The sequence below is a fragment of the Narcine bancroftii genome, chromosome 7, assembly GCF_036971445.1.
Source record: "Narcine bancroftii isolate sNarBan1 chromosome 7, sNarBan1.hap1, whole genome shotgun sequence".
NCBI classification, from domain to species: domain Eukaryota; kingdom Metazoa; phylum Chordata; class Chondrichthyes; order Torpediniformes; family Narcinidae; genus Narcine; species Narcine bancroftii.
In genome coordinates this window covers 163,696,954-163,757,901 of record NC_091475.1, presented here as the reverse complement: position 1 = coordinate 163,757,901, position 60,948 = coordinate 163,696,954, and the positions used below count along the sequence as shown (strand labels likewise).

The 60,948-nt window shown below is 40.8% G+C and overlaps 1 long non-coding RNA gene and 1 pseudogene across 2 annotated transcripts; one reads left to right on the top strand and one right to left on the bottom strand.

The window, feature by feature from the left end:
* Positions 1-9,555: 9,555 nt before the first annotated feature.
* Positions 9,556-9,776, bottom strand: LOC138740189 (U2 spliceosomal RNA; annotated as a pseudogene).
* Positions 9,777-20,778: 11,002 nt separating this feature from the next.
* Positions 20,779-44,003, top strand: LOC138740086 (uncharacterized). Of its 2 annotated transcripts, XR_011342659.1 has the most exons (4): positions 20,779-20,874; positions 28,236-28,341; positions 28,962-29,068; positions 42,552-44,003. It is a non-coding gene; the product is annotated as an uncharacterized lncRNA (long non-coding RNA). The 2 variants fall into 2 exon arrangements; XR_011342658.1 differs by lacking the exon at positions 28,962-29,068.
* Positions 44,004-60,948: the final 16,945 nt, after the last annotated feature.

Genomic DNA, 60,948 nt, shown 5'->3' with positions numbered 1-60,948 from the left:
AGTAAGGAAAATTATAACATTTGAAAGGCATTTAGACAGGTACATGGATAGAAAAGGTATTTAGGCTAAACGTAGGCAAATGGGACTAGCTTGGTCAACATGGACAATTTGGGATAAAGGACCTGTTTCCATGCTGCAGAAACCTATAACTCTATTTTTGCATAGAAGATAGTGGTGGAGATTTAGGGCCTGATTCCCTGGTCACTGTACGTTAATGCCTCTCTTTGATATCACCACTACTGGGAAATCAGCAAGATCTGCATTTAAAGAATAACTTGCATGACTAAAGTCAATTAATATCATACAGTGTATTAAATATTAGGGTTGGGGGACCTAGACAGATTACATTGGGCCAGAGGAGAAGATAATAAAATGAATATTAACCTTAAGCAAAAGAGGCAAGTTGAAAGGAGAAAGAGGAGATTTCTCGAAGTTAGGGTACCCAAGATGCTGTCAGCAATGGCAGTGTGAAAGGAACAAAAGCGGAGGAATGCAGAGTAACAATGTAGAAGGTTACAGGGTTATTGTGAGGGAGAGATTTGTGTATGAAGATGAAAACTAAAATTTGCAAACCTGAAGACAACCCTAAAATCCTGAAGGCAGGGGAAGAGACAGAAAGAAAGGACATTTATTGAACATCATATTAATCAAAAAGCAATTTGCTGGAAGAACCCAGCAGGTTGAGCGGTGGGAAAGAAAGAGTTTATTCCCGAAAATAAAATTTATTCATATCAAATTATTTACAACAGAAAACTGTTCAGTCTTTCCACATATATACTTTATTTGCAATAAATTATATACAATACAGGAGAATAAACTGTTCAAGACTTTACAACCTATTCAAAATGTTTACATAGTGTCAGTCGTCTCATCAATGTATATTTCACGTTTTACATTCTATTCTTAATACTCCGTTTTCACCATTGAGGCGCTTTGTTGTTTCTCCCTCCCCTCTGTTGATTCAGGGGCCTCCCCTCAAGGTCAGTACCCTCAGTACCTAGTAATGGGAGGACTCAAACACTATGCTCCTTCCCACAATGACCTTGCATTAGCGGCACCAAGCCTCAGTGTGCCCTTCAGCATGTATTCCTGCAGCCTGGAATATGTCAGTTGGCAACAATCCCGGAACATTGCAGTGTGCTGAAAGACCAATGAGTTTTGGGCTGACCAAAGGAGATCAAGTTGATAGTCTTCCAGCAGTTGTGGATGTTGAACTCAAAGTGTGTTACCGGGAGTAATCATAAATCAGGGAGTCTTTGTCACACTGCCATTGGGGATAAACCATAACAAAGCCCCCTGCGTCCCTTTCCACACATTCTTTGTAAATCTACGTTCGGCAAAGAAGTGAGCAACAGTCTATTCAGCAACCATCCCAAGGACAATGTGCCTGGAGGGTGATGTTCCAGTTGTGCAAGAAGGATCTCACTGGGAGAGCTCCTCTCACTGCCAGCCAGGCCAAATATTGATGCTTGTGAGTGAGCCCTGGCAATGAAGCATTCTGCTCGATGACCTGGAAAATCTTCTCAGGGAACCATCCCACTGGATACATTGAGTCCCCCTCTCTCAGTTTCTGCAAGGCATTCCATGCTGACCACACGTGAAGGTGGTTGTGGTGATATGTAATTACACCATTAGGCCACTAGGGGCCATTCCAGTGACCTTGTATATAAAGCAGTCCAGAGCTACAATTCACCCCCTTTACAAAAATTGTTATTCTCCCCCGCCCTCCTTCCCTTGTTTGTATGTTCATAAGTCCAAAATTTTTCGAGGCTTCCGTTGCCTTCTGGACCTCCTTGGTAGTGGTAAAAGGATGGGGAGTGCGATTTGCCTTTTGGCCTTTCTTGGTGGAGGTGTGGAAGTGGGAAGTACTGGTTGGTCATGTGGCCGTGTGGGCTGAAAATCCTTTTGTATGGGATTAGGTCCTGCCATCAAGTCTAGGGTGGTGATATTTTGTGGGGCGGGCGTACCCAGGGTCCTGATTTCCGGGGTGGGTGGTATAGTCCTCTGGGGTGACTCAATAGACGACTGTTCTAGTGACTGCTGCTGCGCTCCTTGTTGATCTGTAGACATCTGTGTTTCCTCCGCGTTGTTCACACATCCGGCCGGCGCAAGATCCCTGGTGGCCACAGAGTCTTCTCTTCCATCTGGGAATGTGACAAAGGCATACTGATGGTTCGCGTGCCTTAACTCCACTTGATCCACCAGCGGGTCCGCTTTGTGGAGTCTGCAGCACTTCCAGAGGAGAACAGGTCCCGATGTCATCATCCATTTAGGCAGCACTGTGTCCGTCGTGGCTTTTCTTGTGAAAGAAAAGTTACGGTCATGTGGGGTCATGTTAGTGGCAGTACACAACAAAGAACGTATAGAGTGTAGGGCTTCTGGCAACACATCTTGCCATCTAGTAACAGGCAGGTCTTTTGCTTTTAAAGTCAAGAGGACCGTTTTCCAGATAGTGGCATTTTCCCTTTCGATTTGTCCATTCCTCCTGTTATTGTAACTTGTAGTTTGGCTGGTAGCAATCCCTCTCTCGTGCAGGTACTGCTGTACTTCTGCGCTCATGAATGCAGCACCCCTGTCTGTGTGTATGTAGTTCGGGTACCCAAATATGCTGAAGATGGGTTGGAGGCATTTTATAACAGTGGCTGCTGGTACATCAGAACACGGGATTGCAAACAGGAAATGGGAATATTCATCTATTACGTTTAGGAAATAGACATTTCTATTATTGGACGGGAGCGGGCCTTTAAAATCGAGGCTGAGGCGCTCAAAAGGTTTGGTAGGTTTTATCAGGGTGGCTTTGTCTGGCCGGTAAAATTGCGATTCTGCACAGATGGTGCAGCTCTTGTTCACTGACCTCACTTCCTCTACCAAAAATGTGAGGTTTTGGGTTTTAATGAAGTGAAACAGTCTAGCGACCCCCAGGTGGCCCAGCTCATTGTGCAAGCTCTGCAACTGGGACGTGTGGTTAAGGATGGTACAAGTGCCTCTGGACAGCATGTCCGGGGGCTCATAGTCTCCCGGAGTGGTATTGAATGTTGTAGTTAAATGTAGACAATTCTATCTGCCAGTGCAGGATTGTTTAATTCTTAATTCTCCCCCTGTTCTGGTTATCAAACATAAAAGCCACAGACCGTTGGTCCGTGACAAGGGTGAAGTGTTTGCATGCCAGATGATGTCGCCAGTGCCTTACTGCTTCCACAATGGTGAGGGCCTCCTTCTCTACTGCTGAGTGTCGTACTTCTGACCCCTGTAGGGTTCGCGAGAAAAAGGCCACCGGTCATCCGTCTTGGTTTAGGGTTGCTGCCAGAGCTAAATCGGATGCATCTGTTTCTACTTGAAATGGGATCGACTTATCTATGGACCTCATGGTAGCTTTAGCAATATGGTCCCTAATGTCCCTGAATGGTCTGGTGGCTGCTGGGCACAGTGGGAAACTGAGGCTTTTATAAATGGGCGGGCCCTGTCGGCATAGTTGGGGACCAATTGGACGTAGTAAGCGAACAGTCCCAAACACCTTTTTAGTGCTTTCAGTTTGTATGGCACTGGGAGGTCTAGGAGAGGGCACATACAGGCTGGGTCTGGGCTAATTTCCCCGTTCTGCACTATGTAGCCCAGCATTGGCAACTTCCTGGCTCTAAAGACGCATTTGTCCCTGTTGTATGTTAGGTTCCTTTCCTCGGCTGCCTGGAAGAAGCGTTTTGAATTCGTGTCATGATCTTCCTGAGTGTGGCCACAGATTGTCACATTGTCTAAGTAGGGGAACACCGCTTTCAGATGGAACTCATCTACTATTTGGTCCATTTCTCTCTGAAACAGGACACTCCATTGGTGACACCGAAGGGGAGTCACAGAAATTATTACAGCCTACCGTCTGCCTCAAATGCCGTGTAAATGCAATCGCTGTTTCTAATGGGCAATTGGTGGTATGCTGCCTTCAGGACTGTGGTGGAGAACACTTTATACTGCGCAATGTTGTTGATCATGTCTGCTATGCGTGACAGGGGGGTAGGCATCTAGTTGTATAAATTTGTTGATTGTCTGGCTGTAATCCACTACCTTGTGCAGTTTTTCTCCTGACTTTACTACAACCACCTGGGTTCTCCAGGGGCTAGTACTCTGCTCTATGATGCCCTCCTGTAGTAGCCTGCAGACATCTGTCCTAATGAAGCCTCTGTCCCTTGAGCTATACCTCCTGCTCTTTGTGGCTATTGGTGTGCATTCTGGGGTCAGGTGCGTGAACAGCGGAGGGTATTCTATGTTCAGGACAGACATGCTGCAGTGTTGATTTTTCGTAAGGCATAGTGGGGGGTGAGGCCCATTGTGCACTATTGTAATGCTTTCTAACTGGCACTGAAAATCTAACCCCAATAGTACCAGGGCACAGAGGTGAGGGAGTACTAGTAATTTGAACCCTTCATATTTTGTGCCCTGGATTTCTAGAGTAACCCTGCAAAACTATTTTACCTCAGTCGCAAGGCTGCTGGCTGCTAACAGGATCTGGTGCTCACTCGGGCATGTGGGGAGGGCAAGGCTTTCCCTCCTCTCATTAGCATGAGAATGGGTCTTTGCTGTGGCCTTGGGGCTTCTGCAGACTTTTTCCTCCAGACATTTTCTCTGGCAGGGCAGAGGGCTCTGGAGTGCTTTCTTTGTCCACAGTAAAAGCACTTGGGACCCTCAAGGTGTGCTGCTATTGCTGTGAATTCCTGTGAGGCAGCATACCTTTCTTTTTGTGGGGCTAGAGAGTCCAGCAGTGTGATGTTTGTACAAGCCCCAGGGTCCTGTGAGTACTCCTCCAATTCTTTCTGGTGCTTTCTAAAGTTTTTGTAATAGTCTCTGCCTCATCTAGCCCCATCATTCCTTTCTCCAACAATCGATGTCTCGTCTCAGTGGACTGTATGACCGCAACAATTCTGTCCCTAATAAGGTCCTCCGCATACTCCTGAGCTGATACTGCTTTAAAGTTGCAGCCTCTCACCAGATTTTTCAGAGTGAGCATGAAATCTCAGGCAGACTCCCCCACTTGTTGTGACCTGGTCATGAGTCTGTACCGGGAGTGGAGTTCACTATGCCCCTTACTGTAATGCCTCTGTAAAATGCTCATTGCCTCTTGGTAGGACCTGGAATCTTGTATAAGGGCGTAAGGGTGGTCTCCCAGCTGCGCTAACAGCAGCATTAATAGCTCTTTATCCGATGCCTCAGCACCCTCCATGTAATTCAGAAAGCATCTCTGCCAGCGGCCGAAGTGTGTGCCGGCTCCGGGATTTCAGGGGTCGAGCTCCAGCCTCTCTGGTCGCAGCACATCCCTAAGCCATAGTCTCTGGTCCCTTAGGTGTAGCAAGGGTGGACCCTAGGGTACTGGGAGCTGCTGGTAGAGCCTGTGTGGGGTTTGTGTCTGCTGGAGGAGTAACCTGGGTGCTTGGGGCTGTTGGCTGAGTCTCTGGCTTTGGGACGTTTGCAGTGGGCTTAGGGGGGATACCAACGGTAGCGTCAGGTCTCTGTGGTACTGGGGAAACTGCTGCTGGGGGAGTGATGGTAGCGGTGTCTGCTTTCCTTGGCTCTGGAGTGGTCAAGAATTCTGCACATACGTGGCGATTGGGAGCACGACCTGTGGAGATCCTTCCACCCGTTCTTGTAGTGGCCCCTTTCTGATCCGACCGGGATTTAGGGTCAGTGGTGCCTGTACTGGTGAACCCATGAGCAGGCAGGGCTCTTGGCCATTTCTTACTTGTCCTATCATACTTCTGTGGTCTTCCCTACATTCCACCACAATTCCAGTACAGCAGTCCCTCGCCATCTCTGTCCTTGGATGCACTTGTGTGCTAGTCGTCCCCAGATTCCATTCCTCAGGAAGAGTCTCCAGGTGGTCGGGAATGCGCATTGGAGCAGGAGCAGCTTCCATCCTAGAAGCTATCATATTAGTTTATTAAATTGTACTGACAATAACCACACCAGCAGTGTGAGTATAAGACAGCTTTAATAAACTAATATGTATACTAAGAGGTCTTGTCTCTCTGCAAGATGAACTTGGAAGGCTAGACATATCACCATAGTGATCATCAGGATGAGTGCCACATTGGGTACACCCTTGTCCCATTTTCTGGTAACTTGTGCATGGCGCTCCTTCGAACCCTATCCATTTTGGAATCCCAAATGAATCTGAAAATTACTCTGGTGACTGCCAGAGAGCAGATGTGAGAGATGGGCCACACCAGTGCCTTGTTTAGCAGGACCGTGAATACCTCATATCTGATGACCAGGTTCTTACCCATTATCGAGAGGGAATGCTGTGCCAATAGTCCTAATTTTTAGTGGACCTTTGAGATCTGCTCTAACCAATTCTTGTTGCACATCTCAGCCCCTCCAAACCAGATCCCAGCACCTTCAGGTAGTCAGATCTGACTGTGAAGGGAACGGTGGACTGGTCAGACCAGTTACCAAAGTGCAATGCTTTGCTCTTCTTTTGGTTAACTCTGGTGCCTGATGCAGTCTCAAATTGCCTGCTTATGCTGGTCAGTATCTAGACTGATCATGTATCTGAACAGAAGACAGTGACGTCAACCATGTACAGGGAGGACTTGACCAGAGCACCTCCACAGCCTGGCAAAGTCACTCCTCTTATATCCTCGTCCTTCCTGATCGATTTGGCAAAGTGCTCTATGCAGCACATAAATAAGACTGGAGACAGAGGGCAGTCTTGCCTAACTCCAGAGTTGATGGGGAAGCTATCTGACCCAAAGGAATGGATGGAGTTTGTCAGCTCCTCCAGAGCAATTGGCTGATTCAGACATTCCCTCGTACTGACATCTAAGACCTCTGTGATACAGGGCAGGATATTTTAGGAAGTCATTCTGTGTGTAGTCTTAGTGTCATACAAGTTGACATAAAATGATCTGCGATCCTCTGAATGTCCACCTGGGAGGATATGATTGAGCCATCCTCTTCCTTAAGGGTGGGGGGGGGGGTGGTCACAGAGCTCCCTCTGTGACCCTTTTTGGAAGAAGAAACACGAGCATGTCTCATTCTGCTCCACTGTGTGGCCTCTGTATTGCAAGATGATCTTGGAGGATGAGCTTGCCAACTCTTCACCTCTCAGAGTTCCTCCACATCCACCCCTCTTGACTGTAGAAGGAAGAGTTATTGTAGGTCAGTCTGGACTTGGCTGAGCTCCCTCTGTCTCTGTCTTACCCTCTGAACACTTATGAGGAGAAAGAACCTTTTGATGTTCTCCTTGGTCACTTCCCACCAGGTCATTGTGGATTAATAAAAGGGTTTCATGGTTTCCAACCAGGGTACTCTTTCTATAGTTCTATATTCTCAGGGGTCAACAACTTCACATTCCCCTGCCCACCTTCTGGCCCTCCTGTATGTGACAGGAGGTGTGAAGGAGGCAATGATCAGAGAAGAACACCGGCGTAACCTTGGTGATTCTGATTGTGATGACCTTCAACTGGTTGAACCATCTAATCTTGACCATTTGGGTTGTGGCTGTGGTCTACCTGAAGGGTTGCTGAAGGCATCAATTCAATGGTGCATCCTTTACCTTCTCCAGCAGGAATCTGGAGGAGCTGTCTAGTCTGCTGTTAGCACTGCCAGATCTATGATGCAGTTGAAGTCAACAGCCAGAATGACCGGTCTGGATGTCGCCAGCAATGATGGAAGCTTCTGGAAGGTGGCTAGCCTCTCGCTCTGCACCAGTGAGACATACTCATTAATCAGCCAGAGCAGGGTTTCATGGTACTTCAGGTCCACCATGAGGAGATGACCCCCAACCACCACCTTAACCTTGGTGATTGTAAAGTTGCCTCACTGCAAGAGGAATCCCAGACCGGAAACTTGGCAATTGTTCTCCACCCCCACCCCAACAATACCAACAATCCATGGGACTTCCATCACAACCACCTCCAATAGTTTTGGAGGTGTGGCAGCTTGCACTCCTGTAAGAATATAACATCAGCTTTGACTTTACCCAGGTATTGAAAAGCGTTAACACATTATGTAGTGCATTTAACCCTACACTTTTAGAGTTGCAAATTTAATGTCCATTTTGGTTCATTAGAGTCCACGCTCCATAATCGTTTTAGTCCAGTTGGTGTCCATCATCCTGAGCCCACATGCCCACTGCTTCAGTGAAGTTCAGTACTGATTGCAGGCTCAGGAACAGGGTGTGATCTTCCTCTGGGAGCAGAGTCTTCTCAGGCAGCACCACTGGTGTTGCTGGGGGAAGACTGCCTGAGCTCCTGCACCTCCGTCTCTTGGTTGGTCCATATTTGGGGTGGGGGGGCATGGCATCTGGGCTGCTCCCGGCCTCCCAGAGCTGGGGAGCAATGGCCTCTCTGCTTTTCCCAGTCTCCTGAAGCAAAGGGCCACTGGGTTCTGCCTTGCTCATGGCCTCCTGGGGCAGGGGGTCACTGGGCGTTGTATCTCCCACAGTCAGGCTTTAATGTCCCATCTCTTCCTTTCTTTCCACGGTGTCCTTGTACTTCCTCTGTCTGCGCACAGCACTTTTGCCTGCTTCCTCCTCAGATGCCGAATGACTGCTGGTTTTTGCTTGGACCTTGACCCTTTCCTTCCCCCTGCTTGCAGTGTCTTTTGCAGGTTTCTTTCTTGAGGTTTCTTGCAGTTTATTTCCTTTTCCCCACTGTCTGCCACTCCCCCCCCGACTCCCTCCTCCATCACCTCTGCCTCCTCAGGAGGGGCCTCCGGACTTGTGGCAGAGGTTTGATGGTTGGATGTGCTTTGGTCTCCTCTCTTCCCCTGGTCTCAGTCTCTGACACAGTCTGTGAAACTCTGTGCGTCTTGTTAACAGTTGCATTTGAGAGGGTGTTGACCATTTGGCCTCTAGTTCTTTGTGCATAAGTGGCTACACATTTTGGGCAGGCCTTGTAGAGGTGATGTGCTTCCCCACACAGGTTGCACCACTAGCTCTCTCCACACTCCTGCGTCTGGTGGCTCTCCTTCTTACAATTTTTTGCAGATGACTGTGGAGCATTGGGCCGTCACATGATCTGGTCTGTTGCAATTTCTGCACACTTTGAGCTGTCCAGCGTAGTTTCCTCCAATGGCAAACACAAGGGAGGGGGGAGGGGATGGTGATTGGTGATGGCCCCTTCGCTGTTCTCCCTCAGGTTTACCTTCATTAGGTGTTTGCTGGTCCAGATTCCAAATGTGAGCACATCCATGGCTGGCACCTTCGGGTTAAATATGTGCACCATTATCACCCGTTCTTTCTGTGTCGGAAGGGTGAAGAGTGGCTGTGCCTTGAAGAGCAAGAGTGGAGCCACATTCCCCTTCTTCTGGAACTCCCTAAGCAACCTCTGCCATCCATCCACAGTCTTGAATGCTACATCAAAGTGACTGTTGTCCACCACATCCTGGAGGCAGTAGATGTCCTTCTTCTCAAACCTGAGGCACTCCATCAGGACCTTGCATACAAAAAAGTTCCTGGGAAAATGATGACATCTCACTAAGGTCCTTCACCAAAACCCTGACAATGTTCCAGATCTTGAGTTCTGCATCTATGTGGAACAGGCTTAGAGGAGTTGGGCCTACAGCTGGAGAGGGTGTTAGATTGGCCCTTCAATCCACATTGATTCACCACCATGTCAGCAGGCCAGCTTGCACCAGATGATATTTTCCTCTCAGAAGTCTTCCTCTTTCTCCATTGTTATTATCTTCATCATTGCCAATACAGTACCTCATTTCTCTCAGAGTAGGTTAGTCCATTCTGACAAGAACAAATTCTACACTTGATCTTAGCCAAAAGGCCAAGAAGTGCCATATCTATACTTTTGCATCCCTGCACTTTGCGAAATTCCTTCTCTATTTAGCACCATTGCCACCACTGTTGCCTCTTGTTTTTTATTCTCCTCTGTAGTTTGGGGAATTCACTATCAGTCTCAGCACGTCAGTGGCTGGTAGCAGAAGGATTCCAGAATGTGGTCCTTCCCCACAAATTGTTGATGTTTTAGACTCAGATTGCAGAGGGGAGATATCCAAAATAATGACGACAGGGAGGGTAGTGTTCGATAGAGGCCAGTAGGGGATTGGTGAAACAGAGGGTGGGTTCAGGATGATGGACAAGTGGGGAGGGTGAGGGGTGGAGTTAGGAGAAAGAGACAATTGATTGGCTGTTGCCAGACAAAATAAAAGAGAGGCAAAAGAAGAAAAGGGAATCAGGTGAATGAAGATGATTTGTACATGTTAAAACACATTAATGGAGAAACTCAGCAGATCAAACAATAATATAGCAAAGATAAAGATACATAACCAACATTTTGGGATTAATCCCAAAACATTGGTTATGTAGCTTTATCGTTGCTATATAAAGTACACTGTTTGACCTGCTGAGTTTCTCTGGCACTGTGTTTTTACTCCAATCATGATGTCTGCAAACTTTTGTGTTTTACTCTTGATTTGCACGTACATTTTATTAACCAATATATTTGACTTTTGATGTCTCTCTGCTATAAGGTGGGCTCTCTCTTGGTTTATTTAACAACATGCAGAATAGAGATTACCTATGATACAGGAATGGGAAACCCAAAAATAACCAAAACCCTCAAGCAAAATGGTTTAAATCTGCTCCCAGCATGAACAAATCAAACAAGGATGATGACCAACGGAAGTTCTGCTTCTCATCCAGTGTACCTGAACCCCCCTTTGCCTCCATTGAGGATATTCCTCGAATAGGTGACATTGCTGAGCAGAAAAGGTGGCAACAAATAGGACCAACTTTATTAGCTGTCCAGCAATGGAAATGAGGCTTTACTTGGGGTCTCAGGTTGGATGCCAGATTGTTTGTACAGTCTTCAGAAAGTTCCCAGAAATGTCTTTCTTGTGGCTTGTGTCTGTGTCCCTGAGGATAGATCTTTTCTTGATTCTGTACGAGTTGTATTAAGACAGACTAGTACTGTGGGTGCATTTGCACATTCTTTCCATGATGCCAGTATAGACTCTAAGTCCATCAATGTCTTGTGTCTAAACAATTCAAAGCATAAAAATCTATAAAATGCAGCATGTCTCATCACTATTATGTTTAACTTATGAATAAAAGATTTGTTCTTGTCCACAGATGAGTCAGAGGCTAAGTGGCTCTTCTTGAAAATCCCATTCAAAAGTAAATTATCATGAAAATATGATATTAAAACATTTTAAAACAAAAGAATGGATCACCCTGAAAACAGCAATTCATGCATAAGGCTGCTCTTCATTGACTACAGCTCATCTTTCAGTACCATTATTCTCTCAGTGCTGGTCAAGAAGCTACAAACTCTAGGCCTCTATGCCCCTCTCTGCAACTGGATCCTTGACTTACTCATTGGAAGAACACACACAGTACAAATTTGAAATAATGTCTCCTCCTCATTGATCATCAACATAGGGGCATGCCAAGGATGTGTGCTTAGCCCACTGCTTTACTTTTTATATGCCATCACTGTGTGGGCAGGCACAATTCCAATGCCATCTACAAGTTTGCCGATAACACCACAGTTGTTGGCAGACTCAAAAATGGCAATGAGGAAGTGTTCAGGAGGGAGATAGATCAGCTCGTTGAATGATATAACGATCTTGCGCTCAACGTCAACAAAATCAATGAGATGATTGTGGACTGCAGGAGGAAGTCAGGGGAAGATGATCCAGTCCTCATCAAGGACTCAGTAATGGAGAGGGTTAAGAATTTCAAATTCGTCTATGTCAACATCTCCAAGGATCTGTCCTGGAGCCTCCACATTGATGCTATCACAAAGAAAGCTCACCTGCAGCTATACTTTGTGAGGTGTCTGAGGAGATTCGGTATGTCACCGAAGACTCTCGTAAATTTCTACAGGTTTACTGTGGAGAGCATTCTGGCTGGTTCCATCACTGACTGGTATGGAGGTGCCAACTCTCAAGACATGAATAAATGCCAGAGGGTTGTTAACTTGGCCTCCCACATCTCAGGCACCGGAATTCACTCCATCGAGGACATTGACATGAGGTGGTATCCTAAAAAAGCAGCCTCTGTCCTTAAAGACCCCCACCACCCAGGCCATGCCCTCTTCATTCAGCTACCATCAGGGAAAAGGTACAGGAGTTAAAGATGAGCACTCAGCAGGACAGGGACAGCTTCTTCCCCACTGCCATCAGATTCATGAATAATCAATGAATCAAAGATACTGCCTTACTTTACGTGGACTGTTATTGTTGTTAACTATTTTATTTATTTTATAGTAATTTCATAAGATGGTTATAATATGAATGTTTGCTCTATCTTCTCTCTCTCTTTGGCTTGGCTTCGCGGACGAAGATTTATGGAGGGGGTAAATGTCCACGTCAGCTGCAGGCTCGTTTGTGGCTGACAAGTCCGTTGCGGGACAGGCAGACACGGTTGCAGCAGTTGCAGGGGAAAATTGGTTGGTTGGGGTTGGGTGTTGGGTTTTTCCTCCTTTAGTGATGCTACCACAAAACACCAAATTTCATGACTATAAATCCTGATTTGGATTCTGATTCTGAAAATGGCAACATTTACTGCAGATTGTAAATGATGCATCATTCTATCCTTTATGTATCTAGTAGCAAAGAAAATGGACAGGAAGTGGAAGCAGTTATTTGATTAATAACTAAAAATAGTTTATGATTAATTAATCACAAATTATCTTAATTAATATACTGCTATTACTTATGTCTATCATTTAACTCAAGTTACCTGTGTATGTAAATTTTCATATTTAACAGTAGTCAGAGGATGTTAATTGAAAGTCTGGTCTCCTGATAATATTTCACCTTAGTGAAATGACAATTATAGCCAATTAAAATTCACTTTGCGTACAGCTTATCCATAATGCATGTATGCATGTGGTGGGTGATTTCACACTTTGATTGGACACTCTGATGGACAGTGGCAAAGCGATGGCCTCAAGTTTCCCAGGATCCTCTCCTGCAAAAAATGTAAACTTCAATGCCGTGGATCAAATGAACGAGCAGTCTAAATAACCACTTGAAAACTAAACAGTGACTCCTCTGGCCAACAATAACAGCACCTGCATTTTCCATTTGACAGATTTAAAAAAAAACCTACTCTGAATGTGGATTAAGACTGTGTTTTGACAAAGTGCTTGAGTACACACTGTGGCCCACTTCTGAAACTGAGCTCCAGATCATTGATGAGAGTCCCCCATCATTAACAGTTGTAAATATGTACAGTGTGCAATTGCACTCCACTAGTAATACCAGTTGTATTTCAATTATTTTTTTTGTGATTAAGTCAGTGATTATTGTTGTGGGTGGGTCACGTCTCCAGAATGGAGGACCATCGCCTTCCCAAGATCGTGTTATATGGCAAGCTCTCCACTGGCCACCATGACAGAGGTGCACCAAAGAAAAGGTACAAGGACTGCCTAAAGAAATCTCTTGGTGCCTGCCACATTGACCACCGCCAGTGGGCTGATCTTGCTTCAAACCGTGCATCTTGGCGCCTCACAGTTTGGCGGGGAGCAACCTCCTTTGAAGAAGACCGCAGAGCCCACCTCACTGACAAAAGGCAAAGGAGGAAAAACCCAACACCCAACCCCAACCCACCAATTTTCCCCTGCAACCGCTGCAACCGTGTCTGCCTGTCCCGCATCGGACTTGTCAGCCACTAATGAGCCTGCAGCTGACGAGGACATTTTACCCCCTCCGTAAATCTTCATCCGCGAAGCCAAGCCAAAGATTGTTGTTTTAATAAGTCTTCCAATTGCCTTTACCTCTCTGTCCATCTGCTGGTCATCAGCATTGGGAGCAGTCATGTGTTTAATTTAGTTGAGATGATATTATTTTTAAACAGCAATGAAAAGGAATGATATTTAAAACATAAAACATAAAACATTATAGCACATTACAGGCCCATGGGCCCATGATGTTGTGCCAACCTATATAAACCTATTTTAAAAAAAAACCTTTCCTACCTCATAACACTCGATTTATCTTTCATTCATCTGCCTGTCTAAGAGTCTTTTAAATAGCAAATTTTACCAGCCTACACCACCACACCTGGCAACGCATTGCAAGCGCCCAAAACTCTCGGTGTAAAAAACTTACCCCTGATGACTCCCATAAATTTTCCTACCATCACTATATACTGATGTTCTCTGGTGTTTGCTATTCACACCCCCAAAAAAAAGTATTCACTGTCCACCCTAAGCTATGCCTCTCATAATCTTGTAAACCACTATTAAGTGCCCTTTTATCTTTCTTTGCTCCAAAAAGAAAACACTCTAGCTTTGTTAACCTTGCAATGTGGACATGTTCTCCAATCCAGGCAACTTTCTGGTAAATCTCTCCATAGTTTCCACATTCTTCCTGTATTGAGGCAACCAAAACTGAACACAATATTCCAAGTGTCGCCTAACAGAGTTTCATAGAGCTGTAACATTATCTCTGGATTCTTGAACTCAGCCCCCTGACAAATGAAGGCCAGCATATCATAAGCCTTCTTAATTACCCTATTAACGTGCGTAGTAAATTTGAATGATCTATGGATTTGGATCCAAAGGTCTCTCTGTTTTTACACACTATTAAGAATCCTGCATTAACCATGTACTCTGCCTTCCATAATGCATCACTTCACATTTATTCAGATTGAACTCCATCTGCCACTTTTCTGCCCATTTCTGCATTCTGTCTATACCCTGCTGCAATCGAAGCAACATACTAAGCTATCCACAACATAACAAACCTTCATGTCAACTGACAACTCACTGACCCCATCCCTCTACTTCTTTGTCCAGGTCATTTATAACATTTATAACATTTATAAAAGCAGGGGTCCATGTGGAACTTCACTAGTCACTGACCTCCAGGCAGAATATGTTCCATCCACTACTACCCTCTGCTTTCTGCAGGCAACCCAATTCTGAAACCACACAGCCAAGAATAAAACATGAAAATCTGCAGACTCCATGATTGAAGTAAAAACGCAATGCTGGAAAAACTCAGTAGGTACTTTATAGAGCAAAGATAAAGATGCATAACCAACGTTTCAGGCTTGAGCCCCTTCAACAAGGAATCATACCTTATTGAAGGGGTCAAGTCTGAAACGTTGATTATGCATCCTTATCTTTGCTCTATAAAGTACACTGTTTAACTGCTGAGTTTCTCCTGCAATATGTTTTTACTCCACAGACACAAGGATCCATGGATCCCATGCCTTATTACTTTCTGAAGAAGTCTACTATAGTGGACTAAAATGCCTCACCAAAATCCATATACACCACATCGACGATCCTACCTTCATCAATTTTATTTGTTACCTCCTCAAAAAACCCAGTTAGGTTCATGGGGCACGACCAACCCTTCACAAAACCAGGCTGACTATTCCCGAGAAGACGTCACTTCTCTAAATGCTCATAAATCCTTTTGCTAAGAATCTTCTCCAGTAGTTTGCCCACCACTGATGTAAGATTAAATGATCTCTAATTCCCTATTAACTTTTTATACAAGCGGGCAACATTTGCCATTCTCCTATCTTCCAGAACATCCCCTGTTGTCTGTTAGGATGCAAAGATCGTTGCCATTACCCCGACAATCTCTTCCCTCACTTCCTGTAGTAACCTGAGGTAGATCTCATCTGGTCCTAAGGACTTATCAATCCTAATATTTTTAAGGAGATCCAGCACTTCCTCTTTCTTAACCTCAATATGCTTGTTCTATTCTGACCTCACCTTGACCAAGGTTCCTCTCTAGGGTCAGCACTGAAGTAAAGTATTCATCCCCTACCTCCTTTGCCTCAATGGCACACATTGCCTCCTTTATCCTTAAACCGTCCTCCCTTCACTCTTGTCATCCTTCTGGCCTTCACAAATGTATAGAATGCCTCAGGGCTTTCACTAATTCCTACTTGCCAAGGCCTTCTTGAGTCCCCTTCTAGCACTCCTAAGTCCTTTCTTAAGTTCCTTCCTGGCAACCATATAATTATTTTCCTGTTCTGAGTGGGACAAACCTATCCAGAACCCCCTGGAAGAGGTGCCTTAACTGTTATGTATACACTACACATGGAGACATGATGCTTCATTCATTGTTTAATACAAATCTAATATGATTCTCCGCAGCTCACAATTTATAAGATCAGGTAGCCATTTATTGTCATTGTACAAGCATTCTGACGGTGCACACATACATCAAACAAATAAAAGATAAAAACAAATAAACAATATAATATTCAATGTTTGGTGGTATTTAGTTCACATATGGTTCTGGGGTAAAAGACTGTTTTTAAGTCCGTTTGTCCGTGATTTAATGACTTGAATATCTACCGCAGGGCAGAAGTTCAAATAAATGGTGACTAAGGGTCTTTCAGGATGTTGGTGGCTCGACCAAGGCAGCGAGAGCTGAATAAATCCTCCAAGAGTAGTGAGTAGCTGATAATCTTCTGGGTTGTATTGATGACCCTCTGAAGGTCTTTATTGTCTGCTGCTGAGCAGCTGGCAAACCACATAGGAACGCAATTGGCCAGCACACTCTCAATGGAGGAGCGATAGAAGACACCAGCAATTTCTTCTGCGGTTGGATTTTCCTGAGAATCCTCAGGACGTGGAGTCACTGTTGTGCCTTTTTAACTACTATGATGGTATTGGTAGTCCAGGAGAGATCTTCAGTCAAATGCATACCCAGAAACCTGAAAACAGTGCCCCTTTCCACGCAATCCCAGTAGATGTATAATGGGTCTGGAACTGTACTGTTTCCTCTTGAAGCCTAATATAAGTTCTTTTGTGTTTGGGAGTTCAAGACGAGATTGTTCTCTGAACACCACGCTGTGTTCTCTGAACACCACGGTGTCAGTCTTTGGACCATCCCTGTAGGCTGTCTCGTCTCCTCTTGAAACAAATCCAATCACAGTCATGTTGTCTGCAAACTTAATGATGATGTTAATAGAATATGTGGAGCCACAATCATGGGTATAGAGGGAATACACTCCCTTGTGGGGAGCCAATACTGAGTATAAGGGTAGAGGAGAGGTGAGTGCAAATTTTAACAATCTGGGAGCGGTTCATTAGAAAGTCCTTAATCCAGAGACAAAAAGATTGAGAAAATCCTAATTCAGCAAGTTTTGTAACCAGTCTGCCTGGGATGATGGTGTTTAAGGCAGAGCTGAAGTCTATAAGCAGCATCTTCACATAGCTCCACTAGTATTCAGGTGGGTCAGTGCAGTATGAAGAACAGTGGCGATGGCATCCACTGTAGACCTATTTGCTCTATAGGCAAACTAATATGTATCAAAGGTGGGTGGAAGGCTAAGTTTTATGTGTTGTAAGTATTTCTGGACGGTAGTCATTGAGGCCACTGATGACATTCTTCTTCAGCAGTGGGATGATTGTGGCAGACTTTAGGCAAGGTGAGATGATGGATTTAGACAGGGACACGATGAAGATCTTTGTGAAGACCTCAAAGAGCTGACTTTTATGTTCCTTCAGCACCCTTCCTGTCACTCTATCAGGCTTTCCTTGGATTCACTACACTGAGCACTCATCTCACAGTGAGGACGTGGTTGTTAGAGGCTGATTGAGGGTGTTCTCTCCATCTCTGCTGCCTTTACCTCAAATCGAGCAAAGAAACAATTAAGATCCTCAGCCAGTGTGGCATAACTGCCGACAGTCATACTGTTGCTGGTTTTGTGATTGGTGAAATTCTGGATAATCTGCCACACTCGCTGTGGATCGTTTCATCAATCTTCCTCTTATCGGCTGCTTTAGCATCCCTGATGCCTCCCTTCAGGCTGATTCTAGCGGGACTGTATAATTCTCTGTCCCCAAAAATGAAGGCGGTGTTACAATCCTTGAGAAGAATTTTGACCTCCTTTCTCATCCAGAGCTTGTGGTTGGAATACACCTGAATACGTTTGTCGACGGTGACAATGTCTGTATATGACAGACTACAGCTGATGCGTACTCCCCAACATCCTGATCTTCAAAAACATCCCAATTGGTCCTTTCAAAGCACTCCTGCAGTTGCAAGGAAACTCTTTCCAGCCATATCTCAACAGTCTTTATAGTGGGTTGAGCTTTCCTTCTAAGGGTAGTGTAAGTTGGGATGAAGAGTATGGATATGTGATCTGACTGGCCTAGGTGTAGTAGCAGAATTAACCTGGAGCCGTTCTTAATATTTGAATAAGCTTTGTCTAGTTTATTTTTCCCCCTGGTAGCACATTTAATATGCTGTTCAAATTTTGGGAGGTCTGCCTTTAAATCTGCATGGTTAAAATCTCCAGCTATAATGTAGGCTGCTTCAGGGTATGAGCTCAGTTGTAAATTTATTGCATTGAGAAGATAGCCTAAAGCTACGCTTGCATTAGCATTCGATGGAAAATGTAAACAGCTGTAACTATAACAATAGTAAGCACTGAATATGAGTGAAGATTTCATTACACCGGGTGTGATGAGTATATATATATATATACATAACACTCTTCCCCCCCTCCCCCCTCCCCCCACAAAATAAATGCTTTGTTTAAATAACATATGGGCAGCACTTACACTAAACTACAATATCTATGTGATGCCCCTATTTACAATATAAAGCAAGTATGAAAAGGTAAACTGCCATGTCACTGTACATAGATCTTCAGTCGTTGTGGAGGACTTTTTTTTTCCTTTTTGATCATCTCAGAGAGGTGGAATCCATCAGGATACTTTGCGACTTCTCTGGACTCTTTGCCTTTTGAAACCCATTCAGACATTGCATAGGACTGTGTTGAACAGAATGTTGAGTAGGACTGCTCAGTTGAGAAGGGACCTCACTTCTCGAAGATACTTCTGGAATGTCGACAGTGGGATGAGCCCAGGGAATCTCATCTGGGATCTCATCGTGATCGTGAGGAGTGGGCGTAGCCATAGGATCATCCACCGCTCTCAACTGGTCAAACTGTTCGATGTGCAGTTTTCATATTTTAGTTCCCACCAGAATAGAATAAGAACAGGGACTTAGTTTTTTAAGAATAACCTCTCTCACCCATGGCTCCCTTTTGTCCTAGTAGTCCCGGACCAGTACTGTCTCTCCCACTTCTAGAGATCTAATTGATTTACTAGGAAACATGGATTGTTCTATCTGAAGGCTAATGTTCAGGTGTACTGTGGAAAGCCTTGTTCTCAAGTCATATCCAAACATCAATTCATTTGGTTGTAGAGTGCGGCGCGTTTCTCTGTCCTAATTAGAAATCTGCCCATTTTGTGACTCCATGATACATATAGGATTTTCTTAGTTTTCATGGCCTTTTTGAAAGTTTGAACAAAATGTTCTGCTTCCCTATTAGTGCTTGGGTGGTAAGACGTGTCGTATACTGTTATTGCATAGAATACCTTAAAAGGCCCCCTAACGAACTGTGGACCATTATCAGAAACAAGTTCAAAAGGTAATCCATATATTGCAAATATACTTTGTCGTCTTTCATTTGTCTGGTCTGCTGTCGTTTTTCTCATATGTAATACCACTGGCCACTTAGATTGTGCATCGACAGCAATGAGGAAGTTTTCTCTCGTAAAAGGACCAACAAAATCAATGTGAACCCTGTGCCATGGTCGTGATGGCCATTTCCATTAGTTAGCTTCAGCTTGATGAGCTTTGGGTTGCTGAACTGACAAATGCCACATCTTTTTACCGTCTGTTCAATATCAATGCCTATTGAGGGCCACCAGACATGCATACGTGCCAACACCTTCATCCGAACCATCCCTGGGTGGTTATTATGGAGCTCTGATAATATGGCTGTCTGCCATTTTGTAGGAATGATAGTCCTGGACCCCACAATAAACAACCTTCTTCAATTAATATCGCATGGCATTGTGTATAATAAGGTTTCAGTTCGGGAGAAATAGCTTTGGCCTCGGGCCACCCATTTAATGTGAAATAAAGGACCTTTGACAGAGTAGCTTCTTTCCATACTTCTTTGCTGATAGTCTTTGCCGCAATTGGCAAGGAATTAAGTTGTTCCTGATTAATAGCTGTAGCCTCTGCCGTCCATTTAATCGCCTCATCTTTCTGTTCGGATTCAGGAAAAGGTAAGTGAGATAGGGCATCAGCATGGCTTTATGTTGCTGGTTTATGTTTCAAACTGTAATCATATGCTGCAAGCTGCTCAGCCCACCTTTGAATTCTGATTGCAGCTAGCACTGGTATCCCCTTTTTTGGGCCTAGAACCAAACTCAGTGGTCTGTTACTAAGGTAAACCTCCTACCATGTAACTATTGGTAGAATTGTTTGACACCAAAGCCCTTCTTTTTTCAGTTGTGCATAATTACGTTCACAAGCTGTCAAAGACCAGGAGGCATAAGTTGCCGGTTGTACCCCTTTTGCCATCACCTGTGACAACAACGGTCCTAAGCCTTCAGACCAATGCAAAGGTTACTTCCTTTTCTGGGTTGTAGTGGACAAGAACATTGTCGCGTGATGTTAATAGTTCTTTCAAACAATTGACCGTATTACAAGTTTCTTCATTCCAGCACCATTTCTGCTCTTTTCTTAGCAATTGATTCAGTGGGCTGCACAGTGTTGACATATTTGGCATGTGCTTTCGATAATGGTAAATAAAACTCAGAAATGACTGCAATTCAGCTCGATTTGTTGGATAGGGTCCTCTGTGGACAGCTTCGGTATCATGATATCCATTTGGACTCCTTCACTATTAATTGCGAAGCCCAAATATGTTACGAAATGTACCATGAATACACACTTGTCCTGTTGCAGTTGAGTTAGGGTCCTTTCTAAGTTAGATAGGTGCTCTGAGTCATCTCAACCTGTAATTATGATGTAATCGAGATAGCATCCTACATTTATGCCATGCAGTAATTTTTCCATGACTGCTTGCAATATGGAAGGGGCCATTGATATTCCATACAGCATTCGTGTCGAGGTGAATAACCCCAAGTAAGTATTGATTGCCACATATTTCTTTGAGGCCTCATCCAATTCGATTTGCTGATACACTTGGGATCAGTCCAGCTTCGTGATTTATTCCACCCCATTCGGGACCTGGAATAATTCCTTTGCTTTGGGCATAGTATGTTCAAGTATTTGCAAGCCTGATTAACAGTGACTTTGTAATCAACACAAATTTGGATTTCTCCATTGGCTTTTAGCACTGGTATGATGGGAACTGCCCAGTCATTGTACTGGAGTCTTTCCAGGAATCCTTTGTTTTCCAATTTGTTAAGTTCAGATTCAGTCTTTCCCTTTATTGCAAACAGTACCATTCTGTGCTTCTAGAACCTAGGTTCATCACTTGATTTCAAATGTATCTTCACCTTGACTCCTTGGATTTTTCCCCAGGCTTTTTTCAAAAAACCATCTGATATTTCTTAATCGCTTGTTCCAGTTTTGGCTTGGCCTTATCCTCTGTGCATATGTTCAGTACAGATCCAATTTCCATCCAATCTAGTTGAATGTCTGATAACCAATTTGTCCCCAACACTAAACCCATTACTAAGTGGTCTCATAATGCCTGTTTTAAGAATGCACCAATCTCACAGTTTTCTCATAGTCCACACAACTCAGCCAAAAATTCACTCACAGTTTTGCCTGTTTTCTGCTTTCTGAGATAGCATTTTTGTCTTTCTGCCATAACTAGTGGTTTGGGACTTAGGTGTGCTCCAATTACAAAACACAACTCAGCATAAGCTTTTGTACTCAGGCGCTAACAGAGATGTCATTAGTTTAAATGTCTTGGTTCCCACTTGGCTCAGAAACAGTGCTCATTTTTGTTTCAAAACCATTGTGTCAGTAATATTATGGGCAAGAAGTGTTCATCAAATCCTTCTACATAGCCATATCAATCTTCTTCTGACTCCATGAATTTTACCAACAGTCCCTCTGTCATTTTGAGTCAATTTTCCCGTCTCTTTTCCTTTGTTCACTGTGTTTGAGCCTGTGGGGCCTCATTGTTGTAGTAACCTTGCGTTTCCTTTTTAAGTCTTCACTCCAAGGTTTGGAGCATGAAGGAAGTCCATTTCAATCCTCATCGCCAATCTGTTATTTATTCTAGGTTTAGAAATACATTGCACACGGAGACGTGATGCTTCATTCATTTCTAAGTACAAATTAAATATGGTTCCCTGCAGCACACGGTATATACGAGTGATGATGTCATTACACTGGGTGAGATGACATCATTCGCATGCAGACGTATATATATAGCAAAAACATCCTCCAAATTTCTTCTGTGCTTTTCCCCGAAAACATATGTTCCCAATTTACTTGCTCTAGTTCCTGTCTAATCCCATCATAATTAACCCTTCCCAATTAAGCATTTTACCATTTTTATCTGCTCATATCTTTGTGCATAGCTCTGCTAAAGATGAGAGAGTTGTGGCGACTTTCACCAGATCAGATTCATTACCCAGTACTAGATCCAGTACAGCCTCTCCTCTAGTCGACTGGTCCACAAACACTAGGTGCTTTTAAGCTTCAGCACCCGGGACCAAGGTGTGATTAGTGGGGCAAAGGTGCCCCCAGCACCTTTTAAGCTGAGGGGGGATAGACCCAGTAAATCGCCAGCCTGGCAATTTAAGAGGAATCCCGCCCCTGCAATGACCTGGTAAGTGATGTGTCACGCAAACTAGACTCCCCCATCTTCCCCCCAGCTGTCAATCTCCTTCCCACCATCAATCGTGCTGCTTCCCACCCTGCGGCTGTCGATCCCTTTGCCCCGCAGCAGTGAACCCTCTCCTCTCTCTCCCCCGTGACAGCGACCTCTCTCCTCTCTCCTCTGTGGCAGCCAACCCCTCTCCTCTTTCCCCCACGGCAGCGACCCCTCTCCCCCTGATTGTGGCCCCTGTCTATTCCCCCCACATCTCCAGCCCAGATCATGGCAGCGACCCCTTTCTCCCCCCGAACACCACAGACTCTTCAGCCAGAGTTTCCCTGTGATGCCAGTGAATAAGCGCTGATGTCACAGGAGTAACCGGATCGGCCATTTTGCTGTTCCAGCCGTTGGTTGATGTGTCCTGGGTAAGTTTAAATGGGCTCCCCGACGTAGGGGAGGAACCCAGTTGACTTTGGACGACGCTGACTGTGTCGGACCCTTTCAAGCTGCCGTGTGTGTGGAGTGCTAACCAGGCAAATTTCCCCATTAACCCCATTTTACAAGGCAGATTGAAAGCACCTAGTGTCAGGAATCCTTCTTGGACACACCTGACAAATTCTGCCCCATCTATTCCTCTTACAGTATATGGAGGTGCCAGTAAATACTTGTGAAGTTGAAGTTTCCCATAACAACTATCCAGATATTTTTGCACCACTCCAAAATCTGCTGACTTATCTGATCCTCAGTAACCCAAGGGCTTTTTGGGGGGGCCTATCAACTGCTACCAATTCAGTGCTCCCTTCCTGTGACTGACTCCACTCACACCAACCCAGTAGACATTCCCTCCACAACGTCCTCCCTTTCTGCAGCTGTGATACTACCCCCTAATTAGTAATGCTACTCCCTGTTCCCCTTTTACCTCCCACCTATCCCTTTTAAAGCATCTAAACCCAAATAAAAGCACACAGAAATGCTGGAGGAACTCAGCTGGTGTCACAGCATCCATTGGAGGTAAAGATATATTAACGACATTTTGGGCCTGAGCCCTTCTTCAGGGTATAAAAGCATAAAGCAGTCAGGCATCTTAATTAAAGAACAGAGATTAAGGGAGAAGAATTGGAGGGGAGGAGGCCAGACTATCAGCCAAATTGGATATGATAAGGAGATAGATCAGAATTTACTTTGTCTCTCTAAATAGAGACAAAGGGAAAGGGGAATCGATAGAGAGAGACAGAATTAGAGGGAAAGAGATAAGGAAGAAAAGAGAGGAGGGTTTCTTAATGGAAACTGGAGAAGTTGATGTTAATGCCACCTGATGGAAGATTCAGATGGTCTCAGTCTTGCAGTGCATGAGACCATGGACAGACATGTCAGCAAGGGAATGGGACAGGGAATTGAAATGGGTGGCCACTGGGAGATCTAGGTTATTGTGGTGGACAGAGCTGAGGTGCTCAATGAAGCTATCTCCCAGTCTGCGTCCAGTCTCTCCATGTAGAGGTGACTACAATTGGAGCACCGGATGCAGTAGAGACTCCCACAGATTCACAAGTAAAATGTTGCTTCACTTGGGAGGACTGTTTAGGGCCCTGAATGGTGGTGAGGGAGGAGGTGTGGGCTCAAGGGAAGCATCTTCTGCATCACAGGGGTAGGTAAGTGCCAAGGGGACAATTAGTACGGAGGGAGGAGAGGACAAAGGAGTCATGGAGTGAGCAGTCTCTGTAGAATGCAGAGAGGGGAGGGAAGGAGAGTACGTGTCTAGTGGTAGATCATGTAGTAGGTGCTGGAAATGTTGGAGGAGGATACATTGGACATGGAGACTGGTGGGATGGTAGATAAGGACAAGGGGAATCTTGTCCTTGATGCTCATGGGGGCAAGACGCCCAGGGAAGATTTGTGGGAAATGCAGAAACTGTTGGTAAAGTAAAAGCCACATTGTTTGAAGAAGGAGGACATATCTGATGATCTGGTATGGAAGATCCAATGAAGACAAAGGAATTCAGAGAAAGGAATAGAATCCTACAGGGGACAGGGTGAGAAGAGGTGAAGTCAGAGTAGATGTGGAAGTTGGTGCATTTTCAGAAGATGTCTGTTGAATGTTTGTCACCTGAGATGGAGACAGAGAGATTGAGAAAAAGGAGAGTGTTGCTGGAGATGGACCAATTGAATTTGAGGTCAGGGTGGTAGTTGGCAGCAAAGTGGATAAAGTTGAAAAACTTGAGACAGCACCAAAATAGTCATCGATGTAGCTGAGGAAAAGTTGACGGGCTTTACCTGTGTAGGCTTGTAGCACGGATTGTTCCATGTAGTCAACAAAAAGGCAAGATAGTTGTGGCCCATGTGGGTACCCAAGGCTACCCCTTTAACTGGAGAAAGTGGGATGAAGTTTTTGGAAGGTGCGGACAAGTTCTGCCAGTCAGAAGAGGATGATGGTGGAGGGGGACTGGTTGGGTCTATTGTCAAGAAATGAACAAAGGGCTTTGTGACCTTTGGTATGGGGGATGGAGATGCCAAGTGATAGGATGCCCATGGCAAAACCACTTATTGATCCATGCTCTAATTTCATCTCACTTATTTCTAATACTTCTTGAATTGAAATAGACACATTTCAAACCCCTCCAACTGCTTCTTCCACTGCCTGTCCTTCCTTCCAAACTTATTGAATCAATCTTTTCACCATCTACGCTGATTGCTACCCTCTCATTCTTGTTGCCATTCTCCTGCCAAACTAGTTTAAACCCTCCCCAACTGCTCTAACAAACCTGTTGTCCAAGATATTGGTCCCTCTCCAGTTCAGATGCAGCCCATCCTTTTTGTACAAGTTATATCTTCTCCAGAAGAGATCCAAATAATCCATGAATCTGAACCCTTGCCTTCTGTGCAAACTCTTCAGCCATCTATTCATCTGTAATAACTTCCTATTCCTGCCCCCACTGGCACATGTTACAGGCAGCAACCTGAGATTATCACCCTTGAGTCCTGCTTTTTGGCTTCCTCCTTAACTCCCTCTATTCCCTCTTCAGGAGACCTCATCCCCTTTCTTATCTATGTCATTAGTACCAACATGGACAACAACATCTGGCTGCTCACCCTCCCACTTAAGAATGCTGCAGACTCAATCAAAGTTGGCCTTGACCATGGCACATGAGAGGCAACATATCATCTGGGAGTCACAATCTTGTTCATAAAACCTCCTATCAGTTCCTCTAAATCAATGGTTCCCAACCTTTTACTTTCCACTCACATACCACTTTAATTGATTGTATGTGAGTGGGAAGGGAAGGTTGAGAATCACTGTTCTAGACCCAATTGTTACTGAAATATTTTGCTTGAGAAAAATTGTCATTGGCCCACTTCCTTTGGAGTTATGAAACTGTGCACAGAACGAATCAATTTGGAATGATTAAAACAGTGGTTTTCAAACTTTTTCTTTCCACCCACATACCACCTTAAGCAATCCCTTATTAATCACAGAACACTTATGGCATAGGGAATATTTAAAGTGGCATGTGAGTGGAAAGTAAAAGGTTGGGAACCACTGCTCTAAATATTGAATTCCCAATTATTATTGCTCTCCTCTTCTCCCCTTTCCCTTCTGAGCTGAAGTATCAGACTGTGTGCCAGAGACCTGACCATTTTAGCTTGGTACATCATCCCCCTTCCAACTGTACCCAAAGCAGTATGCTTATTGCTGAGAGAAACGACCACAAGGGACCTCTTCGCTGACTGCCTAATTCACATCCCTCTCCTAAAAGTCACCTAGGTACGTGCCTCTTTCTTCTTGGATGTTACTATCTCCTTATAGCTTCTGTCTATCACCTCCTCTGCTTTCCAAATGATCCAGAATTCATCCAGCTCCAGCTCCCTAACATAGTCTGAAGGAGCTGGAGCTGGATGCACATCTTGCAGGTGTAATCATCAGGGACACTTGTGCTGTCTCAAATTTCCTACATTCTGCATACCACCGCTCTAGCTACCATCTCCATTACCTACTCTGGGTTCGTATAAGAAGATTTTACCTGACCTTGCCTGTAGCATGTCCTCAGCCTCTGCAAGCCGAAACCTCTTGAGCCAAAGCCTTTAACAATTCACTCCTACAGTGGCCCGCCCGACACTGGCACCTCCACTGAGCTTCCCTTTTTATTTGCTGCTGGCGGTGTCTGTATCACAGACTCCAACTGATCACTGTGGTTCTCACTCCACTTTAATTTAAACACCGTGAAAGAAAGCACAGCTCCTGTCACTCACAGCTTTTTTTATTTGATAGATTTTTGTTTTTCATAATAATTATTGTTGGCATTATTAGGAGAGATGGATTCAAAATGACACATAATACACAACCCTTGGAATAACATTAGAAAATAATTATAGATGATCACACCTTTTTCTGGAATTTTTCTCTCTGCTCTTTTCATGAAAAGTAATAATCTATATTAGAGAATCACTGCTAAACATCAAAGAAGGTATCAGATTTAAGAAAAAGAACCAGAAAAGCAAGCTGGCATGGAATGGATGAAAGAAGAAGATATGAGGTTCAACTGAATTGGCCTCAGACATTTTTTCAAGAGGCCCTTCCCCAAGCAGTAGTTTACTGGCAGGGCAGACACCACGATGTGTCCCAAGGTGCAAAAAACACTCTCAACTATGTCTCAGTTTGGTTTTGGACTGGGCTGAATTATTAAGTCTTTGGGTCAGGGGTCCATTTTTACTCATTCTGGGTCCTAATAAAGAATGAGAACATTTTAAGACTTGCCTTTTTGGGCCACAAGGGTTCTGAAGTATGATAAACAGGTCCAGAACATTGCCAGTTGACCTGTGCAAAGGACTAGCCACCATACCAATAATTAACATATTGAAAAGATTAATTATCTGTACTTTTGGTTTGCTTGGGACATCTGAAACATCTGTCAATCATCCCTCCCTCATTCACCAATGCCCCAATAAATTTAGAAATGGGATCCAACCTTGAATTGGTATGCTTTGTGTCTGCTCTGCACACAAAAAAACAGGCATTGCAATTTGAAGGCAAGCAAGAAAGACTGCAGATGCAGGAAAACTGGAGCAAGGCACGAAATGCTATAGTAACTCAACCAGTCAGGGAGCATCCATGGAAGGCAATAGACAGTCAATTTAAGTGTAATTTTATGCAGATACATAAAAAAGCCAGTTTTCAACAGCTTGCAGATTAAATCATGAGGGGCAAAGGTAAATAATCTCAATCTGTTTTCCCAGGATAAGGAGTCTAAATCTATACACCATAGATTTTTGGTGATAAGGGAAAGATTTAAAAGGAGCACTGAAGAGGGTTGATATATGGAATACACTCCCAGAGGAAGTGAAGGCAGGTATAATTACAACTTTTAGAAATCATTTTGTGAATAAAGAATGTTGAGAGGGCTAATGGGATTCACTTTGGTGGACCACTTGACTGGTCTGTACAAATTGGGGGCGAAAGACCTGTTTCCATGCTGTAAATTTCTATGACTCCAAGAACGCCATGACAAATAAATGAATGCAAACTATTGAATTGGTAAATCTACTCTGTCAGTTTGAATTTCAACACTTTTACATTGTCAGTGAATAATTACCACCTTTTACAATGTTTTTGGCAACTTATCATATCAGAGAAGTGGAAGTGGAAGTATAATTTGCTGGCTTTAATATACAAACTAGATCAGAACTTTGTTCACTTCTGTGTCCTGTACTTTAGGAAGGATGTGATTGCCTTTTGGAGGATGAAAACAATAATTCAAAGGGTGAAGGATATGCATACTTTGGGCATTATAACATTGTTCTCCAACAAGGAAGTTCTATAGGTGAGTTGTATTCAAAAAAATCATGAGTTATCCTTACAAAGCAAGTAGAGACACTATTTCTGAAGATCTGAAAAGTATAGGATACATATTTAAGATGTCTGGCAGAAGAATCAAAAGAACAGAGGAGGAGAATCTTTTCTCGACAGAGAGTAGTTAATATCTGGAAAGAGCTATTAGAAGATTTCATTATGCATTCCAAAAAGGAAAGAAAGAAAAGGAATTGAAGAGGCTATTGGGAAAATTGTAGGGAATGTCACCCATTTGATTGCTCTTGCAAAAATCAGCATGGGCTAGATAGGCCAAATAAAATTGTGCTAGAAATGTTATGGTACCCTGATTCTCTTACACTAAAAGGAAACCCTTTCGTTAACTTTAATGTTGACTTTCTAAATAATACAGAGATTTGACTTCAACATTGCAATGTGAAATGATTGGCCCTGCATTCCCTTGTGCAATCGTAAGCAGACAATGGGGTATAAACATCTGCCTGGACCCTTGTGTGCTCTGTGAATACATTTCAATTATGCCTTTGTGGGCACTACACAATGTTCAGAAACCAGTGCCAAATCTTCCTAATCTGCATACAGAATGGGAATAATGCTGTCAAATGCTTCCCTTAGCTTTCAGCTGCTGAACAACTCTCTGTTGAATATGAAAATCCAAAACAGTGAATCACGGGGGAAGGAGGAAGTCATGTTTGATTATGAATGCTTCTTGTAAGGAAAAGGTAATCACAAACATTTAACCCATTCTTCTGAAATTCCTCCCTCTGCTGTTTCAAAGAATACAACCCACTTGAGGACATTTACACAGTAAGAAAAGTGGTTTACATGAAAATATCTTTATGTTTCTCCTTCAGAGGAAATTTCATGGATTCATAGGGTAATGATCTTCACTCTGGTGAAGTTATGCAAGTGCATGGTAGGCGGAATGCAATACTAGCTCAATGCATCAGAAAACATCCGTGGGGTATTTTAGCTTACAAATCTCCATTGTGAACTCACCAGCAGGTTTTTAGATTGATTCATAATGGGTAAAACTTGTCCATAAGCCAGTGCTGATAATCGTAGGATATCAAAATAGCAGCCAATGCATTCCAATTCCAAAGTTAATTTCCATTGTTTTATCACTGGTATTTTAAGCAGGTAACTCCTCTATTTCAATGACTTTATCAAAGGAATTCTATTTTGTGCATTAAATACTTTTGCAATTATATCTTCACAATGTCATATCAAGGTGCTGAATTTTCAATGAGGCTAGACTGAGCCAAAGGAAAAAAACCAACAATCTGACCAGAATGGAAGGAAGAGCATTTATTATGAAGCTGTAAATTGGAAACCTATTCTGCTGGTAACTGCTCCATTAACTCATCTGAACTCACCAGATCAGAGGTTTTTCCTCTCTCCTCTGGAAATGAACTTGTTTCTCTCTTTTTTCCAGTTGTGATGAAAGGTTCTGGACCTGAAATGTGAAGGTTTTCTCCTTCTGCAGATGCTGCCTGACTTGCTATCTGTTTCCATCATTTTTTGTTGTTTTTGTTTTAGATCTCCAGAATCTCTGGTAACATGACTGAGGCTACAATAATGCTTTTTTTTTTAAGCATCACTGATCCAAAGAATAATTCCTGCAGTCTCTTCAGGAAATACGTACATTTACAGAGTAACATTGTATAAATGTAAGATGAACACTCATAAAGTGGAAATTTAAAGCTCTGCCTTCAAGATTTCATGTTTAGAAAAAGAAATTAGGGTAAGACAAGGTTTACTATAACCAGATTGAAATTTCTAATGAGAGACGTTAGTGCAATGACCACATTTATATTCCCAGATAGTGCAAAAGCTCACCTGTAGAAGCTAGGGCCTGCAGCCAGGATTTCAACTCGTCATTTTATGAGGACATGCTGGACAAAAGATCGGGAACAAATTTAAGTTCTTGGGAGTCACTATCAAGGAGGATCTTTCTTGGATCCAACACACTAATGGCATCTTGAAGAAAGCACATCAGTGCCTCTACTTCCTCAGGTGTTTGTGGAGGTTTGTTATGACATTGGAAACACTGGCAAATTTCTACAGATGTATGTGGAAAGTGTGCTGATCGACTGCATCACAATCTGGTAAGGGGACACTAATATCCCTGAGCATAAAGCCCTGCAAAAGATAGTGAGCACAGCCCAGAACATCACAGCCAAAACCCTCCCCACCATCAAGAACATCTGCAGGGAGCTTTGCCATCAGAGAGCAGCAGCAATTATCAAGGATCCACACCACCCAGCACACACTCTGTTCTCACTACTACCATGAGGAAAGAGGTATAGGTGCTACAATACTCCTACCGCCAGGTTCAGGAACAGCTGCTGCCCCTCCACCATCAAACTCCTTAACAGCAAAGTCAATCAGGGGCACAATAAGTGGTAATTCTACCTTCCCTGCAGGGAAAAAAAAAATCTTATGGTTGTATGTGATATCATGCACGTACTCTGACAATAAATCTGAAATCGAAACATTTTCTCCCATAGGTTGCTATGCTTAGTAATCACCGACACCTCTCATAATTCTTTCCTCTGTTCATAATCCACACATTTTGTTACACAATTTCTGATCTTGATTGCCTCTTGCAATTTCCCAATAGGAAGCCAACAGTTCTGCAAAAGCAAAGTACTGTCCCAAATCTGATCTGATAAATATTCACAGCATTTTATGTTCTAATCCATATATTCAATACAGAAAAATCTAAATGTTTTCACTTTGAACATTAAATAACAACATTTGAGCAGATCATGAATTTGTTTACAATTTATTCATCTGCTGGTTCAGTGAAAGCATTATTATATTAAGAAGATAATATGTTCATTTAAAATAATTTAACCAAATAAATTCTATTTATTTAATTGGGTCATTTCATGTTATTTATTTTTAATTTTGTCAGTTTTAGCAAACGAACGACATGGCTATCTAAGTAGATTTGGAGATAGAGCAACTATTCCATCTTTGCAAATCAGAACTTTACTCTGTTGTTCTAAACATTCCTTATGTGTTTGATACAAATAGCCATTTTTAACAAACGAGTCAGTCATAGCACACATGGGTTGATATCAACTCAAAGTAAAATCAGTTATGATATAAACTGACTGTCATTTCTCTCTGCCAGATCCAAAGGTTAAAATCTGCACCAATGATATCTGTTAACGTGGCTACTCCAATTTGCATCCTGGAAATATGCTTCCCTTGTGCTAATTTTAGACAAGCAAATGTTGTTTTTTGGTGTGATTGGAAGTACTCAGATCCAGGATAGCATGGCCTGCACAAAGAGAACAGACCTTTTATTGTCTTTAGATTGGTTGAACAAGATTTGCATTACAAGCTTGTTATTTCTGTGAATGATTATAATTACTTACACTTGACACTTTTTTACTTCAATTGTTCCTTGACAGGGTATCATTTTGATTTTGTTCAATAACACAGAATGAGTGAATGTGAATTAGCATGCTATCTCTTTCTTAGGAAAATGGATCAGTCTTTAACAGAGGCTGAAAATCTAATAATTTACTGTTCAGTCCTAATTATGAAAGAAGAATTAAAATTTGGAAAAGATTCTCTCATAATTTGCTTTAGCAATAACTGGAGTTTTTCGAATTACTTGGAGAATGGAGTAAACAGGTGAAAGCAGATTTCCATATAATTTCTCCATGAGTTATACTAAAATAATGAGAGTACATCAGGAAAACATCTATGGAAATTCAGAATGAGATTGTATGCTACATACTATGATATTAAACCCACTCCAATTCATTTATTTCTCCACTATCACTGCAATGTGACTGCAGTGGGCATTGCAGCCACTCCCTAAAACTTCTTCCCACAGATTTTAAGAGTAAAAGAGTAATAAAGTTACATCTTTGAAAATATTTTTTTATTTTTATTATCATATTCTGTATTGGGGTAATTAATGTATTGATTGTATTTTTTATATAGAAGTACCCATTTAGCAACAGTAAGAATTTCAGTTCATAGGGACATTTTACTTATGTGTATGACAATGAATTTATTATCAGGCACATGGAAATTACATGAAACTTGAAAGGAATCCTCAGTTTCCTCCAAGTCACATGTCATTCACAGGCTTGAAATATGCTATTATTCTTTCATAATATTATCTGTCTGCCAGCTCAATGTACTGGAGTTCCATTATTTCAGACACGATAGAGCGGGTTGAGGGGGGGTGGGAGGAGGGGTGAAATGGGGAGGGGTGGCATTGCTTGTCAGGGAAAATAACACAGCGGTGTTTAGGCAGGACTTGCCTACTGAGGCTATATGGGTGAGACTGAGGAACGAGAAAGGTATGACCACACTCATGGGGTTGTATTATAGACCAATCAGTAGTCAATGAGAATTGGATCAAATCTGTAGAGGGAGCAGAAAGCTGCAGGAAACATAAAGCTGTGATAGTAGAAGAGTTTAACTTACCACATATTGATTGGGACTTTCATGCTATAAAAGGACTGGAAGGCTTGGAGTTTGTCAAATGTGTTCAGGAAAGTTTTCTAGATCAACATATAGAGATACTAACTTAAGAGAATGCAATACTGAATCTCCTATTAGGGAATGAGACAGGACAGGTGACAGAAGTATGTGTAGAGGAAAGTTTTGGTCTAGTGATCATAATACCATTAGTTTCAAGTTAATAATGGAGAAGCATGGGTCTGAGGCTTGGATGAGAAGCTAAATTGGAGAAACCCAAATTCTGAAGAAATGAGAAAGGATCGAGAATGCATCGATTGGGATAAGTTATTTATGGGCAAGGATGTGCTAGGTAAGTTGAAGACCTTCAAAGGTGAAATTTTGAGAGTGCAAAATTTGTAAGTTCTTGTCAGGAATTTGGGTAAAATTATCAGGCATAGGGAACCTTAATTTTCAAAGGATATTGGGGATTTGGTTTGGAAGAAGAGAGAGGCGCATTACAGGTATAGGCAACACAGAACAAATGAAGTATTGAGGAGTATAACAATGCAAGAAAACTTTAAAAAATAAATCAGGAAGGCTTTGGCAGACAATGTGAAGGAAAGTCCTAAGGGTTTCTACAGGTATATTAAGAGCAAAAGAGACAGTTAGGGACAAAATTGGTCCCTAAGAAGATCAGAATAGGTAGCTATGTATGGAGCTAGAAAGATAATGGAGATCTTAAATAGGTTTTTTTTTTCATCAGGATTTACTCAGGAAACTGGCACAGTCATTGGAAACAAGGAAAACAAGCAGTGAGGATAATGAACATATAGAGATTAAAGAGGAGGAGGTGCTTGGCATTTTAATGCAAAGAAGGTTGGATAAATCCCTAGGGCCTGACAAGATATTCCTCAGACTTTGAGAGAGAATAGTGGAGAAATTGCTGGAAAACTCTAACATGTTCTTAGCCATGCCAAAGAATTGGACGGTAGCTCACAATAAAAGCTCCAAAAGTAACTCTAGAAATTATAGGCCAGTGAGTCTTATGTCAGTTTAAGGAAAATTATTAGGTGTTCATATATACAAAAAAATGGAGACCCAGGGACTAATTAGGGATAGTCAACATGACTTTGTTTAACCTTCTTGGAGTTAACCAAGAAATTTGTTGAAGGAAAGGCTATGAATGTTGTCTACATGGACTTTAGTAAGGCCTTTAACAAGGTTCCACATAAGAGGTTAGTCAGGAAGGTTCAGACGCATGGTATTCATGATGAGGTAGTAAATTGCATTCGACATTGGTTGTATGGGAAAGCTAGAGAATGATAGTGGATGATTGCTTCTCAGACTGGAGGTGTAGTGGACAGAAAAGAAGGCTTTCAAAGCTTGCAGCTGGAAATGAGCGCTGGAAATATGGACCAGCTAGAAATAAGGGCTGAAAAATAACAGATGGGATTTAATCCAGACAAATGTGAGGAGATATTGCATTTAGGAAGGACAAACCAAAAAAGGAGACACGTGTTAAATGGTAGGGCACTGATGAATGCAGTAGACCAGATAAATCTGGGAATACAGATACAAAGTTCCCTGAAGGTAGTGTCACAGGTAGATTGGGTGGTAAAGAGAGTTTTTTGCCACATTGGTCTTCATAAATCAAAGTTCCGAGTACAGGAGTTGAGATGTTATGGTAAAGTTGTGTAGACATTGGTGACGTTAAATTTGGAGTATTGTGTGCAGTTTTGACCACCTATCTAAATTAAAGTTATGAACATTAGGATGTTGCCCAGACTTCAGGAAATGAGTTACAGGGAAAGGTTAATCAGATTAGGACTTTGTTCCCTGGAACATAGAAGAATGAGGAGAGATTTGATAGAGGTATTTAAAATATAGACTGAGTAAATGTAGGTAAACTCTTTTCACTGAGGGTAGATGAGATGCAAACAGGAGTACATCAGTTAAGGGTGAAAGGTGAAAAGTTTAAGGGGAAAATTAAGGGGTACATCTTCACACAGTGAGTGCTGGGACTGTGGTCCAAGCCAGTTGTAGTCATGAATGTTGTCTCAATTTATCATTTATGAAGAATTTGGATAGAAACATAGATGAGAGAAAGCTATGGACTGGGTGCAGGCCAGTGGGACTAGGTAGTGGGATGAGGCAGAATAATAGTTCTGCACAGACTGGAAGGGCCAAAGGGCCTGTTTCGGTGCTGTAATGCTCTATAATTCTATATTATGTCTTTGTCTGTTTAATTTCTTTACAACTACCTGTTCAGTAGCAGCAAGCAGAATATGTACATTGTACAATGTGTATGAAAATAAACTCATTATCATTATCAATCATCAGCTAAGTTCTGGATCTCCCTCCCCAACAATACAGTTGTATTATCTTCACCAAAGTGATTCAATGCTTCAGATTACCACCACATCCAGTAGTAGTGGAAGGAAGTCTTCTACTTGGAGGTCAGTGACGAGTGGAGTACCGCTAGGATCTCTTCTGGAACCCCTCCTCTTTATGATTTTTATAAATGACCTGGGTGAATAGGCGGAAGGATGGGTCAGTAAGATTGCAGATGACACAAAGTTTGGAGGAGTTGTGGATGGACCTGAAGGTTGTTGGAGGTTACAAGAGGGTATAGACAGGATGCAGAGTAGGATGGAGAAGTGGCAGATGGAGTTCAATCCAGATAAGTGTGAGGTGATGCATTTTGGAATGACAAACCAGATGGCTGAGTACAAGGTTAAGGGTCAGTTACTTAAGAGTGTGGATGAAAAGAGGGGCCTTGGGGTCCAAATCCATGCATCCATCAGGGTCATCACACAGACTGATAGCATAGTTAAGGCCTGTAGGATGTTTGGCTTCATTAATAGGAGGATTGAGTTCAAGAGTCAAAAGATCATGTTGCTACTCTACAAATGTCTGGTGAGACCACACTTAGAGTATTGTATTCAATTCTGGTCACCTCATTATAGAAAGGATGAGGAAGCTACAGAGAGGGTGCAGAGGAGATTTACAGGATGTTGCCTAGATTGGAAAATAAGTCTTATGAGGCAAGGTTAGCAGAGCTGGGACTTTTTATCTTTGGAACATAAAGGGATGAGAGGTCTACAAGATTTGAGAGGCATAGATAGGGTGGACAGCCAGTGCCTGTTTCCCAGGGCAGGAATAGCAAACACCAGAGGGCATGTGTACAAAGTGAAGGGAGAGGAGTTTAGGGGAGACATCAGGGGTAAGTATTTTACACAGAGAGTTGTGGGTGCCTGGAAGCCTTGCCAGGGATGGTGGTAGAGGCTGAAACATTAGGGGCATTTAAGAGACAGTGACACCTGTATCAAAGAATAAATAATAAAATTAATTTGCTGAGTTATGGCATTTCAAAGATACAAATCCAATATTATTTTACCTTCTGAGCATGGCTGCAGCAAAATATATTTCATGAGGAACATGGCTCCTGTGAAGTTTAATTAGCTTGAAGATCAATGCAGCTGCAGAAAACATTTACCTGTGAGTGATCTTGGAAATGGGTATGCACCAAACAAAAAACAGTTTTTTTAATGTCTTCATTGAATGAATTGGTTTCAATAGAGTGCATAAAAGAAAAATATTGGACTCTGAAATTGAAGGACCTGTGGTTTTTAATTTGGTACCAAGAATGGTGTAAGAGAATTTAGATAGAATGTGATAAATGATCCAATACATTGCAGCCATTCTACCTGATTTACATGTTTTCTACATTTTTTATAAACAGATGGCTATTTCTTTAAGCACAGACAAAAGAGTTAAATATCTTAATTTCTCAAGAAGTTTCCAATTAAAACTTTAGTTCCAGCATGAAATTGCAGATCAACAGTCTGATTTATATCTATGGTACTTTGAAAGATAAAATTAGCAACTTGGAAAGAACCTTGAATAACAATTGATATCAGAGGCCAGACTTTTATCATGATTAGAACACCAGCAAAAACACATGATAAGATGTTTTGTAAATATGGCATCAAAGAGTAATAGAATCTTAACCGATTTGTTGTTTGCCACACAAATTTAGTCTGCATCTCAAATCTGCTCAATATTTGGAACAATTAACATCTGTTTAATTAGGTAATTCCATTCCAGGAGTGGTGGGCTTCTTGTGACCACGTGTCCAACATCCTGGAAGTCTTGCAGAAGTCTGTTGTGGTCGAGTTTCCTGAGAGTTGGGAATTTTGCCCAATCTTGGCCCTGAAAGATGCTTGAGAGTCAAATATAAGTTCAGTGAGGATTCAGTGAAGGATATAACAATATCTCTAAATGACCAAAAATTGTTTAGAGAAACACATAAGGAATTGATCTATCAAATGTTGAAAAAATAATGATGATTATGCAAATAAAAATCCTGACAAACAAGCTAAAGCCAATTTACCCATAATTCTATGAGAAGTAGCAAGGTTAGTAATAAGGATGTTCCTTAACTTTTTGCTCTTCAGAATTAAGCATGCACAAATTATATCAATAGTATTCTAATGCTCAAAATGCTTGGTTGGCACAGTGGTTAGTGCAAAGTCTTTACAGCACCAGCGATCATGACTGGGGCTCAAATCTGTGTTGTCTATAAGGACCATGTCCATGTGGATTTAGCCCAAGGGCTCTGGTTTCCTCCTACCATTCAAAATGTACCGGGGAGGTGTAGGTTAATTGGGTGTAAATTGGGCAGCATGGGCTCGTGGGCCAAAATGGCCTGTTAATGTGTTGTATGCTGTATATTTAATTTAAAAATTTTAAACTTGTTTCTCATGATGTTCGGCTGCATTGGTCTGAATGCAGTTGAGACTGTTGTTCTCCTTAAGAGAAAGCAATTTTCACTAAAACTCCTTCCTACAGTCACAGATAAAGTGCTGCTCAACTTGACCAAGAAAGTCTCTAATAAACTGACCCCCATCTTGAACTTCAATAGTTGCATCACTACTGAGGGGTTTCAGTCGGCTGTCGCTTGAAATTAGTGGCCAGAAGATATCCTGAACAAAAGAGATGCCATTCCATCTTCATTGAATAAATAAAATATCTTGGAATGAGTTCTGAATATAAAAGGTCATTCTCCTGGCAGGAACTTGCCTGGGAGATGTCCATAAGGGAAGAAGAGCTATTCTTAGCTTCTGCAATGCATTGCTGAACTGAATGCTACAGCAATCCTGAGGCAAGTTTTCTGAGTATGAAATTGCCCTCACCATCATTGTGGAAGCAGTGGAATCACTTATTTTTGTTTTCACAATAACATCCCGGATCAAGAATAATTTGACTAATAAAGTAAGAAGCTTCCATCTACTAATTAATGCATCAAATTAATGAGGATGAATAAATTTAAATTACTGGTAGTCACTATCTCACAGGATCTTTCCTGGAATCAACACACTAATGGCATCATGAAGAAAGCACATCAGTACCTCTACTTCCCAAGGTGTTTGCAGAGGTTTGGTATGACATTGGAAACCCTTGCAATTTTCTACAGATGTGCGGTGGAAAGTGTGCTGACCAGATGCATCACGGTCTGGTATGTGGACACCAATACCTCCAAGCATAAAACCCTGCAAAAGGTAGTGGACGCAGCCCAAGACATCACAGGTAAAACCCTCACCACCATCGAGAACATCTATAGGTGAGGAAATGCTTCTGTCAGAGAGCAGCAGCAGTGTCATCAAGGATCCACACCACCCAGCACACACTCTGCATTCACACCTGGAAGAGGTACTTTATCTGAATCTGAATCTGTACCGCATTCACACCTGGAAGAGGTACTTTATCTGAATCTGAATCTGTACCACATTCACACCTGGAAAAGGTACTTTATCTGAATCTGAATCTGTACCGCATTCACACCTGGAAGAGGTACTTTATCTGAATCTGAATCTGTACCGCATTCACACCTGGAAGAGGTACTTTATCTGAATCTGAATCTGTACCACATTCACACCTGGAAGAGGTACTTTATCTGAATCTGAATCTGTACCACATTCACACCTGGAAAAGGTACTTTATATGAATCTGAATCTGTACCGCATTCACACCTGGAAGAGGTACTTTATCTGAATCTGAATCTGTACCGCATTCACACCTGGAAGAGGTACTTTATCTGAATCTGAATCTGTACCACATTCACACCTGGAAGAGGTACTTTATCTGAATCTGAATCTGTACCACATTCACACCTGGAAGAGGTACTTTATCTGAATCTGAATCTGTACTGCATTCACACCTGGAAAAGGTACTTTATCTGAATCTGAATCTGTACTGCATTCACACCTGGAAGAGGTACTTTATCTGAATCTGAATCTATTGCATTCACACCTGGAAGAGGTACTTTATCTGAATCTGAATCTGAATCTACTGCATTCACCTGGAAGAGATCTTTGGCTTGGCTTCGCGGACGAAGATTTATGGAGGGGGTAAAAGTCCACGTCAGCTGCAGGCTCGTTTGTGGCTGACAAGTCCGATGCGGGACAGGCAGACACGGTTGCAGCGGCTGCAGGGGAAAATTGGTTGGTTGGGGTTGGGTGTTGGGTTTTTCCTCCTTTGCCTTTTGTCAGTGAGATACTTTACACTTTACAGCATTGCACAGTCACATTTCTCCACAGTCATAGAGGGAACTCATCCTACCAGGTACCTCTTACTTCACTGTTCAATACAATTTCACTAGCATATTCCTACTTCCTCCCTCTGCCCCTTGATCCTTTTATGGCTGCACCCAGCTTCCTTTTTAATATATCTAATGGCCTCAACAACAAATGTGATAGAAAGTTCCACAAGGCATATTTCTCCCATTTGTGCAAGATTTGCCACTGCCTCAGGAGGGCTCTTCCAATCCATGCAGCATACAATAATTTGATCGTCATACTCTCTTTTATCCTTAAAGGGCTTCTTCCTCAATCTAAGCTGAGAAGAAATTTGGCATTCTGAAAGGAAGTTTGACTGCATAGATTTACCTTCTCCTGAAACAGATTTAAATACAATTAGATCAGGCATTAAAATATTACATTATTTTGTAAAGTTTTCAAATAATTGATAGGGGGGGGTGGTGGGAGCCTCACTTTTGCCATTTTAAAATGGCACAGACTGATATCTAGATCATAAAGTCCTTTATGATATGACCAGCTGCAAATTGAATTCACCACTGAACTAAAAAAAACAACCAATAAAAATTCAGTGATCAATTTGGCAAAGCCCTTCCTATTGCTGGTATAATTTTATAACAGGCCTCAGTTCAAAATGATTCCAAGCATTCAGCAATTGCCATGTTACCAAGTAAGATGAGGAGCTAATTTTATTGTAAAATTCCCATTAACTGAGAAAAGCAGAGTGTGTACAGCAGGCATTTTGAATATTTTACAATAAAAATATAACACCAAGAAATGAATTGAAATATTATATACAAACATGTTTGAAATTATTTTGTTTTTGAATCTATTTGCCTGGAAATATGCAGCTTATTCTTTATGCTACATAAATTATGTCGTATCAATGTTCATTATACTCTGCATCTGAAGTTTATTCCATTGAAATAACTATCCATATTTGTACTCCAGTAATTGCTGTTTGTTTCACCAGCATTAAATGGTGATTTGGATAAATCAAGAAACATTTGTAGGGGTCACAAAAGATTGAGCAAAGAACTTGATTTATATGTGAGAGAAACATGGAGGTTTACGGATACAGCATGACAGAACATAAGGCAAGATGGTGGCAGTGGGTAAAGAAAGGTGAGAAGGAAGAGACACTCAAAAGGCTGGACTTAGCAAAATATAAATTCCTCTGAAGTAAGGATGGGCTACAGGTAACAAGAATAGAAGGGGGTCACAAATATAAGAATGAGGAAGGCAGGAAGCAATTTAGAAACTAAGGGATTGGGAATCTTTGCAGGCATTGTGAATATTTAGGAGATTTAAACTATTGTATTATATAAGGTAAACTTTACAGTTCGCCTTTGCAATCTTGCTCCATTTACATGTTGACTTCATTTAATTGTGTTTCATGGATAGTGACATTGCCCACTTCACAGGCTCAAGTTGCTCAAGATAATTCTCCCACTTCGGTTCTTTTTCCCTGGTTTTCCTCTCTGCCTTCTCTGATTACAACCTTCATTAGAAAGTACTTTTATTCAATCTCTGGTACATTGTATCTGTGTCTAATTGAAACAAGAGCTTTGTAAAAAAAAACTTCATTTATGTTATTTTAATTTAAACCAAGAGTTTATGTGTGCAAGGACCTGTGTACGAGAAAGATCAACTTTCATCTGTTGTTTCGTATACAGTATTCAACTAAAAGGAGGAGAGAGGGAGAGGTTATGGAATAAGTTGAGAATGAGAAAGTCAAAAAGAAAAAAAACAGATGCCTTCTACAATGAACGCTATTAAATTTTCAACTAATCACCAGATGAATTTTGCACACAGTTGATTCTTTGTTTTCCTGATGCAAAATATCAGTGTGAATGGCCTTTAATTGTGAGGGCAAGGGAAAGGGCCACAGTGCAAGATGTTGTTTTTCAATTTAGCACTGAAACATAATTGTGCTTTTGAGGGTTAAGCACTATGGAAGCTAACCATTATACCTATACATTTGTTTTACGCAGGCTATCATGGCATTATACTGTAAGCAGTTGATATTCAGTTTGAAATGCAAGAGAAGTGGGTAAAATTTCCCCAATGGGCACCACAATGGTGGTGATATCTGGTGATATCAACAGTGTGGTGTGGGTGTGGGCAGTGGTGGGGGGGGGGTGGGGTTGAACATGTTCAAAGAATATTTTATCATTGTAAACAGTTGACTTAATTTTAAACCATTTGGTTTTTGTAATAATAATTAGTATATATGGATATTTCAATAAATTATTTCTGAAAAGTCAAAATGATACGTTCTCTAGCACAGAAAGTCATTTGTAGTTTGCTAAAATCAGATAACAAATTATGAGGTGGACATTCAGAGTATGAAATTAAAAACAACAATTAAAAAAATCTTTAGACTGGAATAGAATTGAAAGTGTTATTGTTTTGCCTGATGGTGTTTCTCAGACCTGGAAATCTATTGGGTGACATTGATGTGGAAGCTATTTTTAGTCAACTGTCGAGTTTGGCACCAGCTTTCCACTAACTACCGCTAGCTTGTCAATCATTTCTGATCTCTTTTTAGTGCCAAGGATTCAGAGGCATGCCCTGGTAAGTAGCACAACAGCAAATGGATTATAGACAATCATTATATTCACTCAACATTTTGCATATATTACGATCATACAATGTTTTTGTCCTGGAAGCATCTCCATATTTTAACAAAAAGCCCCAGAATGTTTCAGGCGAGATAAAGCAGTACAGACATTACATCAGGGAGAAATCATGGAGAAAAGAAGCTGAGATGCAAGAGTAAACCTGTTGCCCATTTACACTGGACAGCTTCCAGTTTGGACTTGGCAGCAGAACCTATCTCAGAAATGTATGACAGTATGCCACAACAGATTCATGGTGAAGAACTCAAGCTTGGTTATTCTGTAAATTAGCAATGACTCATCATAGACACTGATTAGAAACTAAATTGAGAACATCTTTGACACCAAAGGAGAAACAAGTATTTTATCATTTTCATCTGATTCAATCTCCAGTTCTCTTCAGGAAAAAAAAAGAAATTTTCCCTGAAGCCAAGCACTTAACTGCATCATTTAAGAAAAGGTTCATGTCTCTGGTTTTGGCAATGCTAAAATTACCACGTCATATATTTCCTGTGACATTTTCTGTTTAAATCATGCTTTCTGTCCTTCAACAGGCAAAATATTTCTGTTAAAGATACGATGGAATCCAATTGAGGGTGTGCAACAGGCCATAGGAGGAAGATGGAAAATAAACAGAGGTCCCTGGTGTGATGGAATAAATCCAAAAGCATAAGCATCCTTCAACTGACACTGGACTGAAAATTATGCCACAAATATACTAATATAGAAATATGACATAAATTCACACAATGTTTCTAATTAATGAGGGTTTAATCTACAAAAGCAAAGCCATTATTTCCACATTTTTTTCTGGTAAAAATTACACAAGCAATCAAATTAATCACCTTTACATTTAAGAATGATTTGGATTATCAATAAAATGGTCAAATTTTAAGATCACACCAAATTTGGAGGAGAATCCGAGCTCAAATTAAGAATGTGATGAATTTTTGGAGACATTTGGTGCATGGAAGCATAAAGAAGAAAATGGAAATGAAAAATTAGATGGAACGAGTATTCCAAAATAGGTAAGGTTGAAGCTGAAAATATTTTTAGAGTTTTAATGGATCTGATGGAAAACATGACAACAGGTATAAATTAGCAAGTTGATAGAAAGGTGAAGAGATCAAAATGATCAAATTAATTTGCAGGGCTTGCAAATAATTTCACTTGACATTTTATATATAACACAATCCACAAATTATGATAGATTTTAAAGGGGAAAGTGTGTATCTGTTAAAATTGATTGTAAACTTAGATGAGCAAATATGAATTAGCAAGAAAAGGGATAAAATCTGGGTAAATGTTGACTCGGCTCCAAAATAAATACTCATACTTTTCTCAGAGAATTCAAGATTCTTTATTGTATATGTGCTAGACATCTTATGCTACAGCAGTCACATATTTCATGTAGCTCCTGTGGACAATTTCCTCAATTTATAAATGTGTCCTCAGCTATTGTAAAGCCATACATCTTGGCTCGTATCCAAATCACCCCAATTTGCATATCTTTGTTATCATTTCAGGTTCTCGGAACATACTGTGGGCTATCACACCATCTGTACCCAGCTCCTCACATCCAAACACAAATTAAAAATAAAACTGTAAAATTTGCAAAGAAACAATGTACACCTTTTATCTCATTTTCCCTCTGTTCATTTTCAAAAGAAGAATTCGCTTCTGGCCAAGTCTAGCAAAAGAGCTTTTATTAATTGGACTGGCATCAAACATGCATGCATAAAATTGTTTTATTTCACACAGAGGTTATCTCTTATAAAAAGGGTCTTTGAAGATGACATTCAGATTTTGACATTTGCATGAAATAAATATTAGCTCAGGCTACATTGGCACTGTTCAATAGAGGTCATCAAGAACCTTTCTTTTGTAAAAATAAAAATCCAGGTTTTCCACAATTATATTATAGTTTATTATCATTCAGTCCAACATATGGTTTTAAAAAAACTCTTTGTTACTTCATATTTAAATTCATCATTTTATATTTTGTCCAGAACTACAAAGTGAAAAATTATTGGTACTCTAAAATAAGAAAACAAATCAACAATTAAATAAACCATTCACAACTCTCTAATTAGTATATAATTTAAAATTTCAGAATTGCATTTGTGCTAAATATGAACAGAATTTTGGTAAATTGTGATACTTTAAGTAATTATTAGATTACAAATCCATTAAATGCAACCATATAAATTACCTGGTTTTGTTTCCTATAGTTCTTTTCAATGTATAATGCAGCATTAGTACCTATATTTCCAGAAAACAGAATTAAAAGAGCTTCTTTCTAGATCTTTTGACTAAATGTAGTGGTTTCTAGACTTCCTTCATTTTAGCACTTTGTGGTTTGACAGACTTTTGTTGAGAGGTGCCTCCCAGGCCTCCATCTGTCAATTAAGACGTGTTGAAATTATTACTTCCCTTTCAATCAAACCTGGCATTTCTGTCTTAAGCTGCATGTTTTTTCTGCATTAAAATATTCAGATATATTTAATGTTAAATATGAATTACTCAAAGTTCATCAAAGATTAGATATCTCATCACAATCAGCTGTATGTGCCGTTGGCAAAGGATATTTAGTGAAATGATCCCAATTATGTGTAAATTGCATTTCTGATCACTAATGTGTGGATTTGTCAAGTAATCTAAAGATGGGCAAGCTAGAGATTTTTGGCCTTTTTGCTCTCATAAATGTAGAGTGCTTTCTCACTTTTCTTCATCTTAAAAATCAGTGGCAATGCACAAGGAGTGAGAGAATGATAATGTCAAATGGTTGAGCTACTTAACAACTATTCTCAGAAGAAAGAATTACTGCACTTATGATGAGTGAAGGATTATTGGCTTCCAGCATGTAAATGAGACAGAAATTGGAGCAAACAACATTAGTGTCCTAATCTACTCCCTGCATGACTGGGGACAGTAGTTCCATATATTACATATTGGCAAGAGAGTTACAGTTTATTTATGTATTTTCAGGAAGAGCACCTCAATGAAGCACCAATGATTCTGGCCCATCCTTAATTTCCCTTGAGTGGCTTATCTTCTTGAATGTCCATGGTTCTTCAGGAGGAGTTCCCACAGTAGTGCTGAGTAGGGAGATCCTGGATTTTGACCCTGCGATGATAAATGATTGGTGATGAATTTCTAAAATAGGTTGGTGTGAAGGAAACTTGCAGGTGGTGTTCTTTCTAAACATCAGCTGCCCATTCTTAGTGAAGATAAATTTAATATATACTAGTGGATGGTGATTAGGTTACCATCTTTAGTTCTTCTGTGCTGTTGCTTGCGGAGACAGACATCCTTTATTTAATGCAGTGAACTCTCCGCAAATAACAGTAGCTAATAAAATAAAGCACTGAATCTGAGTCGTACCAAATGGCAGATTCAAATCTTAGAGCAACAGTCACACAGCATAGTTTCCCATTTAAAAAGGAAAACAAACCAATATTTATTCATCTACATTATTTGGTATAAAATTCAATTTATCCACAGGTCTTAACCTTTCCATTCTCCTCAACTGCAAATATGGATTTGTAATCTCTAGTGTCTTTCTTCTGGTACCATGATAATTATCATCTCTTCCCGTTATATGAGTGCATTCTTCTCTGCATTTTGACTCCTGTAGGCCAAGAGTGGCAACATCAAACCTGTAATTCAAATGAACCTGTAATTTATCCTGCATATCATTTTCTCGATGCAAATTTTCCTGTATTATATGTATCTAACCATTATTTTGTATGGCCATTTTGACTTCTGTCACCTATATTCACCATACAGCTCCTGAATCCCACTGGTTTCATAATTTCTCATGCACATAGGGTGGCACAGTTACTGTAGCATTTCAAGTTTATTATCATCCGATTGCACAGTACAACCCGACAAAATAGCGTTCTCCAATCGTCAGTGCAAAACATGCAGGCACACAATCAGACATAACACATATAGATAAACAAAGCATACAGAGGACAAAAATACATATATAAGTAAATTAATAAATAGTGTCTAGTAAACATTAGAGTCTCGGTTGATTAGTGTGAGCAGTTCCTTTGGTTATTCAGCATTTTCACTGCCTATGGGAAGACACCGTTTCTCAGGCTGGTGGCATTGGCTCGGATACTCTTGTATCTCTTTCTTGTTAGGACCAAAAGAGTAGTTAAAAGATGCTGTGTGCGGGGTGGTAGGTGTCCTCAATAATTTTGTGCACTTTCTTCAGACAATTAACGTAACAATTTGCACAACACTCTTACTGCACTAGCGGCCTGGGGGCTCAAATCTGGTGCTGTCTGTAAGAAGTTTGTACCCATTCCTCGTGACCACATGGGTTTTCTCCCAATGCTCAGTTTCTCCCACCCTCCTAAAACATGTGGGGTTTGTCAGTTAATTGGAGTATTTGGGTGGAATGGGGTCATGGGCCAGAAGGACCTGTTATAATGTTGTATCTCTAAATTAAATAGATTTTTTTTTAAATTAAAACTTCTTCCATTCCCTGGTTGTCCTCTTGCAGTGATTCGCACTTTTCAAACTTAGTTTTTAATGATGCATTTATATAAAAATGTTAATATAAGAAATGTCAGACTGCTGCACAGTGGTATAAGCATACAAGAATTGATGAGGAGTTAAAGGAATGAGGAAGATTGATTGATAGATTGGTCAAAGTGGTGGATTTTAAGAAGAAATCTTTCATGAGTGAATTTAGAGATTGGGATTGAATTGGTTGAAGAAAAATTGTTAATACATAGATGAAGTGAAGGGAAGAAAAGAAAGTTAGTCTGAATCAAATCAATAAGAAAAACTATTAGAGTATTGGAAATAAACCTTCCCAGATGAGAATGGCAGAACATGATGCAGAGGAAATGGATGAGGAACAGAATGAATACTTCCTCTTTATATATATAAAGAATGAGGCTAATGTGATGGAGAGGAGAAGCCAGTAACAAGGTCAAATAGAATCACAATACATAGAAAAAAGATGCCAAATTGATTGACTGGCCTCAAAATAAACAGTAGTCCAAATCTGACGGGCTCCTTCCAGATTGGTGAAGGAAAATGAACAGGAAGCTCTGACCACAATGTTTCTATCCTCCCCAGGATATAAATGTTGGAGTCCTGTTCAAAACAGAAGAAGCATGAGGGTGGCAGCTGAAAGCTAACCAGTTCACCACCAGTGATTGGAAGGCTAATAGAATCCATCAGCCAGAACAATGCCGATTCTTACTTGGATAAACAAGGACAAATAAGACAAATCAACATGGATTTGTTAAAGGAACATATTCAATTAACTCCTTCCATCAAATAATAGCAAATGCTCTTCAGCAGATATTTTGATATTTTTATTTTACAAAAACATTTGATGAGATGTAAAATAGTTAATAGATTAGGAAAATAAATTGCCATGCTATTAAAGAAATGCTGGATAGAGGCAGACAGTGATGGTGAGTAACATATTTCTGACTTTGAAAATTGTTTTCTTTGCTGATAAAAGAAATAGCCTTGGGTATAGAGCAATAATGTAGAGGTTTGAGGAGAGGTCATAGGTTAAGAAAATTGTGAAAGTGAGCATCATGGTAATATACATCCAGGGGACATAAATAGGGCAATGACAAATAGATAGAGTGAAATGGAGACACAAAAGACTGCAGATGCCAGAAACTAGAAGGAAAATAAAACTCAGTGGATTAAGCAGAACCTGTGGGACAAAATGGACAGTCCATGTGTCAGGTTGAAACTTTTCTTCAGGAGTGAGAAAAGAAAGTGACGGCAGGCAGTATTAAAGAATGGGAGAGGAGTCAATGGATGGATCAAGGAAGGGTAAATGATGTGTGAACTAATGGGAAGACAAATTTCTGAGGCAGAGCAGATTTGGAAAGGTCACAAAGAGAAAAAGACCTAGAGTTATATTTTGCAGCTCTTTGAAAGCTGTTAAAATGGTTAGGAAAATATCTATGACACTTAGATGTTTAAATAAATGTTATAAATAGAAATTTATGTTAAATTTATGGATATCACCATTTAAATTACATATTGAATATTTATATCCCACTCTGACCATCAAAATGTAGGAAGGATATAAAAGGCTTAGGAATGGTACAAAGGAGATTTAGTGGAAATGATGGGCCAGGAGAAGAGTGATTTCAGTTTGGAGGAGAAATTTGAGATGCTGGATCATATTTCTGAGAGCAGGGAAGGTTAAGAAGAGGTCTTATTGAAGTTTTTATTTAATTATGAAGACTTTGGACAGAGTATTAGGAAGAAACTCTTTCTCCTGGCAAATTGGGCAGCAGATATTTTTATCAATGCATTTTCTAAGGCCATTTGATAGCATGAAACATAACCAAAAGTAGAAGCTTTTGCTACTAAAGTGATGGTGGCACTTTGGGTGTGCACATGCCTCGTAAATTTATTTTGATTGAATGATGAACTAGTGAGAAAGCTACTGACGATCGTGGGTTAGCAAGAAATGGCAAAAATACAGAAAGGTAAAGATTTTTTTAAAACCACGTATCCCTGATACCAAAAAAAACTATTTGAGAGAGAGGAACTAAGGTTTCCAATGACAATTGATCTTGTACTTGAAAGGACTAATTCTTCTGACGATGGGGAGAGAACTGAGTTTGAAATTAAAGCAAACAAAAGACACGAACGCCAGACTGAATGGTTCCCTTCCCTGCTGTGAGATTTTATGATTTGTGACAATATTGCAACATATATTCATTTATTTATCATTTTAATCCATCTGTATGTATCAATAATTTAAAAAAATTAGTGAATAAAGTGCGGTGGCAGTATTCTACTATCAACACAAATGTCATTCAGACAATAACTTAGAAAATAACACACAATGTATTTACATTGATACCTTTTTTAGATTTTTAAGAGTTTTTTAGTGAATTTTACTCTGGTGGAGTCCTTACCAGCATTCCCATTACAACCAAAACATGACTGTTTATAACATTTATAATTTTCAGTACGGTGCTGCATTCTGCTAACAGTTTCTGATGAAGCAAGAGTGAAAACTATCAGGCCTTAATTTTCTACGGTGATTGTGATTAGGGAAAAAAAATGCACCAAATCAGGTTCCCATTTAAATTTATTTTGCATGACTGTTATTTTTTTTGTATGATTTTTGAGGCAGCTGGTCAGGCTGTGCTGCTGTAGGACCTGACAACCCTAAAGCCACAAGCAGCTGTTTCCCTTCCTTTCTGAGGCAGCCCCTGTGACAGGTGGGAATCCTGCTGGGACCTGGCTGAAATTTTTAAAATGAACCCAGCCCTGGGAAATCAGCCAGAGTCAGGAAAGCAGGCATGGAACGGGCAGAAGTCTAACCTCACTGAACTTAGAGCAGAATAGGAGCAGAAGGAATATCAGTCTTATTAGGTGCAGTTTTGGACATAATCAAAGAGAGATGGATGTCCTGAAGTCAATTGAAAGAAGCTTGCGTTAATATTGAAATTCTTTTGATAATGCAAAAGAACATTAAATATGAGCTTTAAAATACAATAAATGATGAATGCATGAGATTTAACTCAGCTAAAATACAATTATAAAAAAATATAAATTAATATATGTCCCTTATCATTTGAGGCAAGATAAATTATATTATAAAACAAGGAAAAGTAAATAAAGTATACACAAATATTTTGTATTGAAAATCTGCAATAAAAAGCAGATGGTGGAAAATCTAAAATGAAAACAATAATATTGAAAATAGTCAGCAGGTCAGTTTGCCTCTGTGAAAAGACAAATAGAATTACCTTTTCAGGATGAATAAGATTCATCAGAATATTATGTGACCAACCTCACAAAAGAAGATAAATAAAACAGTGGTAGTGAAGATCAATAGGTCCAGTATTAATCACTTGCTAAAATAAATTTGTTCTATCAGAAAAAAGTCTTGGAGAAATTAATGGGACTGAAAGCTGATAAATCCCTAGGACCTGATCTGCATCTAGAAGTTTTAAATGTGATGGAGATAATGGATGCACTGGGGTTGCCGGCTTCCAATTTGCCTCAGTGTCAGCAAAACCTCAATTTAAATACATTTCTCCCACTTTAATTTTCAATATTCCAGCAGTACACACATAAGCATAACATTATCCTTGTCTTGGAGTTTAATAGGATTTTTTTTTCGGTGCCAGAAAATGCTACACCTTTACTCCAAAAATTAATGACACGTGTATAATCCATAGAAATCAGTGGAAAGAACATGCTTGATCTTTCCTGGTTTCAAGTTTGTACTCTTTAAAAATCTAGTATTTCTGGGAAAACAGGATGTTCATTCACAGTATTGGTTTAATAGAATACAAATTCAAATATCAGTTTAACTGTGTGGAAAATCATGCAAAATCAATTAACCCTATAACCATAACAGCATCGAGTCCACGCTGCTGAAGATCCAGCTGCGCTGGATGGGTCACGTCTCCAGAATGGAGGACCATCGCCTTCCCAAGATCGTATTATATGGCGAGCTCTCCACTGGCCACCGTGACAGAGGTGCACCAAAGAAAAGGTACAAGGACTGCCTAAAGAAATCTCTTGGTGCCTGCCACATTGACCACCGCCAGTGGGCTGATAACGCCTCAAACCGTGCATCTTGGCGCCTCACAGTTTGGCGGGCAGCAGCCTCCTTTGAAGAAGACCGCAGAGCCCACCTCACTGACAAAAGGCAAAGGAGGAAAAACCCAACACCCAACCCCAACCAACCAATTTTCCCTTGCAACCGCTGCAATCGTGTCTGCCTGTCCCGCATCGGACTGGTCAGCCACAAACGAGCCTGCAGCTGACGTGGACTTTTTACCCCCTCCATAAATCTTCGTCCGCGAAGCCAAGCCAAAGAAAAAAATAACCATATAACCATTTACAGAGCGGAAACAGGCCATGTTGGCCTTTCGAGTCTGCACTGGTTCACTAGAACAGCTCCACTAGCTCAAACCTCCCGCTCTCTGCCAATAACCCTCCAACCCCCTCACCTCCATGTACACATCCAACCTTTTCTTAAATGACAGAAGGGACCCTGCCGCAACTATCTCATTCGGAAGCTCATTCCATTCTGCCACCACTCGCTGAGTGAAAAAGCCACCTCTATTATCTTAAAGTAAATGGATTGATGTTTAGAATATCTTTTTCACTAGTCATTATCCAAGATATATTTCACTTGATACTAAATATATCAGCTGAACAATTATATTTCTTAGAAAATTAGCTTGGTAAGTTATCTGGAGATAACATAGTCTGTGAATATTACACATAAAGGACCTTTTGGAAGGGGGGTGTGGGGCTGTACTTCCTGTCAGCATTGAAAAGACAGTGAAACTTGATTTGGCTAAATGGGTTCTTCAACAACAGGGGGAGCACTGAGTTGGTTCGATGGCTTGTCCCAAAATATCTCCCTCCATCTCCCCCTGCTGACTAACTACCCAGCAGGTATTTGACCAAGTTACTGATTATTCATTGCTGCTCATCACAAATGTTTTGAGAAAATATTTACTTTGGCTTCATGCAATTTTGTAGAATACATAAAGTTATGTAATGTGATTATTGATATGTCATATCCTTGATTTTTCTTTGGAACAGAATAAAACTGAAAAAGCGTTGGTGTAGTGATTTGTACAATGCATTTACAGTGCCAGCGATCGGAATTGGCAGGGGTTCAAGTCCCATGCTGACTGTAAGGTGTTTGTACGTTCTCCCAATGACTGTGTGGGATTACTCCGGGGGCTCCTGTTTCCTTGGGTGGCACTGACTCATGGGCTGAAATGGCCTGTTACCATGCTGCTTGTCTAAATTTAAAATAAATAAATAAAAAATATTGCTAGATGGAGATATATTTTGCCTGGTGAATTTCTGATTGGTTTCAAAGGTGACTGCTTAAAATAGCTTTTCTGCATGTACTAATCCACGCTGCTGAAGATCCAGCTGCGCTGGGTGGGTCATGTCTCCAGAATGGAGGACCATCGCCTTCCCAAGATCGTGTTATATGGCGAGCTCTCCACTGGCCACCGTGACAGAGGTGCACCAAAGAAAAGGTACAAGGACTGCCTAAAGAAATCTCTTGGTGCCTGCCACATTGACCACCGCCAGTGGGCTGATATCGCCTCAAACCGTGCATCTTGGCGCCTCACAGTTTGGCGGGCAGCAACCTCCTTTGAAGAAGACCGCAGAGCCCACCTCACTGACAAAAGGCAAAGGAGGAAAAACCCAACACCCAACCCCAACCAACCAATTTTCCCCTGCAACCGCTGCAACTGTGTCTGCCTGTCCCGCATCGGACTTGTCAGCCACAAACGAGCCTGCAGCTGACGTGGACTTTTACCCCCTCCATAAATCTTCGTCCGCAAAGCCAAGCCCCCAAAAGAGTAGGAAAATTTATAACAAGTATGAGTGATGCACCATCAAGTTGTGAAACTGATAGGCTTTTATTAACTATAGACTGGAACAGCCATCAACCTCATTGACTGATCAAGGCAGAGTAGAATGGGGAACCATGCAAAGGGCTATGGGTAGAATTGGTCTCAGGAGGCGTGTCCATCTGGCAGCAGCCAATCATAGCATAACAGTGGTTTACCACAATGAGGAAGCTTTTCTTTTCTGAGAAGATGATCAGCACATTGAATGGGTTGCCCTGAAGGGCTTGCTTAAAAAACAATGAAGTAGTGCAACAGTAGGATGGTAAGACTTTCATTCTAAGGGACTAATAGTTTGATGAGTGACACTGTGAGCTTATCATGTTGGAAAATACTCTGCATTTTCAAACGTTTAAAATCTATCAACATCAATTTTGAATGGATCAGCTTCCTGCAAAAGCAGTTGCTAGATATAGAGAGTTTAACGTTTTCTCTGTGGTTTCACAGTATTTAATGACCAGATTAAAGGCCCCAGTGACACATGTATTTAATGCAAACAACTTAGCCAGGGCAAGAAAAGAAGCAAAAAAGAAAACTAAGCTTCCTGCTCTCCCTTGCTCTGTGGTTTTTGGTGCCTATAGCATGTGCTGACCTAACCTTCTTTTCTGTAGAAGTGGCAATGTCGCTTGTTAATCTTCCACATATGGAAGATCATTGTGCATTATTTAAGAGAGGGGTAGACAAGTTCTTGATTAGGAAGGGTTATGGGGATATGCTAGGAGAATGCAGTGGATAGTAAATTAGCCATGATGGAATTCCTGGGGTGAATTCAAAGGGCTGAATGGCCTAATTCCACTCCTATATCTTATGATCTATGTACAAGCTCAACATCTTCATTGCTATCTATTTTCCTTTCATTTAATGAATAGCATATTTCTATTTTTCTGGATAATCTTGTGAAATTTTGGTGAGGTAAGTATTGCCAAAATTTTCTTTTTAGTTGTAGTTTCCTTTTTATTTTACAAGCACTATCTATCTTAATTGGTTAATGCAGGGTTTGCTAACCTATAATTTTCAAATTTAGACACACAGCACAGTAACAGGCCATTTTAGCCCATGCATATGTACTGGGGGTGTAGGTTAATTTGGCGGCACAGATTTGTGGGCCGAAATGGCCTGTTACTGAGCTGTACGTCTAAATTAAAAATTAAAAGTTTGGCTCGCCCTGGTTAATACATATTATTTTGTAGCTGGAGAGGAATGAATTGCATAAATATCATAAAATCCAGTGCAAAAGATAATTTTCTAGTTTTTTTTTAAAGTAGCTGAAGATTTAGACCAGTGGTTCTCAACCTTTTTCTTTCCACTCATATACCACTTTAAGTACTCCCTCTGCCATAGGTGCTCTGTGAGGGATTACTTAAGATAGTATGTGAGTGGAAAGAAAAAGGTTGAAAACCACTGTTTTAATCATACCTAATTGACTCATTAGGTGCATTGTTTCATAACTCCAAAGAAAATGGGCTAATGACAACTTTTCTCAAGGAAAATATTTCAGTGACAATTGTGTCTAGAGCACTGATTCTCAACCTTCCCTTATCAACCAAATACCAACTTAAGTAATGCCTTACTAATCATAGAGCACCAATGGCATAGGGATTTCTTAAAGTGTTATGTGAGTGGAAAGAAATAGGTTGAGAACCACTAATTTAGACTGAAAGCTTTTGCATTGGTATAATTTACAATCTAGCCTTTATACTGGTATGCCTTTGAGAGCTTCAGTGGACACCATCTGTAATGACATTTAGCCAGCAATATTCCCTCAGAGGCGAGGTCTCCCACCCAACCATAAATGACCGATCTCACCACTCTCCTGGCAGAGTGATTGCACCACATCCGAAGTCTAACCAAATCCCTGGTCCTTCTCCATCCCTGCTGTTCTCCTGCCCACTCCCTCATTATCAGGCTGACCTCTGCATTCCCATTTTCAGGCAGCCTCCCCACATGGCTGATCAGACCAACCACTTCCATCCTCCTGGCAGACTACCTCTCTGATGTTGCCAGACAGACATCTCCACTCCCTCTGCCAGGTCACAGGAAGCATGTTTCTTTCTGAAAATGAAGATTCTGAATCAGTAAAGATTGGTTGTGAGTTGGACGGTGAGGGATTAGGAGGATAGAGGGTTACTTACTCTTTTATATGACTTGTAAACTTTGTTTTACAATAATTTTCTCTAACTTTGAAAACAAATATAGCCTGAATTGATTTTAATTGTCATCCTGTCAACTTGTTTTATTTTTATTGCAAATTTTTCAAATCAGTTTCTCCATAAATTGGAGGCTGATAAGTTCTTGATTAGTAAGGGAGTCACAAGTTTTGGAGAGTAAGTGGGAGAATGGGGTTGATAGGAAGAAGATATCAGCCATGATTTAACTGGTGGATCAGACTCAATGTTCCGAATGGCCTAGTTTTGCACCTATTTCTTCTGGTCTCATGGTCTATTTCCTATTTTCAGTTGAGAAGACAAACTGAACACACAGCTCAAAGCCTGCTCTGTGTCCTCTTTGATAATCATTCCTAAACTGGCTGGCATACTGCTAAAAAATCAATATCAGAGAGAGCTTTTGATGCTGATAAATGGCAGCAATCTCAGTCTTCCAAGTATACACACTTCTGAATTTACTTTTCTTTATTTGACACTGTAACTTCTGTAACACTAAATTTCCAAACATTTAAATGGAAAAAAAGTTCTCAGACACTGTGAAATTGGGTTCATGAAACTGTTGATTTCAATAAGCATGTAGCTATTGGGAAGAGAGGTAAGGACAAGATAGTTCTTTCTCTTTTTATTATTAGTTTTCATGAATTTGATCATTTGAAAGTATTTTTCATTGTCTTTAGCTGTTTTTAAAATACTTAGCAATTGGCACAGTAATATGGCACAATGCTGTTACAGCACCAGTGACGGGGGTTCGAATCCCATGCTGCCTGCAAGAAATTTGTACGTTCTCCCCGTTTCTGCATGGGTTTCCTCTAGGTGTTCTGGTTTCCTCCCATTCTTCAAAATGTATGGGGGTTGTAGGTTAATTGAGTGTATTTGAATGGCAGGAGCTTGTGAGCCTGTTACCAAGCTGTATAATTAAATTAAATTAAATTTAAATGTAATATCAGTTTTTAGATTGAATATTTCTGGATGACACTGACATTTGGGAATTTTAAGATCATAGCTTTGACAATCATAGAGTCGGCCATATGTGAAAGCTGTCCGGGAGTACTGCCATTTGTCAGGATGAGCTGACAGCAATAAGGACCAGGAATGTTGGCATAAGTTCCCTGTTTATCCCAGTGATTCTGAGTCCCACCACAATATTCCTTTGGTGTCTTCTCTGAGCTGAGTAACTTAAGACTCAGGAATATTTCTGTAAATATTCCCTTTGTGAATGATTGCGCTAGCATTACAGTGTCAACTTAGTTAAATTAATCATGGATAACTGCATTAAAATTATTCATGTCTGACACCTTCTGCTTTTTTTAACATACAATATACAATCTAAGTGTCAAAAAATAGGTTTTTAACTAAACAAAGCAATGTCTAGAATGCATTTACCAGGGTGGTGGTGGAGGCTGGTAGTCTCTCAGCTAAGTATATAGATGCGAGAAAAATATAGGACTACAGGTGTGAGGTAGGGAAGGATTAGATTGTTGTGAAGTAGGTTTACATGGATTAACACAACATCATTGTGATAGTACAGATCTATCACCAATGTACATAGTGTATATAGTTACTGTATCTAGACTGTGCTTACAGCGATTGGCTGAGAGCTAAGCCACGCCTATTGTCTGGGCCTTAAAGGGTTGTGTCCCTAGCCAGGTCGGATCATTCCGGACTGGTCGGCCACCTGTGAAGAGCTCCTGTCTTTTGCTAATAAAAGCCTTGGATTGGATTAACAAGTCTTTGGTTCTTTCGACGAGCTCTACAATAATGGATTACGTTTCTTCATAATATCAATGAAAATGTTCAAAGCAGCAGATTCCCTGAACGAAACCTGGCAGGGAAGGGAACAATAACATACAGAACAGGTGGCAGATGGCATGGCAAACCTTCAAGAAAGAATTGGTTTGGTAACTTGGTAACAAACAATCACCTCATGACCATTCAGCACATTCTATCACTGAACTAGTCAGCCAAGACCCATTCTGCAACTGGAGAAAAGGGATGTGGCCAAAGAGGAATTTGACTCCTGGATTGAGCAATGTCTGGCCTCCAAAAGGAGATATGGTGATTCTCTCTGATGAGCTCCATGCCAACTGTGAAAAGGACACTGGAAAAATGTAATGATAGGTAAGGAAGGGAGATTTCACTTCATTACATAGAACACGGATCTGTCATAGCCTGGATTCTCGCAGCGGCATCTAGAAGATGACATCATTATCCAGGAAAGTCAGTCAGCCTTTTTTCCTCTCCCTACAATCAAAATTCTATTTTACTTTGACATTTCTTGGAGGTTCAGAGTCCCTCCTAGGCTGTCGGTGACCATGCCCAAGAAATTAATCCTTAATATATCTGGAGATTTTCAAGTATTTTTCAAGGATTGGCAGTCTTCGTGCTATTTTTGATGTCTCACATCACAGTACATCTTCTGCCACTCCTTCAGTTGTAGATAATGTATGGCAAAAAAGAAACTAAGCTCATTCCACAAGCTCAGCAATAAACACATTTTCTATTTGGGCCAAAGCACAATTGTGCATGGAGTTGTGATCGAGTTCGCATCCCATGATTTTTCCCATGATTCTTCATGACAAATTCATGATTCTGAAAAAAAGTATATACCAAAGAAATGGTGCTAACCAAAAAATACATACTCGTTCGTATATTCTTCGCGAACATTAAAATACATTTTTTTATTGATGCCGTCAATTAGTTATTCAGTTTAGGATCATACCAGTGTTTGCAGAGACTGCACTCACTGTTCTCATTGGCAACAGCTGACCACAAAAGCTAATGCAAGATTTTGAATGGAGGTTTGGTCCAATATGGGGCCTGCAGGGGATCTGCAGTCCAAATGAGTCAGAAAGAAACCACCAGCTTCTTCAACCAATCTGAACACCGAATCATGAATTTAAACAGGAATACATAATCCATAAAATATCAATTGAACTTAAATCATACACAAAAAGTGGGAAAGACAATTTGAATTGAGTGGTCAAGGATTCAGAAGAAAAAGTAAAAAAAATAAGTTGCAAGTATTTCAAGAAAGGAGTCACTACACTTGTAACATTAAATTTTCTGGGGCAAGAGTGGTTACTGAACAGTAACTATCATTTATATTGCTCAAATTTCATCTGGTGAATGCCCTTATTTCTTTTTACATGGCAGGTATCTCAACTTCACAATATTGAAGTGATTCTGATCATTCTTTTTATCATGACAGTTACACCATACCATATGGATGAACAGGGTATTTCTGACAGCACCCAGTATTCGGCAGTTAACAATGCAAGAGTAGAAATTACTGTCTGGTTTATTCCATTAGAACAGTGATCTTTTTCCATTATAAAGTCAGGATTTTTAATAATATTGTGATCAACAATCTATAACTGATTGTCTGAAGTATGATGCAAGGTATAGCAACATATCTGTCAAATCAATATAGATGATCCAATGTGGAAAAATGGTGGGCTATAGGGAAATAAGTAGGGTGATGAGATTGGTCAGGGAAGTGGCATAAAGTCAATGGGCCATTTGGACTCCTTTCATGTCATATAAACTCTGAGGACGCTTGGTTTTTTAAGGTATAATTTGTTGGCAGAAATATTACAGATTTGGTAAAAATAACTCTCAAAATTGAAAAGTAATAAGTTATTGAACAAAAGTCCTAAATAATTTGGTAAATTGTACGGCTGACCCATTTCAAGTCACATTGTATCTAGTACAGTGAGAAGAGATTGTTTCACAAGCAGTCCAGCAAGTCAACAGCAGAATGTGGAAGAGAAAGAATACAATTACAGTGTGTAGCTTTACAGTGAGAAGATCAATCAGTATAGAGCAAGAGTAGCTTGAAAACATTATTGTGTGGTTCATTCTTGAGCCTGATGGATAAGGGAAAGAAACTGTTTTTGAACCTGTTGGTGTATGATCTCACACCCTAGTGAGTGTGGGGAGTTGAGAGTGTGGCTGTGATAAGACAGGTCCTTCAGCATGCTGAAAGTGTAGATGGAGTTGATGGAGTAGAAGGAAGTTGCTATAATGCTCTGACCTGCAGCTTCTTCTGATGTTGAGAGAGTGGTTCCCATCACGTTGATGGTATACCTGTAGAAAATAGTATGGGACATGGGGGCCTGCTGAATTTCCTTGGCACTCATAGGAAGTAAAGGTGTTTGTGTACATGTTTGACTGTCACGTTGACATGTTTGTTCCAGGTCAGGTAGAGGAAATGTTTAGTCGTGGAATCTTGCAGCATGAAAACAGGCCTTTAAGCCTAACCTGCCCATACTGACCCACACATCTGCCTCCCTATCTCCTATCTCCCACACACTGACCGACACATCTCCCTCCCTATCTCCTATCTTCCTTAAGCCTAACCTCCCCACACTGACCCACACATTTGCCTCCCTATCTCCTATCCTCTCTTCAGTGCCATTAATGTGGACTAGGCTGGGGGCTCTAGTCCCCCTTCCCCTGAAGTCTTTGATCAACTCCTTGGTCTTATGACATTGAGAGAGGCATTGTTATTTTAGCACCAGGCTATGACCAACTTCTCAAAGCACTTCCTGATGGTGGATGTCAAAGTCACCAGTTGGAAGTCATTTAGGCCTGTTATTGTGTTTTTCTACGGTTCTGCTATGGTGCTGGACTTCTTAAAGCATTGGGTAATACTGTCTATTATAGGGAAATATTAAAGATATCTATGAACACAATGTCCAGTTAATCTATGCAGGCTATCAGGTAGACCCTGTCTGGACTGGTCCCTGTCTATTGGTCTCGAGAAGACCAATCTGAAGTCATCAGAAGAGGCCAAGTGTGCAGGAGAACATGAATTAGTTTGGGTGGATGGCTCCCTGTTTGAAGCAAGCATAGAATGAATTAAGATAGCTGGGTAGGATTGTGCTGTTACATGCCATATTAGCCAGATTTGCCTTGTAATCTGTGGTAGTATACATGCCCTGCCATTATGCATTTGGTGCCATAATGTTCTCATGGGTACCTGAGTTGCATGCAGAACTGCTTCTTGGCTCCGCTGAAGGACTTTCAAAGATTTTACTTTGATTTCTTGTATGCCCCTGACTTAAATGCCTCCAAACTGACCGTCCACAGTGAGTTGACTTCATGGTTCATCTATGGTTGCCTACTGATGAATACTTGTATTGTCCCTCTTACTCATACATTACTCACACTTACTAATGAAGATTTGTTTGAAATTTTGTATTTAATGCATGCAGGAATCCATGGTTTCTATGAAACTTTTGAAAACTCTTCGTAGAATTAAAGTAAATCTGATTGTATTTTCTGTGAGCACCAATTCCTTTATATTTCAGAATCAGAATTTATTGTCATGAACAAGTAATGAAATTTGGTGTTTTACCATAGTGCAAACATTCATATTATAGCCATCTTACACATATATATATATATATATATATATATATATAAAAAATAATAGTGAACGAAAAGTAAGGCAGTGTTTATGATTCATTGATTATTCAAGAATCTGATGGCAGTGGGGAAGAAGCTGTCCTTGTGTCACTGAGTGCACATCTTTAGCTCTTGTACCTTTTTCCCCGATAGTAGCAGAGTGAAGAGGGGATGGCCTGGGTGGTGGGGGGTCTTTGAGGATAAAGGCTGCTTTTTTAAGACACCACCTCATGTAGATGGAGTGAAGTCTGGTGCCTGCAATGGCGCAGTGATTTTCCATGGAGATCACAATATACCAATAAAGAGTAGGAGTATTAAAGGCCAAACTTTGTCCCTAACTTGCACAAGGTGCCATTACATTGCTATTACACTTGGCTGAAGGAGTTAAATTAATTGAGTGAAAGTCAGAAAATAAATATTGATCCTTCTCCATCTCAATAGTTCATTTCTGTACTGATTAACTTGGTCACCAGTGTAGAATGTCTACTTGAAACAAATTTATCATGTATTAAACTCAAGTCATGGAAGAAACAACCCTTTATTCCAAGATTTAGGGTTAATTTAAATAAAAATTTAATCCTCCCAAAAATATTCTCATAAAAAGCCAATTTTAAAATTGTTCAAAAATTAATTCACTGGGAAATCAATGATATGTGTTCAAGATATGTGTTTATTTAACAGCTGGTTAAATTGTGTGATATTTCACCTGTGACATTCCAATGTTTGTGTTATTCTTTGTTAGTAGGAATAATGTGGATTGACACGGAGTCATTTTTATTCCATGCAGCAGTGTTCCTTGAGTATATTCTTTCTACATTGTAAAATTTACGATATCATTTGCAGAACTTGTAGCAATTACTGTTTTTTTTTACATTCTGAAAAGTATTTTATTTCCGTCCTCTCAGGTCCTTTCAGGTTAAAAATTGCATTCAGTATTTACCAGCTTTCCTTGCCCACTGATTACC